The sequence below is a fragment of the Camellia sinensis genome, chromosome 5, assembly GCF_055761805.1.
Source record: "Camellia sinensis isolate YWXY chromosome 5, ASM5576180v1, whole genome shotgun sequence".
In the NCBI taxonomy this organism is placed as follows: Eukaryota; Viridiplantae; Streptophyta; class Magnoliopsida; order Ericales; family Theaceae; genus Camellia; species Camellia sinensis.
The window spans coordinates 208,094,876-208,166,964 of record NC_138965.1 but is presented as its reverse complement, the minus strand read 5'-3'; the positions used below and the strand labels follow the sequence as shown (position 1 = coordinate 208,166,964).

The 72,089-nt window shown below is 31.6% G+C and overlaps 2 protein-coding genes across 2 annotated transcripts; one reads left to right on the top strand and one right to left on the bottom strand.

Annotated features, from left to right (window-relative positions):
• Window positions 1-22,702: 22,702 nt before the first annotated feature.
• On the top strand, window positions 22,703-27,760 carry LOC114317771 (Putative thiol-disulfide oxidoreductase DCC). The gene is made up of 3 exons (XM_028264533.2): window positions 22,703-23,115; window positions 24,141-24,308; window positions 27,256-27,760. The coding sequence occupies exons 1-3, from the start codon at window positions 22,869-22,871 to the stop codon at window positions 27,465-27,467; spliced, it is 627 nt and encodes a 208-aa protein (XP_028120334.2). The 5' UTR covers window positions 22,703-22,868; the 3' UTR covers window positions 27,468-27,760.
• An 8,845-nt stretch (window positions 27,761-36,605) lies between these two features.
• On the bottom strand, window positions 36,606-38,703 carry LOC114317770 (UDP-glycosyltransferase 74B1). Its single transcript, XM_028264531.2, has 2 exons — window positions 37,912-38,703; window positions 36,606-37,533 (listed from the first exon to the last, which is right to left on the bottom strand). The coding sequence occupies exons 1-2, from the start codon at window positions 38,551-38,553 to the stop codon at window positions 36,760-36,762; spliced, it is 1,416 nt and encodes a 471-aa protein (XP_028120332.2). The 5' UTR covers window positions 38,554-38,703; the 3' UTR covers window positions 36,606-36,759.
• Window positions 38,704-72,089: the final 33,386 nt, after the last annotated feature.

Sequence of the window (72,089 nt, the reverse complement as noted above, 5' to 3'; positions counted from 1 at the left end):
GAAGTTTTGCAGGGACACGAAAAACTGGGAGTGTGCAATCTCCGCTCGAGGGCAAGAAGACCCGCTCGAGTGGACCTCCAAAAAACTAGGCAACAAAGAATTGAAACCAAAGCCTAACCAACCTGTAACAACTCTGCCCAACACATCCTAAAACTCAATCAAGTGGAATTAAAGGATGACAACAAGGTATACCACCACCAACATTACGGAACCGAGTCCGAAATACAACAGAATAGTAAAGGGACAACACGGGTGTAATGCATACACGACAATTCAACACAACCATGTCATCCTCCACCGATGACCAAGGACAAAACCTCTAGATGCATGTATTCAATACATCTATTAAAAGACTCAACTATCGTGAGATCTTAAACCCAACAACAACGCTAGTATGATAAGTAAAGGTAAAACCTCAAATGTGTGTATTCAATACTCAAGATACAATATTTCAATTCCCAAATTCATTTTCCATTTTCAAAATCGACTTGTTCCACCACTTATTCCAAAAACACTTTTCCCATTTCACAGAACCAATATCATTCCTCTAATTTCACAAAATCAATTTCATTCTTTAATAAATTTCCAAATCAATTACGCAAATTAATTCATAACAGTAAATTAGGGCTTTTCTCCCTCTTTCTCAATATTGACCAAAAAGGTTCAAATACCAACAACAAACAACAATAACCTCATTTGAGACTCAAAATACATATGTACTGGTCCAAAGTATAAAACCCCTCTTTTTATTTATCAAATCAAATATAAATTAGGGTTTTTTCTTCTTTCAACAATGATATACTAATTTACACCCCAAATAGTCCAAACCACAATCAATGATAACAAACCCATTTTCAAACAACCAACCCTAGGTTCACCCTCATGATTTTCAAACAAACCCAACATGGGTATGATTTTCATGCAATACAAAACTACCACATATCTATCTATAGAAGAAGCATTGTAAAAGAACAAAGAAATCCCTACCTCAAATTCGGAGCTCAAATGGAGAAGATGAAGAATTTCGAGATGCTCCAAATCCTAAGATTTCCGGATCAAAATGTAGCCCACAACGAGATCAACACTTTTTACAAAGGCCCAAGGATAGAGGATCACTCCTACTAGATCAAACCCTAGAGAGAAGTAGGAATTTTAGAGTGAGGTGCTCTCCAATGGAGGTTTTGAAAAAGTAGGAGAGAGAAAGGAAATCAAAAAGTGATCCAAAATGTCACTTTTCGGATTGAAATAAGAGTCGCCCCACTCGAGCGTGGAACTCTCCGCTCAAGTGTCAGACACAGACTCATGCTCGAGCGTCAAAAGTGCCGCTCGAACGCCGGATGCACTCTTCCAGAAGTTTTGCAGACCAGGGTCCCCGCTCGAGCGTCAGACTCCCCGCTCGAGCGGAGGAACAAAAATGAAAGGTCCCGCTCGAGCGTACGACGACCTGCAGAGACAAAATACTGGGAGATGAATATTCAAGCTCGAGCGTCGAAACGCCTGCTCGAGCGGAAAAGCAACAACAAAGGGTCCGCTAGAGCATCAAAATCCCCGCTCGAGCATAAAGGCCAAAATCTGGGCATCAACTTTTGATTTCTAACACAACCAACCTGTTTCAAGCCTGCCCAACACAACCCAAGACTCAAATACAAAGAGTAACGGATGGAAATGAAAATAAGACAACAACATAACCACGGAACCAAGTCCGGAATGCAATAATCAAAGAAAAGGAAAACCGGGATCGCTATAATGTCTCCAAGATATAACTAAGCTAACCTTTGTTTATCAAAAGATAGATATGATAAAAAAATATTTCCATGTACATAAGAAAATAACCTTAAAAGACATAAGAATTGACTTTCCAAGATTGTTTCATTTTTGTGAGAAAAAACAAAAAAGAAGCGGAAAAGATAAAAAATAAATTGGTTTACTTAATTTTTTTTTTTTCTTCCATAACCTCAAATTTTTTTTTTTTTTTTTGCTTCCTCAATTTAAGAAAAGTTATGATACACTGCTTTAGGCACTGAAACCATATAAATCCCCAAACATATCTTATGTTTAGCATAGGAAAACGTCTTAACTATGAACAACAATAAATAAAGCCAATCCCAAAAGATGTGTTATATTTACCATAAGTCTTAATGGCACTTCCAAACACAATCAGACTCAAATCAAAATTGGGTGAATTCTTGTAACGAAGCTAATTAATTCTAGAACTTGAGATCCAACTGATGCTATCTAAGACCTGGAACACATCTTATAGAAAAGGTAAGAATTGGAACACATCCAAGACATGAAACAAACAATAGAAACCAATACAGTGTATACAAACCAAACTATTTTTTAAAAAAAATTAAAAAATGTAGTGATATTGTACGACTTCCTGAGCTGATAAATTAAATAAAATAAAAGATTCTCTTGGTTTATTACCAAATAGGATAAAATGTTTTCCAAATCCTTAGAAACACAAACACAAACACATATGGAGGCCATTATTGGCCAAAAACAACCATTTATTGGCCAAAAACTGTCCGATTTATTGATTAATCCCCAAAAACTGTTTGACACAAAATTTTGGATTTATTAAAGCTTGAACAGTATATAATACCACAAATTCAAACCAAAGTATGAATTTAAGAAATCAAACAGTACGATACCACAGTATGAATTTAAAAATTAACTCATGAATTCTATAAGGGCCTTTTCGTTGAAATAGAAAAATACGAAATGTGGTTTAGATTTCCATACTTGCCACATCTGTGAAATTAATTTAACTCCTAATAAAATTAATAAAATTCAAACTAATAATAGATTAATTTAACTCCTAATAAATTAATTTTACAAACTAATAAAATTCAAATGTTATCAAATGTTACAAACTAATAAATTCGAATGTTATCAAAATGCTATACAAACTAATAAACATGCGTTTTATGCAATAAATAAAACTCAAACTAAGGCCTTGTTTGATTAACAGGTTAATAAAATAGTACCACTAATACTACTAATCAAACATGCCCTAAGTATCATTCAAGGAGAAAAGAACAACAAAAAAAAAAAAACAAAGATTAATTTAACTCTTATCTATATTGGTTAAATTTGAAACATTATATAAAAAGTCAAAAACTAATACAAAAAATAAACTCATTCAACACAAAAAACATGCCCTAAGAGGCGGAGGAAGGTATGTTTATTTTCTTCTTCCAATTTTTCATTTTTCTTATTAAAAAAAAAAAGCCCTATGTTTGGTTGCCTAGAAAGCAGAAACCCACTTCAGTTTGTTAATTAATTGGCACAGGTTTTGTTAGACTTGGCTTTCTTAGACATGGTTCTCAATATATATATATATATATACATACTGGAATCATACATAAATAGGGGGTTTGGGGTTTGGAATCATATAGATAGATATATATATATAGATATATACAAATCATATATAAAAATAAAAATAAAAAATTAATTTACCTTGTTTCGATATGAAAGGTCTTAAGAAAGTCCACAGTGCTTCAGACTCAATGCTTCAAACCTGTTGTCAATATTATTGAAACAAAAGATTATTGAAGATTATTAAAGATATCCAAAAATTAAAGATATCCAATTCATTAATATTTTGAAAGATTATTAAAACAAAAGATATCCAAAGATAGAAATATAAAAATCAAAGTCCAGGTTTCCATTTTCCCAATTGTTAGCTACTAATTAATGCTTGGTTGGTTGTGTATGAATGACATTTAATAAATCGTAGAGGTTATTTGCAAATCAAATTTGAATGTTATCAAAATGCTATACAAACTAATAAACGGGTAGTACCTTTGATTAACAGGTTAATAAAATAGTACCACTATTACTACTAATCAAACATGCCCTAAGTGTCATTCAAGGAGAAAGAAAAAAGAAAAAAAAAAGATTAATTTAACTCCTATCTATTTTGGTTAAATTTGTTTGCAAATAGGAAAATTAGCTAAAAAGCCAAAAACTAACACATAAAATCAACCCATTCTCTCTATTTAAAAAGCCACAAAAAATAAAATTAATAAAAGAAACAATATCACATACATTCATACATAAAATACAATTATAGACTTGTATCCAAAGACAAAAATATAAATACTATAGAAAAATCAAAACTCAGTTTTCCATTTTCCCCATTATTTGTAAATCAAATTCAAATGTTATCAAAATCTATATAACAATGACACTTTTTACCAAAAAATGTAATATATCTTGTATATAAGAATAGCAGTATCACATTCTCTCTTCTTCTTTTTTCATCTTGTCGCACTCAAGTGCCTCTTCAACTCACAGAAAATCATGCAGTGGAATGGAATACATCTATTGATCCTCCATAGTCATTTTATTTTGAGATATTTAGACAGCAAATATTTCAAGATTTTGTTTCATAAAGTCAAAAAGCCAACAAATAATTTCATAAAAATAGTACCACTTTGATTAACAGGTTAATAAAATAGTATCATTAGTACTATTAATCAGACATGCCCTAAGTGTCCTTGAAGGAGAAAAGGGGAAAAAAAATTAATTTAACACCTAATAAAATTAATAAAATTCAAACTCCTAATAGATTAATTTTACAAACTAATAAAATTCAAATGTTATCAAAATGCTATACAAACTAATAAATTCGAATGTTATCAAAATGCTATACAAACTAATAAACATGTGTTTTATGCAATAAATAAAACTCAAACTAAGGCCTTGTTTGATTAACAGGTTAATAAAATAGTACCACTAATACTACTAATCAAACATGCCCTAAGTGCAAGGAGAAAAGGAAAAAAAAAAAAGAATAATTTAACTCCTATCTATATTAGTTAAATTTGAAACATTAGATAAAAAGTCAAAACTAATACAAAAAATAAACACATTCAACACAAAAAACATGCCCTAAGAGGCAGAAGAAGGTATGTTTATTTTCTTCTTCCAATTTTTCATTTTAAAAAAAAAAAAAAAAAAAAAAAAAAAAAAAAAAACCAAAACGCCCTTTTGTTTGGTTGCCTAGAAAGCAGAAACCCACTTCAGTTTGTTAATTAATTGGGACAGGTTTTGTTAGACATGGCTTTCTTAGACATGCCTTCTCAATATATAGATATATACATACTGGAATCATACATAAATAGGGGGTTTGGGGTTTGGAATCATATATATACAGGGGGTTTGGAGTTTGGAATCATATATATAGATATATATACATATTGGAATCATATGTATAGATATATATACATCCATAATCATATATAAAAATAAAAATAAAAGATTAATTTAACTCCTATTTATATTGGTTAAATTCTAAACATTAGCTAAAAAGTCAAAAATTAATACAAAAAATCAACCAATTCTTTTCTCAACCCACAAAAAATGTATGTTTCTTTTCTTCTTCCAATTTCCATTTTTTTTTTTTTAAAAAAAAAAAAAACACCCTCTATTTCGTTGTGTAAAATTAGAATTCTTTACTCAGAAAGACCCACTTCAGTCTTCGTTCCATAGAAAATCTTTTTATAAATCAAAAGCTTTTCAAAACCATAGAAAATCAAAACCCATTTCCCATTAAAGAATCAAACCTATTTCATAAATCGAAACCATGTGAGAAATCAAACATTTCAAATTGATTTTATAAATGCAGAACTCAATGCATATAAATATCAGATTGGGATCAAACATATTAGATTGGGATCAAAATGCATATAAATAAAGCAAAACTCAATGGATACAAATGAAAGCACAATCAAAGTAAAGCAGAAATCACAGTACACAGCAAAGGTCCAATAATTCAAATCTTAGTGCCAAAAGGTCCAGTTGGATAATTCATCTCCAGAACATTCCTTCCCTAAATGAAAGAATTGGATTAAATTCAGATTCAATTCTCTCTCAAACTATCAAATGTATATGGTATTACACATACGTATCAGACACATGAATTGAACTGAATAAACAATAGGATACCTCGAGTTCGGCCTCAAGTTCTTCACGCTCATGACCTGTAGCAATTGGCATAACATCTGCAACTCTCTTCTTCCCCTTTAGAATTATATCTGCCATCCATCAACAACTAAATGATATTTCGAATCCTTACTCTTCTTTTTTCATCAAATTCAATTGAAATCTTGGTTAAAAACTTAATTTGATAGGAGTACTCCAATCCTTACTATTTTTCTCTATTTTTTTCAACAAATCTTTTTGAAAAATTCCAAACTTATCCTAAAATCAGCTTTAACCATTTTTAATAAAAGAAAACCATCTTCAATTGTTACTCTTTTACAAATTAAAACTATCTTAAAACCCATTTCAAAACCATCTTCAAAACCCATTTCAAAACCATCTTCAAAACCCATTTTAGATCGAGTAACCATAATCGTATCTATATATAAAAGAGTTGATTCAATATTTGGGATATCTGCATTCTCAATATTTGCATTGTCCCTAATCATATATAACCAAATGTCATGTGGACTTGCAGTTCAATTTTCAAGTTTTTGGCCCAAAAACATGAAATTGATACACTAATATGGAACCAATTAAGGCCATAAATAAGTTGCCCACAGCAGAAGTTATTAAATGGAGAGACTTGCAACTTATTATGATTATACCACATGTAAACAGATACATATAATTGTTTTACATATTTGATAATATATTCCGAATTGTATTAAAACTTCATAAAATGGATGCTTAAATGTCACACCCTTAAAATAAACTCGAAATATCATACATTCACGATAAAGAAAAGAGATTTCATATTACAATCATCAGAGTATTCTTAAAAAAGGTATTACATGTTGACAACAAAAGTAAATGCCCTATAGGCTTACAACTTTCTAAGTCAACACTTGGTTACAAAAAGGGAAATACTAACTCTACACAAAATAAGCCCTTAGCTTGATATATATGTAATACAACAAAAACAACAAAAAGAGTCTAACAGCCTCAAGCCTCTCAAGCTACGTCCTTAGAGGTGGCATAACACCTGTACCTAAAAATGATGTCCCGTATAGGGTAAGCCAACGCCCAGTAGAGATATGTTAAACATAATATGAGCAAAAACTAAAACATTGGCATTTGATAAATGTTTAACCCACATAAATCAATTCATAATCCATTTTAATTACATGACAAATATGTCCATGTTTCATTCCATTTTCCATTACTTAACCAGTTCTCAATTTATGAATAAGGCTCAGAACCTGGCCAATAATTTAATGAGACTATAACTCATATCAACAATACTTCCATACTTCACAATAGATACACATGTTTGCCGTATCAATAACACATAAAGCACTTCCATACTTCACAATAGATACACATGTTCATTGTATCAATACTTTAATAGATACACATATTTGTTGTATCAATGGAGTCCATCCCCTATCTCCTCCCAAATAATATCCAGTTTAGGAGTTCATCCCCTATCTCCTCCTAAACCGTGGAGTACATCCCCTATCTCCTCCCATACAACACAATGTATATAAGCACAAATCATATACATAATCAATCAATACATAAATTTGATATATTTTTCCAACCGTCATATTCAATGACATATTCAATTGATTAGTTTTAATTCGCCTAATCATCATGCATTGTCTACAACAATCAAGACTATCCTCCACCGATAGCCCAAAGCAATTTATTTCTAAACAGATAATAAATACATCAACAGATAATTTGACAATAATTTCATAAGCGAGCGATTAATAAATCCAACTCCACCATTCCCTCTTATAATGAGCCAATTTCATTATTTTCAACTCAAGTCCCTATTTCCATAACAACCCAAATTAATTATATAATTAATTCATACAACAATTTAGGGCTTTCTCCCCCTTTTCTCTACAATGACCCAAAGGTCCCATATATCATCAATTCCATCATTTTAAGACCCAAGATACACATTTATGAGTCAAAATAACCAAACCCCTCTTTATTAATTTTGAAACCCTAGCACCCAAAATTACCCAACTTCAACATTACATCAAAATGACCAACAGTTTATGTCAAAGACCATAGAAATGAGTAGTTATCCCTACCTCAAATTCGGAGCTCAAATGAGAAGATGAAGAAATTTGAAAGTGCTCCAAACCCCAATATTTTCGGATCAAAATGTAGCTTTCAACAAGCTCCACACTTTTTACAAAGGGACAAGGGTAAAAGATCACTTAAACTAGATCAAACCCTAGAGAGAAGTTGAAATTTTCGAGTGAGGTGCTCTCCAATGGAGGTTTTGAAAAGTAAAAGAGAGAAAGAAAGTGTGAAAAGTGATTTAAAATCACCCAGCTGTCATCTGATATACAACTAGTCCGCTCGAGCGGAGAATAGGACGCTCAAGCGTTAAGCACAAAAATAGGACACGCTCGAGCGCAATAATACCTGCTCGAGTGCCAAGACACAACTACAAAACACACCCGCACGAGCGCAAAGGGAAACCCGCTCAAGCGTAGATTACCCTCTTCCAGCATTTTTACAGACATTGAACACCCGCTCGAGCGCAAAAAGGTCCGCTCGAGCGCGACCCGCTCCAGTGTAAGGAAATCCGCTCGAGCGTGAAAAACACATCTGCAGTACTTTTGCAGACGAACAAACTACTGAAGGTATGTAAACTCTGCTCAAGCGCAAGAAGAGCCGCTCGAGCGGTTCACCAAAAATCTGGGCAACAAGAGTTGGGACAAAAGCTCAACCAACCTGTTCGAAACACGCCCAAAACAATTCTAAACTCAATTACAAAGAGTTAAAGGACGGAAATGAAATATAGACAACAACTACTATCAACGGAACCGAGTCCAGAATACAATAAACATGAGAGGGAAAACCGGGATCGCTATATTAAATCTGTTCATTAACATGCTCAGATTTAGTGCGCATTCATACATATTTATCAAAAGAAACACCACAAAAAAAAATGTCAATTCTGTTTATTACTATCAACATACCGATGGCTCCTACATTATTGTTAGGAATCAAACATATCGATGGCTTAAGCTTTCTTAAATTTTATTGAACTAAAAGCGGTTTAAATGGAACTACAAACTAATAACCTATCAATCATTTTCCATGAATAAAATATCTCATTCAACGAATTAATAAAAAATCACATAGATATGCAGACACCAAACTAATAACCTACCAATCATTTTCCGCCACCAAATTTTACTAAAATTAAACAATTTATCAAAATGAATTGTGTTTCCAACGGAAACTACCAATAAAACACATCAATCACTTAGGGCTTGTTTGGTTTGTTTTTCAAAAAAAATTTGGGAAAAATTCTCTACAAACAAATTTTCAAGAGTAATCAAACCAAACAAATTTTTCCAACAAAAACCTCGAAATTTTGTTTGGTTACCTAATCATTCTCTCTCTCTCTCATACACATCAAATCAATCACTTTTTTTAAAACTCTCCCCCCAAAACAATTTTCCAAAACCATTTCTGAAAAAAGGCAAACCAAACAAGTTTTCGTACTTTTTATCTCAAAAACTACCCTACAAACACAAACCAAACACACCCTTAGTACTTTGCTTCCAAGAATCTATTTATTGAAATTAGCATATAACAAAAGATTTGCACATCTACACAGTTTTAAAATAATAATTTGACTCCAAACATTAAATAAAAATAATGAATCAGTCTAATATGAGGACATTTTCAGATATTGGTAACACAATCTAACTCCAAACAACATGAAAAGAAAATATTAATGAATCTTACCATTTTTCTTACAAATTAATAAATCCTAAAATTTTTAAATATGCCACATTACCCCAACCTAGCAAAGGGTGCAAATGAGTAGAAATATATGTAGTAGTAAAGTCAACCAATATATACTTCTACACATAAAGTGGACAAATACATAGAAAAGCAAACAAAAAATATATATAGAGACAATGTTTAAGTAAGAACACAAATCAAATTCTTACCACAATGTTTCGATATGAAAGGTCTTAAGGAAGTCCACAATGCTTCAGACACAATGTTTCAATCACAAACTGTAAACATCAATAAAGCAATTAAATTGGACAACCTGTTGTCAATATTATTGAGTAACAAACCTGCTGGAATTAAAGATTATTGAAACAAAAGATATTCACAAATTAGATTAAAGATTATTGAAACTGTAACGCCCTCAAAATAATAACATTAAACCCAACAAATAAGACATGCATTGATATTCAAAAGTTCCACATTCTTTCATTTATCAGAGTTTCATTACAAAAAGTATTACATGTTAACAACAAAAGCGAATGCCCTACAGGCTTACAGCTTTCCAAGTTAACACTTGGTTACAACAAAAGAGTACTAACTCATACACATTAAGCCCTTGGCTTGTATTTACATGTAATACATCAAAAAGTAAAACGACAACATTATGTCCGCCTCTAGCCTCCCAAGCTATGTCCTTGGAGGTGGCATGCTTCCTGCACCTGAAAATGATATTCCCATATAGGGTGAGCCACAGCCCAGTAGAAATACACTAAACCAACCATGAACAATGACTAAAATATTAGCAATTGATAGATGGCCAACACTGATACAATCACATAAATCACATATTTATGTCATACGACTTATAAGTCCAAGTTTCCTTTCATTTTCCCTTTTTCAACGAATAGGCATATAAGCACTAACCACATTCTCAACAGATATGTATAACAACAATATCCACATTCTCAGATAAGCAAATAAGCTATATCCACATTCTACAACAGATATGTATAACCACAATATCCACAGATAAGCATATGAGCTATATCCACACATCACAAAGATAAGCATATAAGCTCTATCTTCACTTCTAGACAAGCATATGAGCTGTATCTACGGAGTTCATCCCCTATCTTCTCCCAACACTATCCGGTTTAGAGGTACATCCCCTATCTTCCCCTAAACCGCGGAGTACATCCCCCATCTCCTCCTCTACACATAACGTATACAAACACAATGGTTCTATATACAATCACCCAATACATACAGTTAATGTATTCTATCAACCGTCAAGTTCCATGACACATTCCATTGATTAGTTTCCGTTTGCCTAATCATCATGCATTGTCTACAACAATCACGACTATCCTCCACCGATAGCCCAAAGCAGTTATTTCTAAACAGAAAATAAATGCACAATGGATATTCAATCAACATTTCATTTCCTCATTCCTCACAATTAATTATCTCAATTAATTAAGCAATGTAATTAGGTCAATTCCCATAATTAACATTTCAACCCTTAGGTCCCATTTTCATCAATGATTCAACATTTATTCCATTTCTCTATGCCAAACATGCATCTAGGTTTATTATGAATAAAACCCCAACTTTTGTAAAATTACACAAAAGCCCCAAACTTTCACAAAATTACCAAACCAACCCCAACATCTCAAAATACCAAAATTTAAAGAAAAAATCCATAGAGAGGAGTAGGATATCCCTACCTCGAAGTTTGAGCCAAAAAGGAGAAGAAGACTCGAAGATCAACGTGCTCCAAATCCAAACTTTTTCAGATTAAAACAAAGCTCTCAACGCCCTCTATCTTTTTAACAAAGGCCCTAAGCTAGATTCACACTCTAGGGAGATCAAATCTTAGAGAGAGTGTAAGTTTAGAGAGAGGGTCTCGGATCTAGGGTTTAAAAGAAAAAGAAGGTGAAAAAGTGATGTTCAAAAACGCTACTGCCCGCTGATATAAAACACGCTTGCTCGAGCGAAGCCTTTGTCGCTCGAGCGACCAGACACAGAAAACTCTCGCTCGAGCCAAGAAGTCCTCGCTCGAGCCAAAAACTCAAAAGTGCACTCGAGCGAAAGAATGCTCGCTCGAGCCAACAACTCAAACCCTCAGGTCTGCAACCTGAAGCACGCTCGAGCGACAGACCTCTCGCTCGAGCGAAGAACAAACCAGACCGCTCGAGCTAAGAAAATCTCACTCGAGTCAAGAAATGCAACTCTCAGGTCCAGAACCAGGTGCAAGCGCTCGCTCGAGCGAAGCTACTCTGGCTCGACCCACCAGACACGAACTCAACTCTCGCTCGAGCGACCAACTCCTCGCTCGAGCGAAGGTCCAAAAATCTGGGCAGCAACACTAGGCTCCCAAACACAACCAACCTGAAACAAACCTGCCCAACACATCCTATAACTCAATAAGAAGTAAAAAAGGATGTAAAAACAAGATAATAAACAACTACCAATATCCACGGACACATGTCCGGATCACTGTACAACAAGGGTAAACCCGGGATCGCTATAGAAACAAAAGATGCTGAAATAGGTGAGGTTTAAACAGAGAGCGAGAGAGAAGTTATAGCGATCCCAGTATTCCCTGTTGTTGTTTAACTGTAATCCGGACTCGGTTCCGTAGATTCGTTGTTGTCTTATTCTCATTTCTATCCCTTACTCTTTGTTTTAGAGTTTTGGGTTGTGTTGGGCAAGTTGGGAATTAGTTGGTTGTGTTTTAAAGCTTTGAAATTTTTGCCCAGGTTTTGGTCTCTCCGCTCGAGCGGCGGTTTGACGCTCGAGCGGGCTTTTGTTACTGTCTTTCTGCTCGAGCGGCAGTTTGAACGCTCGAGCGTGAATTTCCTTCTCTCAGCATTTTGGTCGTCTGCAGAAAATTCTGGGAGAGTGCATCCGATGCTCGAGCGGAAATTTGGACGCTCGAGCGTGAACCTGTGTCTGACGCTCGAGCGGAGTGTTGTACGCTCGAGCGGACCTGTTATTATATCAGTCCGTGAAATCACTTTTTGATCACTTTTTGATTTCCTTTCTCTCTCTTATTTTTTTCAAAACTTCCATTGGAGGGCACCTCACTCTAAAACCTAACTTCTCTCTTAGGATTGATCTAGCTAGAGTGCTTTCCTCACCTTGGGCCTTTGTAAGAAGTGTGTTGATCGTCGAGGGCTTCGTTATGATCCAAGAAATTTGGGATTTGGAGCACTTTGATTTCGGGTCGTCTTCTCTATTTGAGTTCTCCATTTGAGGTAGGGATTCTCCTTGTTTCTCTTCAATACTTCGTCTATAGATAGACATGTGGCAATTTTGTATTGCATAAAAAATCATATCCATGTTGGATTTGTTTGAAATCATGGGAAGGAACCTAGGGTTGGGTATTTGAAAATGGTTATGTTATCATTGAGAGTTGTTTTTGGGCTATTTGGAGTGTTAATTAGCATGTGGTTATTGAAAGGAGAGGAAACCCTAATTTCTTTTATTTGATTTAATAAATTAATTGAGGGGTTTTGATCTTTGGGGCAAATACTTAGGTATTTTGAGTCTTAATTGTGGTTATTGTTGTTTGTTGATGTAAATTGGGCCTTTTTGGTCAATATTGAGAAAGAGGAAGGAAAAACCCTAACTTATTGTTTATGACTTAATTTGCATAATTAGTTCGAAATGGCTTTGAAAAGAATGTAGTGAATTTAAATGAGTTATGGCTTTTGTCCATGGGAATGATTTTGTGAAAACAAAGGAAGTGGAATTCATTTTGTGAAATGGGAAAAGTGTTTTGAAATACGTATGAAAATTGGATTATTGTTTCATGAGTGTTGGACACACACATGTGTGGAATTGTATCTTGAACTACCCTGTTAATGTTGTTGTCGGGTTTGTGGTCTCATAGTAATTGAGTCTTTAATAGGTGTACTAAATATTTGCATCTAGAGGTTTTATCCTTGGTCATCGGTGGAGGATGACGTGGTTGTGTTGAATTGCTGTGTATGTAATACACCATTGTTGATTGAACATTATATGTAATGAAATGCTGAATTACATTATATTTGTATACTGGTTTGGGAGAAGAGAGGGGTTGTACTCCAGTGTGTGTGAGAAGATAGGGGATGGACTCCACACACTTATGTGTTCTGCGCTTATAATCAGAGGTATCATACCCTTCCAGCTAGCGCCTGGAGAACTGACGCGCTGATACTCTAAGGTACCATACCCTTCCAGCTAGCGCCTGGTAAACTGGTAGATTGTGGTGAGAAGTGTATCTTTGGCTTACTACGTATATAGCTAGTAGTGCAATGTTGTTTTGTTATTGTTTCAGTGTATCTGGAAACATTGTGGATTGTATTTGTTACAGTGTTGGAGGGACGAGTTGACTCATTGATTGATTTTATGTATGTAGTTGAGTTGTTATTTTTTTTATAGAGGTGTGCATGGATGATTACGATATAATTGGAATTGCATTGAAATGCCAAACATGTTTTGAAAAGGCACATCTGTTGTATGTGTGGCAAATGGAAGAGTAATGGGCTTAGTGAATCTATGTTTCTAAGTAATTGTTAATGTTATAAAAGATTGGGAACGGGGGTTAATGAAAGGAAAAAGGGAGGATAAATCGCTTATAGCGGTGAATTAAATGATTGTTTTCAAGAAAAGTTCGTATATATATTTATATATATATTTTGTATAAACTGTCACATTATTATTCTAGTATGAGAATGGGTGTTCATGATCATAGCTATCTGTAATGTTGTTATTGTTGAGGATCATGTTGAGATCCCTACTGGACTATATGTTCATCCCACGTTGTTGAATTTTTTTCAGGTGTTTAGCAGGGTGTGCTACAAGATTTGGATCTTCTTATTTGTTGGCCACAGGGCCTTAGTTATGTTGGCGGAATGCCATTGTTGTAAAGGGTTACACCCTTCTTCTTGTACTTTTAATGATGTAAGCCCAAGGGCAATTTATTAAGTTAGTTCATGTAATGTTTACTTTGTATACGAATGAGAGTATCGTTAATCATTTCTACGGATTGAATGTATGAGTTTATTTCCGCATGTTATCTCTGAAATTGGATTAAGTTAAAGAATTTGGTAATGACTCCGAGTAATAAAAAGTGGGGCGTGACAGAAGTGGCATTACCTTGATGGTGGTCCGTTGAAGAGAGAGAGAGAGAAACGGGAAGAGATGATGCTGTAGAGCCACTGAAATGGATTTCAAATGGAATGAGCTTGCAACTTTGAACAATATAGTTTCGTTATTAAATTGAATTGTAAACTGAATCAAATGTCTTGTCAAAGCTATCTGCTAAAATCATCACCATCGAAAATGATATAGACAAATGTCCCTTCAAAATTAAAAAATGGAGCTTTAAATAATCAAACTCCTCCAAAAATACTAATAAGATGTGGGAATTTCACAAAAGAAATCAAAACTCAACATTTGAAACCAAAACTCCACTGCCATAACCACAATGTTGAAATAAGAGCTTCAAACACGTCATGATCAATTCAAGAAAGGCAACACCCAACTCACAACAAAAATAAATAAAAGGATATGTTTCTAAGGTTTGAAAAAGGTATTTTAGGAGAACAAATAAATAGAGAAAAAGGTATTTTAGGAGAAAAAAAAAACTATGTGATCATCGAATACCCACTTCACTAAATGATGCTGACACATGCATTCTATTTAAATACCCACTACTCTAACATCCACCAAAACCACTCACAGTAAAGCTACTGAGACTTCCACAATACACTTTGGACAAAAAAGATAAAGAAAACCAATAAAAGAATGCGAAACTTATGGAAAAAAGTGACCAAACTTATGGAAGAAAGTGACCCGACTTATGGAAGAAAGTGACCTGATGGTTGAAGCAAACCATAAAAAATAAAAATAAAAAGCTCTAGCAGTACTATTTTTTATCAGGAGCTACATTATTGGCCACTACTCCAAAGTTCCTTCCACTTCCAATTTTTCCACTACATACCAGTCCTATTTTGCTTCATTGCTCATATTCTCTTTTATGCAAATGGAAAGGGAAATTTTTTTAAATAAAAAATCAAGTGGCTAAAATAAAAATGAAATGAAGATAAAAATACAATAGTGAACATATAAAACATGAGAGCAAAATAAGATCAAAAGGAAAAATAAACATGAGAGCAAAACAAGATCAAAATAAAGAAAACATTTACTATATGAGCAATGAATAATTTTTCATGAGATGCAAAGCAAGTTCACCTTGATTTATCGATAACTTGATTACCAACAAAAATAGAAAAGAAACAAAAGAAATATTAAACTTACATTCAGAACTATAAGTTTAATGTTGAATGCCCTGTCAAAAGACTCTGTTTTCCAAGCTGAAAACTTACTATATCACAAATAATTTTTAAGAGTTAATTAAAATAAACGTTGAAAAATTCTTTGATACACATGGTGTTTATGATAAACTTGGTTATTAGACTTTTTGTAGTGTTTATGGTTATAACCCATGGTGGTTTTGGTTATGAAATTTTGTGATGTTTAATTATAAATTTAAGTGGCCTTAGGTATGAGGATTTATGATATTTTTTTAAGATTATGAACTACTATGATTAAAACTTTGGATGCATATCGTTAAAAAGCTTTTGAGGTGTATATAAATTTAATATGACTTATTGGGTCATTCTATCAAACATTTGCAATACATGACTTGTTGGGTCATTCTATCAAACGCGTGTAATGATCATAATTGATTTGAGTCCAGAAAACTCACACCAAAAAAAAAAAAAAAAAACAAAACAAAAAAACATGATTGGTTTATTTCCTGAACACATGTTCAGGAAATGGGTTCTAGTTGTGTACTTATACAAAGAAAACTTATTGGGGCATTCTATAAGATGAAAAAGATGAACAAAAAATAAGATGAAAAAAAAAATGACAACAAATTAAGGGTTTAAAAACTGTCTAACCCAGAACAGAAATTAAAAAAAAAAAAAAAAAAAAGAATGGAAAAATAGGCAACCCAAAACAAATCTTCCCTACCACAACAAAAAACTGTATAGATTAATCCCCAAAAAACTGTCTAGATTAATCCCCAAAAATGTCCGATTTATTGATCATTCTATCAAACACATGTGTAATAATCATAATTGATTTGAGTCCAGTAAACTCACACCAAAAAATAAAATAAAAAAACAAAAAAAAAACATGATTGGTTTATTTCCTGAACTTGTGTTTAGGAAATGGGTTCTAGTTGTGTGCCTATATAAAGAAAACTTATTGGGTTATTCTATCAAACACTTGCAATACATGACTTATCGGGTCATTCTATAAGATGAAAAAGATGAACAAAAAATAAGGTGAAAAAAAAAATATGACAACAAATTATGGGTTTAAAAACTGTCTAACCCAAAACAGAAATAAAAAAAAAAAAAAAAAAACAGAGCTGTCTAGATTAATATAGTAAAATAGAAATTTAAAAAAAAAATGGCAAAATAGGCAACCCAAAACAAACCTTCCCAACCATAATTCTAGTGATTTGTGGCATTTAGTTATAAGATTTTGTGATAATCAAATTTATGATAACTTGGTTATTAGACTTTTTGTAGTGTTTATGGTTATAACCCATGATGGTTTTGGTTATGAAATTTTGTGATGTTTAATTATAAATTCAAGTGGCCTTAGTTATCAAGCTTTTGGGGTGTTAAAACTTTGGATGCATATGTTAAATTTTGTGATGTCAAATTTATTAAAACTTTGGATGCATATGTTAAAAAGCTTTTGGGGTGTATATAAATTTAATATGACTTATTGGGTCATTCTATCAAACACGTGTAATGATCGTAATTGATTCGAGCCCCAGCAAACTCACACAAAAGAATAAAAAAACAAAACAAAAAAACATGATTCGTTTATTTTCTGAACACGTGTTCAGAAAATGGGTTCTAGTTGCGTGCCTATATAAAGAAAACTTATTGAGTCATTCTATCAAACACTTGCAATACATGACTTATTGGGTCATTTTATAAGATGAAAAAGATGAACAAAAAATAAGATGAACAAATTAAGGGTTTAAAAACTGTCTAACCTTGAACAGAAATAATAATAAAAAAAACAAAGCAAGCCTTCCCTACCAAAACAAAAAATTGTCTAGATTAACCCCAAAAAACTGTCCGATTTTAATACAAAAAACTGTCTAGATTAATCCTCAAAAATGTCCGATTTGTTGATTAATATGAGAGAAAACAACTAAGAAAATCAATAAATTTATAAATGATTAAACAACAAATAAAATTCTTTACCTCTGTGGATTTGGAGGAGGGTTCACAAATTTGACTCTGGTTTTTGGATGATTGAGAGAAATTCTTTACCTCTGTGCCAGAGCCAGGCTAGTTGTAGAGCTCGGATTCAGCCACCGGCGAAGTTAAAGAATTTTGGAGCGGTTCAGAGGGATTGAGATGGGTTTGTTGTGGCGGTTCAAAGGGATGGAGGAAGAGAGAAGATGAAAAGAGAGATATAGAGAGAGAGAGAGAGAGAGAGAGAGAGATTCTGAGCGTGTGTGTTCAAAATTTGAAAGAGGAGTGTGTTCAAAATTTGAAAGAGGAGTGTCAGAGAGAGAGGGGATCTGTATTGACAAAGAGGATCTGTATTGTGTGTGTTCAAAATTAGACGTTGTAAGCCATTGGATTGAATTCAATCTAATGGTCCATGTATTGACAAAGGGACAAAAGTCCTATCAGGAGTAAAAATCTGAGCTTCCATGTTATATAGATATATAAAAGAAAGTATAATTTCATATATGGAATTACTATAAAATTAAACGATAAATGCATAATATATAATTGGTATTGGACATAGAATAATACACGGGAAAATAAGGAGAGAGAAAAAAAAAGAAGGTAATTTAGCATTAAAAAAATCTTAATATCCTTGAAAGAATTAAGAAGAGAAACGTAAAATAGAAAACGCAAAATTGGTATTAAGTTTGTGAATGATCTCAATTACTATGAAAAATATATAGAAAATATATATATATATATATATATTTGTCAAATAGAGTCCATATATGTCTACATGCTGATGTGTCTTTCTTAAAAAAAAATTAAAAAATTATTATATTGTGCCACCTAAATATAGAAAAACATACTACTTTTAATATAATATATATATATATAGATATATAGATATATGATGAGACAAAAAAATATATATTTAAGAATGATTTTTTTAATTTTTTACGATAAAGGTATGAAAAATAAGAAGAATGAGAATGACTACTCGCCTACTTTGTATGATTTTTTAATTATTTTAATAAAAGGTAAATTACACTAACATTTTTTTATATTTTTATTTAATATAGATCTTTTTTTATGTTAAAAAGTTACACTTATTCCCCTGTCAAATTGAAATGACAAATCCACTCCTTAACCTTTATACATATAAAAATAATAAAATAATTCTGATATTTTATTTATGTCATTTTAAGAGAAATAATAATCATTTTCTTTGGTTTAACTCACACAAAAAATATTTTTTTTATTTTTTATATTTTTTATTTTTATTGATTTTTTAAAAATATTTAAAGTAATTTTTTTATTTTTTAGATATATCTAATCTAGATATATTTATTCAAGAAGTATAATATTTTGTGATTTTTTTAATTCAAAAAATACAAAAAAAAATCAGTAATACTGTAAAAAATGTGAATAACGGTATTTGGTAATATTGTAATAAATGTGGATGAATAGACAAGAAATAAAAATGATGGTGGAAATAAAAATGAAAAATGATATTCATATATAAAAATTTATACAAAAGATATCATAAAAATATTGTGATAGTGATGTTGTAAATATAAATCATGTTTATGAGTGTTTTGTTTTAAAGTGAAAGATCACATGAAGTTATATTATTATATTTAAAAATTTTATACAAAATTTGTGTTTCTATATTATCACTCAATAAAAATATGTTTAGATAAAAAATTAAAGAATGTAGTCATGATAATAAAAAGAAGAAAAAATAAGAAAAGGAAAAAATAGTTATTTAGAAAATTTTAAAATATGACATCAATAATGTAGGAGTAATTTGTAATGAGATTACAAATTTTAAAAAGAAAATGCAATATTTTAAATATAAAAAAAAAATCTATACTAATAGAAATTTCAGAAATTGTCAGTATAATTTATCTTTTAATAAATAATTTTAAAATAATAATCAGTGTGATTGGTTTGAGTTTTCTAGATTAAGTTTTTTAAAAATTAAATTTTTTGGTTTTCATATTTTTTTGTTTTTAGTGAATATTTTTTAAATTTTAAACATTTTTTTATTTTTTTAGATGCACCTTAGTTAGAGGTATCTAAAAAGTAAAAAATTTATAAAAAAATATTTTAAAAAATTAATAAATACATAGAAATACAAAAAATATATTGAATTCTTGTATTTTTTTTGTATTCTTGGTATTTAGTGAATTTTTAAAAGATTTTTTTATAATTTTTTATTTTTTAGGTGTATTTATGTTAGATGTGTTTAAAAAATAAAAAAATTACTTAAAATATTAAAAAAATTTAATAAAAATAAAAAAATATAAAAAATAAAAAAATAAAATTTTCTGAAATGTTTGAAAAACTGGTAACCAAGCCTGGATTGCCAAAATGGACATTAGTTTACTGGCAACGCCTCAAAAATTCTAGAAGTTACGTGATCATTTGGACTTTTGAACACCAAATAATTTCTAAAGTGCTTGGTGTCTTTTCCGTGCTGACATTAGACAGTCCCGTCTGATCGGGTTTCTGCCACGGTATTGCATTTGTATTTAATAATGAAACATGTTGTATCTTATTTTTTAAGTTTATTTTGGAAAATTTGTTAAAAAATTTTTTTAAAATATAAAAAAAAATAAAAAGATGATATAACTCAAAATAAATTAAAAATTAAAAATTAAAATGTAACTTTTAATCCTCTATCCAAAAGAAGCCTTAATTCATAGCTCTTAAGTTATTTAAAAAGTTTCTTAATTCATATAACAATCTCATTTGATGAAATTTAAGACTAAAATTTTATTTGTCTTGATTTAATTTTGTATTTTAAAATTTGATTTTAAATGGGATACAACATGTTTCAAAAAAATTGAAATCTAAGCCTTAATTCATAGTTTTATTGTTTCTAGTATCTCTCCCTCTAGTTTCAAATACTAAAAAATTTAATTAAAATATATATAATAAAAAGTAACGAATGTTTTTGAAAAAAAAAAATTTACTATGAATTTTTTAGAGTGTTTTACTTGCTTTCATTTTCTCAACATAGAGCATCTCCAACTCAACACTCTTAATTAGAGGATGAAAATACTTTTTTTATTCAAAAAGTGAATATAGAGTATTTCACTATTCACTCAAACTCCAACCATAAATCATCATTTTCTTCTCTAAAGATTTCTCTCGAAAATATTTTCATCAAAAAGATATGATTTCACCTCATTAACAAATATTTAATTTTGAAATTTTTGTAAAATATATTTAATATCATACTCATTTTAAAGGTATGATTTCACCATTTTTAATGATGTCAATTTTACAAAAATTAAATTTACATATTAAAAATTATTTGAAATATAATAAAAAATATAGAATGAATAGTATTTTAGTGGAGATACTCTATTTTTCATCCTCCCTCCAAATATAAAAGATCAATCCATACTCCTTCCAAATAGAGATGTATTTAGAGAATGAATTGGAAAAGTAAATCCTTCAAATATGAAGTTATAGAGGATGGATTTAGAAGGATATCGGGACGCTGCTGTGTAGCCCGCGCAGCAGCGTCTGCTGTGCGGCAATTTGAGGCCATTTCGGGGCCCATTTTGATAATTCGAATCGTTCACATTTTAGAATATATTAAGTAGAACATTCCTGCAAAAAATCAAGTTAATCGAATATCGTTTATACATTCATCCACTCACATTTGTATTTACAAAAATAAATACAAATGTATTTTAGCTTGATTAAAATGAATACAAATGTGAGTGGATGAATAAATAAACGATATCTGATTAACTTGATTTTTTGTAAGTATGTTCTACTTGATGTATTTTAAAATATGAATGGTTCAAATTATTAAAATGAACCCCGAAATAAGCCCAAATCACCGCACAGCAGACGTTGCTACGCAAGCTGCACAGCAACGTCCTCACTTCCGATTTAGAATTGGTCAAGTAAACTTGTAGTTTAGGGTGTAATGAAAGGAAGAATATTTAAGTTGATGGAATAGTAGTGATTTTTCTCTTATCTGATACTATTCACTTGGCTTGTTTTCACTTTTCAAAAAATACTTTTTAGAAAATTTTACTTTCTTATTTTTCGTATTTTTTTATTTTTACTGAATTTTTTTAATATTTTAAGCAATTTTTTTATTTTTTAGACACACCTAACATAAATACACCTAAAAAGTAAAAAAATTGTAAAAAAAAACTTTTAAAAATTCACTAAATACCAAAAATATAAAAAAAAAATACAAGAATTCAGTACATTTTTTTGTATTTTTATGTATTTAATAATTTTTTAAAATATTTTTTCATAATTTTTTTACTTTTTAGATACATCTAAGTAAGGTGCATCTAAAAAAGTAAAAAAAATGTTTAAAATTTAAAAAATATTCACTAAAAACAAAAAAACAAGAAAACCAAAAAAATTAATTTTTAAAAAATTTAATCCAGAAAACTCAAACCAAACACACTGATTAAACTCCTATAAACCCATCATAAAATTGAACGATTTAAATTATTAAGCCTAGATTTGACATCTTTTAAAAAAGTCAAAAAATTAAAAAGTCACTATCTTATTTAAATCACATCATTTACGTCACCTCTCTACCACATTATTTCAAATCCAATCCATATTTTATAAAAAGTCAAAAAATACACTTATTTACAATATCTCAAATAACTCCGAAATTAAAAATTAACTAGACCCTCCAATTAAAATATTAGAATGAAAACAGTTGAAACCCTGCTTATAATCTAACTTTGCTAGTAACATTTCTGAAAAAAAAATAAAAATTACTACTTGCTTTGATTTCCTCTCTGTGAAAACGAAACCGACTTGGAGGCCAAGCAACGAATTAAAACCAAAAATAGTTAGTGCAAGAAACCAGAAGCAGAGAGAGAGAGAGAGAGTATGGTGATGTCAATGAGAGGTGCCGTTCTGCTGCGAACATTGACAAGCGGCACAATACGAACCTCATCGCCATCAATTTCTTCCTGGTTTTCATCAACATCCTCATCGTCGCCGTCCGACCTGGTTTTTGTACCATCTGGTTCCGCCGCCGATCTCCTGCCTGTCTCCGCCAAGGTCTCCACCGTGCCCTCTCTCCTTCAACCTCGCGTCGTCGTTTACGATGGTGTCTGTCATCTCTGCCACAAAGGTACTTTGATTTCATTCCAAATTTCCTATCAAAACATCCACATTGTTCTCTATCTGCACATATATGTATGAATTTTGTGAATGTTATACCCGAGTCGCTGATATTTTCTCAATTTGTTTCACTGGTAATGTTCCTTTTTTTTGCTCAAGCTAGGGTTAGGGTTTCATGCTATGGAAATGGAGGGAGGTTTGTGTGAGCTTGCAAATTGTTTATATGTTTAATCCAGTTGCTCTGTTTGGTTGAGTTTTGAGAACCTTGTTTTTTGAAAAATTACAAAACTAGTTTGATAAAAAATAATAAATACCCAAAAATGATATTTTGGAATTTTAAAAAATTGAAATTTCTGTCACAATAATGAGTGTTTTATGCTTTTTCAATTTTTTAGTTTTTAAAAAACTTTCAGAAAATGAATTCTGAAAACTCAACCAAACGGAGAGATTTAAGTAACTTCTTTGTTTGAAAAACTAATGTGGAAATGGGGAAAGAGAGCTATTTTCTCTTGTTGTGGAGTGTGAGATCCATCAATACTAGTTATTTTGGTTACCTATGAAAATAAAAGGGGGCAATTGAACCCTTTCGAAGGCTATCACAATTTTTAGGATATTCCTTTCTCAAACATCAAACAGAGCCTACAGCTCAGTTGTCTTGGAGGGAAAACAAAATTAGTTAAATTTAATGTGTTCATATTGTTTGATGGGATTGCAAAGACTGCTAAGATATATTATTTAGGAAGTTGCGTATGATCGTGTTAAAAAAGCTTGTGATGCATTATATAACTCTAGAACTGTTGTTTGGATTGCAATTCTGTTCTGCTTAACTGCAAAAGCAAAAGTTATCGGGTTCAATATTACAAGGATCTACCTTTCTGAAATACTAACCATAGCCTCATTGTTTTAACATATACCCAGTTCCTTATACTTGTTTTCTCTTGCAATTTTTGCAATTTCCTGTAGTTATTATATGCATCTATGCAATGCATTGTCAACATAAAATATGCTCCGTTTCCTACTAATATACTTTTGCAGGAGTGAAGTGGGTGATTCAAGCAGACAAAGATAGGAAGATCAAGTTCTGTTGTCTTCAATCTAATGCTGCTGAACCTTACATGAGACTTTGTGGCGTTGACCGAGAGGATGTTCTTCGTCGATTCTTGTTCATTGAAGGCCCCGGTTTATATCACCAAGGGTCCACTGGTTAGAAGCCCCTCTCTCTCTCTCTATATATATATTTATATATTGTGTGTGTGTTTTACTGAGCGCAAAGACATAATTATATACTCTTATATATGTATAGATTTTTTTTACCATGTACATCCTCTCTTGTTATATTAACAAAGAAGAAATAAATGAAGAAATAAGAATTGAAAAGGGATCTGCTGTCCTGAGTGTTTTGGGGTGTAGAGGGTGGGATGGGATTAGGATGGAGGTGGGGTCCATTTAGTATTGTGTTTGTTTGTAGAGTTGGGAAAGGGATTAGGATGGAGGAGGGGATTAAGATGGAGGTTGGAAGGGGGATTAGGATGGAGGAGGTAGGGATGGTATTAAAAAAATAGTGAGGGGACTAGAATTTTTTTTATTTTTTACATGTTGGGCATTTTTTTTTAACATTAATGTTTAATTTTTTGTATTTGTTTTATTATTTTATATAAAAATAATTTAACAATTCCTACACTAATAACTATCATGAAAACAAACACATTTACTTTTAATCCTCTCACTATCAATCCCCTCACTAACAACCCCCACACTATAAATCCCCTTCATTCTACCTCTGAAAACAAACGGGGCCAATGGGACAACATATTGCCCTTTTGGTTATGACCTTCAGTAATGTTGATGGTTTTGCTCTTGCTGTATTCAACTACAACTAGAGTGAGTGATTTGATATTGTAACCCATTAATTGGCAACACTGGTGTCTCATGAAATCAGAACAGTTGAAATTTGGATCTGGATTTGCTTGGTTCCCATTTTTTAAAAACAGTTTTCAAAAAATTCTACACTCTTATTTTCCGTATTTTTTTGTTTTTACTGAATTTTTTAAATATTTTATGCAAATTTTTTACTTTTTAGACACACCTAACATAAACACACCTAAAAAGTAAAAAAATTGTAAAAAAAATCTTTTAAAAATTCACTAAATACCAAAAATACAAAAAAAAAATACAAGAATTTAGTACATTTTTTGTATTTTTATGTATTTCTTAATTTTTTAAAATATTTTTTCACAATTTTTTTACTTTTTAGACACATCTAAGTAAGGTGCATCTAAAAAAGTAAAAAAAATGTTTAAAATTTTAAAAATATTCACTAAAAACAAAAAAATACGAAAATCAAAAAACTTAGTTTTCAAAAAACTTAATCCAGAAAACTCAAACCAAACACAGTGACTAGTTTTTTAATGTAGGGTTCGTTTGGAAAGTGGATTGACTTTTTGATTATTTTAGCCTGGGGCTAAAAAGCCTCGTTTGGAAAGGACTTTTTGGGTTTTTTGACTTTTTGTAAGAGAAAGAATGTAATGATTATAGGTTTGATGTGATGTTTTGTCTTATGAGGCTAAAAAGTCTATTTTGTGTTTTTGTGACTATTGTAGCCAAAAAAATCCCAAACCCCAACTTCCCAAACGAGCTCATAGGCATCTTTCCAGGAAGTTGAAGCTATTTGTCATGTTCAAATATTCCACTAGAAGAAGAAGAAGAAGAAGTTCAGAGAAATTATCTTTATGCGATTGGTGCCTCGGTCAATTCTCATTAGGAACCATGTTAATTATTGAAAGCATCTGGGGTGGTCATTCGGAAAATTGTCCCATGCTCAGTAAAATTGATTACACCATATCACAGAGGTGATACAGTTATGTTAGATTATTTTCCTGCAATGCATCTAATATTGGAATTCAGTGAGCCAACAAAGCCCTTATTCTACTAATGAACCAAAATTGTGATCAATGGCATTTCATGAATAAGATGGACCATCTTGACTATAGTTGAATTTCTTGGAACATGATGAACAAATCACTTAACAAACCGACTTTGTTTGATGAATGGACTACCTTATCCAACATCTCATGGAGCAAAGCTGTTGGTGTTCACTAGCATGATTTTTGATTGTCTAGCTGGTTGATGTTGCATAGTGCAAATAATTATTAAGCCAGAGATTTAGATGGGACAATTTTGAAGATGCTTTTTTGGATTCTTATTGGAAAGAAGTGATCTAGTTTTCAGTTATGCTATTGAAGGAAGTTTATTTTATGGACACTTTTATTGTAAATTTATTTGACTTTAATAGGGCCATTAAACTGTTGTGATGTATTTGAACTCACTATGATCCTTCAAATATGAATCACTAATGAGTGATTGTTACAGAGATTTCCTTTCAGAGTAAATAACTCAGATTTGTTGAGGGAGAGAAAGGGGCATCACTTGGAAGTTGGAGTCAATTAGATTGAACTCTGCAAAAAAAATTAAATTACATCGACTTCTATATAAAATTTGGCCCTTTATAGGCTATGGTTTTCATTCTCAAGTTTTTTTTTTTTTTTTGGGGTTCTAAAGGCAATGGATTATCTGCATTAAAATCAGAAAGGCTTGTTCGATCATTTTTTGAACTAATTGAGGGATTCATATATGATAATTTTCTAGGGATACTCATTGTACTATGTTTAGTGTTAATTTTGTTATTCTCTTGATATGGTTTTGTAGAAACTTGATCAACAAAGCTTGATTCAACTATTTGGGGAGCTAGGTCTCCGCCTGTGTCCTAATTTTTTAAAAAATGTTGTGTTGGCCTGGCTGTGAAATGTTGTATTCCTATGCCGTGAGGTGTCTACTAATTAACAGGACAAGTGGGAATGTTGGGACCACATGCCATGAACATTTGAAATGAATGTCTTTTTGCATCATATGGAAGACTTGGCAGTGTGGTGATCTAATCCTTTGTAGGCTGTTATTGTGGTGATCTAATCCTTTCTTATGCCTAAACATTCATAAGATGATTTTTGAGTTTCTGATAGAATTTTCTTCTTAATGATGATGTACAAATGTCTAGCTTTATTTTCCATGTAAGCACACAGTTTCTTTTATTTTTTCTGCTCTTTTGTTTTTAGGTGTAAATTTCGAGTCTCATCTGAGTTATTTAATTTTGCAGCTGCACTGAGGGTATTATCTTACTTGCCCTTACCTTACTCTGCATTAAGCACTCTACTCATACTCCCGATGCCCTTAAGGGATGCTGTCTATGATTATGTGGCCAAGCGGCGGTATGACTGGTTTGGAAAGGAAGATGATTGTTTGGTTCTGCAAGAGAAAGAGTTGCTTGAGCGATTTATAGATAGGGAGGAAATGCTGGATCATAGCTGACCAGATCTGTGATTGCCACTTGATATTCAATCAAGCGACATTTTGGGTGAGTTTTCACTACAAATATCTTGGTTTATGTGTCTCATATAGAGATCAAAATGTAAAAAGTTGTAAATGCACATTATTCTCGAGGAGAATGAATTGGTTTTAGCGAGGGAAAAGATGTTCTGCACACGGTTGAGCAGGAAACAAAAAAAAAATTAGATATTAGCCAGGAAAATACATCAGTGTGTTGGTGCCTCTTGTAGTGATTGAATTGTGTTGAGAAATTTATGGATTTCCATTCGAACTCATAACGTATTTTCATGTGCATTGATGAAAATATTGGTTGTGATGCAGTGGAGACATTTTTGAGTTCTGCCATTGCAGCTGTGTATTTTCTTAGGCTTCAAGAGATTGATGACTACAGGATGCTTAGAGGGTAACATAGTTGAGAGACACCACAAAAAAAAAAAAGGATTTGAAATTCAAACATGTTTCTAAGCAGTTCCTTTCCACCAAAAATTCTTGAAAGTAGAATTAGATAATGGAGATGCTAGTGAATGTCTATTATCATGTTTAATTGATTCACTAATAAAGTTATAAACAAAAAAAAAAAAGGCATTAAATAGAATTATTGTTCGCTATTGTATGATAATGGTCATTCTATCAAAAGACTTAAGCCTTGTTTGGTTTAATTCTCAAAACATTATTTTTGAAAAAAAATTTCAAAATTTTGTTTGGTTGGAAATTTTTTGAAAAAAATTTCAAAATCAATTTCTCTCTCCTACACATCAATCAATTACTTTTTCTCTCTCTTTTTTTTTTCTCAGTCACTTTTCTTTCACACATATCTATTCAGCTATAACAAAATATCTAATCATCCCAAACTTTCAAATGCTAAAACTATTTTCAAAATATACAACTAAACAAATCAAAAAAAAATTTAGGTTGCGTTTGGTAGAGTTTTGTAAATGTGATTTGAGAATTGAGTTGTATTTTGAGTTTGTGAGTTTTAGAATTGTGATTTGAGTGTAGAAAATTTGTTTGATTATAGTTTTTGAATAGAGTGTTGAAATGAGATTTGAATTGAAGTTGGAATTAAGATTTGAAAGTTTGATGTGACACGTAAAAGAAGAAAATGTGTTTGGCTATGAATTTTGAAAATAATTTTCAAACTGTAATTCAAATTGTTATAACCCATAATCAAACACATAATTCGTAACTGTATTGAGCTTATTAGTCAACATTCATGACCAAATTCTTTTTTCAATACAAATCAATAAATTAATTAATAATTTTGCTCCCAATTCTTAATTGATTTTAATAAAAAAAATTTGAAGGAAAATTTTGTTCGTATAATTTGGCTCCACATAAATTTTTGATTCAAATAATTATGACCCAATTCTTTTTTTCTTGTTAATTTTTTTTCATTTCAATTTATGTTTTAAATTAATTTATTTTCCAATTACACTTCGTCCTCCTCTATATACACTTCGTCCTTCTCTACCAAGGCAGCACCAAATACACTTCCTGCTCCTGAACCAAGGCACCAGCCAACATACAAGATCAACTTAATTGATGTTCCTCTCCCAACACAGTCTCTATCCACTAAACATTCAAACTTCTGCCTTCAAAACACTTATATCAACTGGACGTCTGACTGAGCAAGGTAACAACACAACCAGCAAGGCGGCGACAGAGGGTAGCAGCCGAATACAGCAGCAGGGGGGCCGACCAGTGAGTTGGCCGATGGGTTGACTGGTTGGTCAACCGGTTTCTGTATTTTTTTTTTTTTCCTTCCTCGCAGTGTTCATATCTCACTTCATACCAGTTTAGCTCATCACATTGCATTTATTAGCCTTAGTTAGTGACTTTATATTCAAAGTTCAGAGAATACTTTTTAGAATTGTGTGCTGCAGAGAAACGGGGGGAAATCGTTGCCAAACAATAAACAAAGTTGTATTTTGATGTGCTAGAATTATGATTTGAGTTCTGTATCCAAACGTGAAGTGCAAAACGTGGTCTAGAAATATAATTCTAGAACACTTCCAAAAAGAGCCCTAAATTTTCTTCTTAAATTTTTTTTAAAAAATTTATCTCAAAACACAAACCAAACAAAAAAGTAGTTTATTGACTTAAGATAAGCTAATCAATACTAAAATGTAGTTGAGCGTGTTTGGTTTAGTTTTAGAATTATAATTTGGGTGTGGAATTGTAATTTAAATGTGGAGTTGTGAGTTGAGATTTGATTTAGTTAAGAGTTTTGAGAAGAGTTTTGAATTGTATTTTGAGTTTTGAGTTTTTGAATTTTGAGTTGTATTTAGAAATTTTTTAGATTTATTTTTTTAATATTTAAAATGTTTAAGAAAATTTTATATTTTTTATTTTAAATATATAATTGTTATTTAAATATTTTATTTATTTTGTAAATAATTTAATTTTTTTAATATTTTAAATTCAAAACACAACTCCACACTCAAATCGTACCCAAACACATAACCTAAAACTCAATTCAAAAACTATTTTTAAAACTCATAACCAAACACACAATTCAAAACTCATAATCAAACTCTTTTCAAAACTATATTAAAAAAACAATTCAAAAAAAAAAATTTTAATTTTGTCCTTTAAAATTATTTTTTATTTTATGTTTTTTGAAAAAAAAATTCAAAAAAAAAATTGCTTATTTTTTTTGAAGAAATTTTTCTTTTTGTTTTATTTTTTCAAAAAATAAATTTTGTTATTTTTTTAAGTATTGACCAAATAATTTGTTAGGATTTATATATATATATATAGCGATCCAATTTTTTTAAGGGTTTTTTTTTTTAAGTTCCCTCGTATTAAGATTTTATAGCATAAAAGACATTTAATATTTTCATAATGTCTAAGGTCCCTCAAGTTGATTCAGAGAAAATTGGTCAAGAGAAAATTAATCCAGAGAAAATTGATTCAGAGAAAATTAGTTCAGAGAAAATTCACGTCACAGAGAAAATTGGTCCAGAGAAATTCTGGGAAGAATTTCTCTGGACTTCAAGCTCTTGCACAAAAAGTTCATGACATGTGTTGTCGCTTGTCAGTGAACTAGTCTAGATGCACCACCGTTATCAGGACATGGAAAAGAACAAAAAACTTTGCTTCAATGATTTTGTGCCATTGGTTCAATCCAGGAAATGATTTTCTCTAATCAAATGCATAGAGATCATCTGCATATGGATTCAGAATTTCTCTGGACCATCAGAATTTCTCATCTTCGTTGATGTAATAGAATAATTCTTTTTTTAATCTACTTCTTGGTCCTCTTGTGGTTTGTCACCCATTACTTTCCACTGCAATTGCAGTAGCGCCCTTTGCCTGTCTTCTTTGGATTTCTGGACATCCAACTCCTCTTTTAGTTTCTTGCACTCATCTTCATGTTGATCCTTCAAGGCCTTTAACTGAACTTCGTGTTCATTCCTGATTACCAAAAAAAAAAACAATAACGTCAATGGGATTTATACAAATTAAGCATTCCAAGATCTAGCTCGAAAACCAAAGAATTTCTCTGGACCAACCTAGAGAAAATTCAGTTCAAAAACTAGAGAATTTCTCTGGTTTCTACCCAGAGAAAATTCAGTTCAAATAAAAAAAAAAATCAGTTCACTAGTCCAAACACACACCATATATATACCACACCTACACACACAAATTCATTGAATCTGGAACTTGATCGTAGAAGTACTCTTGTAGACCAACAAGTGTAAACCCATCTCCAATCTGAAGAATGATGAACTGAGGAATTGGAATTTCTCTGCAAGCTTTCAGGATTATTTGGCAATGGAACTGAATTTTCTCTGGGTTGAGAATTTTCTCTGGGTTAAGAATTTCTCTGGTAATTTAGCTCACAGAACGTCTATTTCGATTATTTTTTTTTCATTTGAACTGAATTTTCTCTGGGTTGAGAATTTCTCTGGAGAAAATGCAGTTCAAATTCAGGCACAAATTCAGCTCCATAGCACAACATCCCATCCAATCACTCTTACTTCCCAAATCAAAGTACAACCTGCAAATCCAAGAAACAAATTACAATTGCAATTACAAAACATATTTATATATTTTCTAACGATACCTAGAAAAATTAAAGCTCATTTGCACTGATATTGATTGAAATCGAAGAATGGTACGAAGACGATGGTGGTGCGGTGGATGTGAGAGCGGTGGGGGTGTAGAGGCGGAACCAGAGATTGAGAGAAGAGTCGATTGTGGTGTCGCAGGTGGTGACACCGTGGATGGGTTTGGTGGCGGAGAGAAGAGATTTAAGGTCGAGGAATGTGGTGAGGTGGCGGTTGACGGTGCCGTTGGGATGGCGAGAGTTGTTGACGGCGAAGGTGTAAGTGGATTCTCTTGTGTCTATCATCAATCAAGCATATATATATGTATGTATGTATGTATGTATGTATGTATGTTACATTTATCCTTGATTCTGCAAAATTTAGGGTTCAAAAGTCTTCAAATTTGAGTTCTAAATCTATACTTTATCACTTGCAGGCAAGGTTTTGTAAGAGATTGATTGAGAATGGCAACTGAACCCAAGGCAGAAACTGAAGAGTCAAAAATCGACCTATTCGAAGACAAATTTCTCTGATATATGTTTAGGAACCTTAGACATCAAAAAATAATGTTGTGGATCTCTTCCATTACGAAAAGTGAGAGAGGGACCTAGACTAATTTTTCCTTTTTTTAATTTTAAAAAATAAAATATTCAAAAAAAAGTGAAAAAAATTAAAATATTAAAAAATAAAATATTTAGAAATATTTTTATCAAATAAAATAAAGTATTTAAAATAAAAATTACATATTTAAAATTAAAAAAATAAATTTTTATAAATTTTAAAAATATTTACAACATTTTTTTTATACAAATGTATGAAATACAATACACATTAAAATAAATAAATATTTAAAATATAAATTATTTATCCTAAAAAAATGAAATAAATAAAATTTTTAAATATTTTTAAAAAATAAATCCAAAAAAATTCAAAATATAATTCAAAACTCTTTTCAAAACTTATAACTAAATAAATTTTCTCTTTTCAAAACTCAACTCTAAACTCATAACTCAAAATACGACTCCATATTCAAATCATGATTCTAAAAATAATTATAAAAAATAATAATTTTTTGAATTTTTATTTTTTAAATAGAGTTTTGAAAACAGTTTGGTTTTGAGTTTTGAGAAGAGTTTTGAATTGAGTTTTGAGTTGTGTGTTGGGTTATGAATTTTGAAAATAATTTTTAAATTAAGTTTTGAGTAGTTTTGAGTTGTGTGTTTAATTATGAATTTTAAAAATAATTTTGAAATTTTTTTGTTTAGAATCATAATTCTAAAATTAAACCAAATGTAGATGTTAAGGTTTTTTTTACACTTCTAATGACTTTATAGAATGGCTAAAATTAGCTTTTTGGTAGAAAATGAATATGTTCAAATGACCTAAAGTTTTTTTTTTTAAGCAAAATAATTTTTTTTAGGGGATAAACTGAATTTTAAAAGGTTGTAAAAAAAATTTAAATAGCAACCATTCTATTTCATTATAAGGAAAGATTATGGTATACACCACTTAAAGGGTGTGTACTATATGTACATTATAACTACAAAAAAAATGTCATAACTTCATTTTTTTTGAATCATAACTAAAAATAAATAAAACAAAGTCATAATTAAACACAAAAAAATCATAATCAAAATCTCAAAATAATATTACAATTAAAAAAAATAAATTAGTCATAACTAAAAAAAATTACGCAACTAAAAGTACATATAGTATAAAATGTGAATAAAGCATTATCTAATGAGATTGAACCCTTACAACTCTTTTTTTTTTTTTTTTTTTTTAATCATGAAACCATGTTGTGATGCTTGCCATTGTGGAAAAGTGGTCAAAATAGAAAGATGTAGAAGAAGAAAAGAGAAGTAGAACCTTAAAATTTGTGGCTAGAAAGTTTAATAATGCTAGTGAGTGAAAAAGGCATATATACTCATCAATTGCACTTTCACATCACTCATGAGCCACCACTAACCAATACTCATCAAATGTGTGAAAGCTAAACTGGGAATCTAACATTTGTGGGCACTATAAATTTCTTTCTTTTTTTTGGGTAAATACTGACTTCTTTCTCATTTTGGAGAAAAAATATGTTTGGCTCTCTTGATTTGGCATACCAATTCAACATGTTCTTGTAATGTCCATCCAATGTATTCATATTAATATGGCTTATTTAAATGTCCAATCCGAGTATAATATTGTTCCCACCATGTTAGATTCGCTCTCCAACCAAAATTATGATAGATTGAATACCAAAAGAAAATGAAGCACTTGTCAAATCATAAGATAAATGTGCGCATTTTAACTTTATTATTATTAAAAGTTATACATTTTGATATGAATATGAAATAAGAAGTTATTACATACAATTACTTTAAAATATTTTGAGATAGTCAAAATTAATGGCGGAGTCTACACTCAAAATTTTATATAATATATAGTATAGATTATTATTTTATTTAGAAAAAATTACTTCTTGGTATAATGTTGAAAAAATATCCAATACCAACTAAAAATATCCTACTTTAGTAAATATCAGGTAAATATATAATAATTGGGTGGACAATATCCAGTACAAATTAACATCTACTCCCAATAATGGTCCTGTTTGGTAAAGCTGTGGGAAAGTACTTATAGCTTATGCCTTAACAGCCTATAACTTATAACTATGAACATAAGCTGATTTCTGACTTATAAATTAAGCTTCTCCTACCCCACTCAAAGAATAAGCTAATTTCTGACTTACAAAAAGCTATAAGCTGCATTGTTAAGCTAAACCAAACACATCAAAATAGCTTAAATTAAGCTGGAAGCTGAAATAATCTGAAAAAAAACTGTACCAAACAGGGCCAATACCCAAGTTGTTCCATGACATCTCAATGATATAATTACTATATTATTTATTATTTTAAGTTTACTTATCAATGAGTGAATGATATTGTGGTTGTGATTTTTACGCTTCTTCTTCTTCATCTCATTTTAAAACAAATAAACTAATCAAAATAAACCAATGAGACCCTTAAAAAATCGTTTTTATAATTGGAAAAATTAGACTCTAGATAAAATTGAATGTAGAATTTTATTTACTCCTAATGATATTTAAAACGGAAATGAGCCGTAGCTCGAATTGGTTGGCTCGAATTGGCTCGAAAGAGGGAGAGAAGAGAGGAAGAAGAGAGGAGAAAGAGACAGAGGAGAAAGAGGGAGAGAAGAGAGGAAGAAGAGAGGAGAAGAGAAAGAGGAGAAGAGCCAGCACCACCGTCACCACCGAGGATCGTCGCTGCTCGTCGCCTCGTCGCCCGCCGTCGCTGCTTGTCGCCTCTGCCCCGCCTCCGCCCCCCGCCCCCCGCCCCCCGCCTCCAGCCCCATTTGTTGGGCCCCCTCCAGTCCCTCATCCTCCTCCTCCCTCCTTCCTCCTCTTCTCCTTCTCTGCTTCTGATTCGAGCCAATTTCGAGCTCCACCTTTCGAGCTACGTAGCACTACCGTATTTAAAAAAGGATTTACTGTCAAATAATAGACAATAAAAAGGATTCACTGGACATTTTGGTTAGTCCTAGACACATGTGACTTGTGATTGGTCTAGAGGTACAATACAATTCTATTCCTGGTACGGATTATGTTTGGTGGAAGGGAAAATCACGGGAAAATTTGAATTGGAGTGGAAAGCCATGCCCGCTAGCTTAAAGTTCACTTCCAACCAAACTGGAATCATTTTTATTTTTGAATGTCAAGCAAGCAATGATACATTCGGTGGAAGATGAGAATTAGGATCCTCTTGAGGCTCTCTACGGGGCAACCGGGATTGGGCCACGTCAAGAGTGATGAGCGGCAAATCTCATCTCTCCTAATTCGAAGATGAAGTATGAATCAGAGTGTCAGCTCCTTTTCAGGATCAGAGTTGTACACTATTATTCTTTATTGAAAAAAAAAAGATATGTGCACCGAAAGTTTCGATCATTGATGATTGATTCTTTATAGAAAAAGAAATGTATTTCGATCACTTATTATTGATTCCTCAAAAACAGATAAACGTGAGACATGAATAATTTTAGTGATTGTAACAGTGTTGTTCTAAGTTGGGCATCAGTGGTGCGGGGAGTTTGGGATCACTCTTTGTGCATAAAATTAAAATTGTTTTCGTTTTTAGAATTAATTTTTTTTAAAAAAAAATTTGAATTAGAATTACACTATCATACCATATCAAATATAATTATATTGTTTAAAAATTTTGAATTAAAAATCAAATCATATGATTACGAATAAATGACACATCAATACAAAATATCAACACCATAGAACTTACTCTACCCAACATCTAAAAAAAAATAAAAGAAATAAAATTATTAGGAGGTCTAATGAGCTCTAATGGGAGTGGATCCCATTGTGATGTGATATTTTGATTTTGATTTTATTTATTTTTATTCTCTACCATATCATTAGAGTTTAATTAAAGCTCCAAAATTAGAAGGTTGTATGTTTGCTCTAAAAGAAATTATGTTTCACTGTCCCGCCTAGATTTTGAACCTACGACTCACTGAACTAGTAAGCTTGAACTTAATAATGACCATTTCCATTGGTCAAATATTTTACCAGTCCTTTTGCATAACCACACTTCAATTGCTCCATAAATTCATAAATGGACTTGTCTGAACTTCCGGCTATGGCCGAGAGTGTTTTGTCTTGCAGATGACGATCACGTGATGGCGTTGATCATCTTCTTTGTTGAATTTATTTATCATCAAATACGATACTTTTTATGTCTGTACAATTACGATATCATATTATATCAAATATAATTATATTATTTAAAAATTTTGAATAAAAAATCAAATCGGATGTTTACGAATATATGACACATCAGTACAAAATACCAACACCATAGGAGTTACTCTACCCAACATCTAAAGAAAAAAGAAAAAGAAATTATGTTTGTCCCAAATAGATTTTGAACCTACGACTCACTCAACTAGTAAGCTTGAACTTAGGAGGTATTTGGCAAAGTTTTTTTTTAATTTTTTGGGTTAAAATTTACAAAATGATAAAATAAATTAAAATAGTCAATCAGATAAAATATCACATCAAATTCATAATCATTTTTTTTTTCTCATAAACATCACATCCAATTACAAAAATATCTAACTATTTTCTTAAACATAAAAATTTTAACCCACTAAAATAACTAAAAATTAAAATAACCTACTAAAATAACAACTTTCCAAACACTCACTCAATAATGACCATTTCCATTGGTCAAATATTTTACCACTCCTTTTTCATTACCAGACTTCAATTGCTCCACAAATTCATCAATGGACTTGTCTGAACTTCCTCCTTCACTAATTGCCTCTTTTGCCAACTCCTTCCACTTGCAACAGTTTTTTCTAATCTCAACACTCCTCTCTCCTTCCATTACTTCCTTCAAACAACCCATGAGCTCTTCTCTCCTAACAACCCCTTTCTCATCCTCCTTAGCCCTAACCCCAACACCCCAAATCTCCTCAATAAACTTAGCATCAGTCAATTGGTCAGTCCACTTTGGCACCCCAACCATTGGCACACCAAGGCTTAGCCCTTCAAGTGTTGAGTTCCAACCACAATGCGTGACAAAGCACCCAATGGCTTGGTGAGCCAACATTTCTAACTGGTTGCACCAAGTTACTATAAGACCTTTCTCTTGCGCTGTTGAGTTTGTGAACTCGGAGGGTAGTTTAGTAATTTCAGACTCTCTCACCACCCAAATGAAGTCCAAATTGCTTCCCTTCAATCCCCACGCCATTTCTTCCATTTGTTCCTCTGTTAATGAGACCATGCTTCCAAAGGACACATAGACGACGGATTGGCTTGGCTTTGCTTCTAGCCATTTGGCGCAATCGGAGCTAAGTGGCTTCCATAGACTGGCTCCGTACCCTTTGTCCTCCTCAATTCGGCCGTCCAAGTATGCTGATGGGACCATTGGACCGATCATTTTTCCTGGCCAGAGCTCCAACACATTTTTCACAGCCTTCAAATAAGCACAAAACATGTAAATTAAATTAACATCAAAAAATGGGGTGCCATTTTAATATTCAAAAAGATACAAATTGACACAAGAGACATATGATATGGACACAAGTATAACGTATCCTTTATTGCTTTATACAGTTTTTTTTATTATTATTATATTAGTCCATATAAGCTTATATAGTCTGGTTCGAACCAATTTCAGAAAGTAAACCGGTTTCAAAGTGTGTTTAACCAAGTTCAAAAAATAATAATAAATGAGTTTCAAAATGTATTTATATTTGATATTGGAATCAACAAGCCAAACATTAATCAAAATAAGAGTTTACATATAGCCAATGATGATATGCTGATATATATACTAGTAATATGTACATACCTCTCCTTCCAATTCTTCAAAGGTGTTCCCAAAAACCCAATCAGCCTTATCCAAATTAGAGTACTGACTCAATTTCATAGCCAAGTAAGCAGGGTAACTCTCAGGTGCCTGAACAAAGCTAGGCAAGTCCACCAAGTTCAGTGGCGGTATCCCCGGCAACACCAACGGCAATTCCTCCACCTTCACCGGCAACTTAACCAAGCCATGGTGTACGTGACAAAATATCGCGCACACCGTGGCCGAGTTAGTGAAAAATGGTGCACCATAGATGCCATGGGTCTTAGCCACGTCAAGAGCCCAAGGAAAAAACGAGTCATAGACAACACAATTGATTGGGAAGTTAGTATTCTTGTGCTTTTCAATGAGTTGTGAGAGAGTTCTTGAGCCATTTTCTCTCAAGGACTTGAGGTAGACATCTTCGGCACGGGCTTGGGTAAAACCACCGTTGTCGAACCCATCAGAGATGGGCTCGACGGCGATGTTTGGGACACAGATGGATTTGACTGTGTAATGGGTTGTGGCTAATGTGGCCTTTACACCTTTGGAGGCTAGGCGTTTGGCAAATTGGAGAAGAGGGTTTATGTGGCCTTGGCTTGGATAAGGAAGGACTACAACATGGCCTCCATGGTTTCTTTGCTCCATTTTTTTATTTTTTCTTTGGTTGGTTTGTTGTTGTTGTTGTTTGGATCTATGAGGATCCTCTTATTTATAGGGTGAATGAAGTAAGAGAAAATGAAACATGAAAGAGGAAGTAGTGGTACTCAATTTTGATTCCAACATATTAAAATAATAATGCTTAAGATCATTAATTAATATTATCATTAATGATGTGATAGTGTATCTTATTTACTGTCACAGTATGTTTTTTTTTTTTTTTTTCATTTTTCACATCACTAGTGATGAATTTAAAACTCATTATTTAGAATTCTAAGTAATTACTGTAGATTTAAAACGCCTTTGTTTTTGACTCAGCTAACTTTCGCACATGAGGGATTTCTGATTTTATGATTAAAAACTTGGTCAATTTGTTTTGAGGTTGTGAATTTGAACAGTACACATATCGGGGGTTTTAAATTTTTATGTCAAAATTTTCATTATTTTTGTCTGTTTCTAATGTGATGATTACAACTTACATAGTAACCAAATATAATATAAAAATGAAATTCTAATTACCCAATTAGTAGATGGGATGTAAACTGCTGAAACAAAACAAATTCAAGGAATTAAAATAGGTAAAGGAAAACATTTTTAAAGACATGGGGCTCTTTTTGGGAAAGGCTGAAAACGCTAGGTTGGTGTTTTGGAGCAAAACGCACGGTTGCGTTTTTTGGCTCATTTGGCAAGTAGAAAAAGTAGGTTAGGAAATTACATAATTACCCTCAATATTAACATCTTATGGATTTGGGTCAAATGTAATTTTTTTAAGTTTGGTGAGGTTATTTTAGTCATTTTGGTGTGATGTGATACCATAAATAAATATTAATTCAAAAAAAAGTAACTTTTTATCAACTTTCCAAATCACTCCCAAAAAGCTTGGTTAAAAGCAAAAAAGTCACTTTTTACTATCTTCCCAAAACAACCCATAATAAGACCAATTTTGAAAATTCACCTTTTTAGTTAAAAAATATATATTTTTAAAAAAATTCAAATCAATTCTTTTTTATTTTTTGAAAAAGTTCAAAAAATTAATTAAAAATTCAATTTCCAAAACAATCTGAAAAAACATCTCAATCAACGAGTCAATTCTTTGATTATGTGAGAATGGTGATGTTTGGAAACTTGGGTTTGGGATTTTTTTTTTAATTTTTTTTACTAAAAGATAAATTTGTTGTAAAATTTAAAAAAGCACATTTAAATAAAATATTATATCCAATTTCATAATTATTTTACTTTTTCTCTCACAAATATCACATTCAATCACAAAAAAATTTAACTATCTTTTCAAACATTAAAAAAAAATTATCCAATAATATCCTACAACTAAAAAAATCTACATAAAAATTTGGGCAAATTACATATACACCCCTCGAGGTTTAGCTAAATTACAGATACCCCCCTGAGGTTTCGGAAATTACATCCCACCCCCTAAGGTTTGTATTTTCATAACAATTTGCCCCCTGAGGTTTATATTTCATAACAAATTACCCCCTAATTTCTTATGCAAATATAGCATTCAGGGGGGAATTCGTAATTTCTCAAACCTCAGGGGGCATCTGTAATTTAGCCAAACCTCGAGGGGTGTATATGTAATTTGCCCTAAAAATTTACTTCCCAAACACCCACTATAAAAAGTTTTGTGTCTAAAACGGTGCCATCTGTCATTATTGTCACTAATAAAGTATTTATTCAGCTATGGGAAGATATTTTAATTTTTAAGTTAGCTTGTGTCCTTTTGGGTCACTTATTAGAGCAACAACACACACGATTTGTAGGGTGAAATTTTAAGTTTAGACGAATGGTATTCAACGTTAGAAATGTGGATTCAAATCACTATTTATATATGAGTTCATGACTTATTGTTTTATAGTTGAGTGGCCTGCCGCTATGTAGCACCATCTAAGGGTAATTATTAAAGTCTCGACACTATAGGATCTAACTCCAGAAATCATCCTTCTGTGATTAAGCCCTTTTTAAGTTAGCTTGTGGTCTTAGTTTAAGAAATTTAAAATTTTGAATTCAAAGTTATCCCAACGGGTTATTGAAGGCTTTTTTTAGTTGTTAATTTCATAATTTTGAAATGAGTAATGTTATATAAATATAATTTGCATACATGAAATGATGTGTCTCATTTATAGTCATTCATCAATAGTTAAAATATCTATCACTTTGGTTCATAATTACAAAAATATCATTACTACATTATTCTTGTCTTAAATTTTGTATGAAAATTATATATGTATATTATTTTTCTTTTGAAATTAATCAAGGTATGTATAGCCTTCGTTTTGTATATGAGATTTTGGACTTTTTAGTTAAAATAGTCACACAAAAAAATAAAATATTATGTACTTTTTAGTCTAATAAAATAAAATATTACATCTAAATCATAATTATTTTATTTTTTCTCTTACAAAAGTCAAAAAAATCAAAAAGTCTATCTCAAACGATGATCTAAATAAGTGTAATTTTAAATTTTTTACTAAAAGATGTACAAAAAAATAAAGAGGTGATGTGACCAAAAAAAATAAAATGATAAAAAAAATATATTTATATAATTTATCTCAAATCAAGTTTAAAAAGTCACAAAATCACCCCACATCTTAAACAAAGCTATGATTTGGTCCAGACACACTATTATAAATAAAACAAAATAAAAAAATAAAAAAACGAAATAGTGCTAGTACAAATAATTGAAGTTTACACTTTTTCAAATATATATATATATATATATATATCTGAGATCACACAATTTGATGAATAAATTGACATAAGGGACAACCACGTGTAATACAGCCGGACAACAAAACTGGCTTAAGCTTGACATTTTTTTATTTCTTTTCTCTTATTTGCTATACGGACTTGCTTGTAACAATATTGGCAACAACCTCAACAAATTTTTAGCTAAATTATAATTTAAAATTTATTTTTTTGTTTTAGCCAGTCTCTTTTTATGTATACATTCTATCAAACTTTTTATTCTAAAATTCTATTTCATTAAAATTTTATTTTTTATTTTTTGGAGTACGAAATGATATTAAAACAGGTATAAAATAAGGTCCAAGACAACAACAGATCAACACCAAAGTACCAGTAGAGCAGCAGCAACACAGGAGGATCGAACCCACTGAGGGGCGGTCGACCAATCAGGCGAAATTTGAACATTTTTCTTCTTTGGTTACAGGACACTCACTGGACATCCGGAAGGACATCTGGGTGGACAACCGGCAATTGCTTTTTAGCCCAACTTTACTCTAGAAAATATAATAAAAAATAGATCAACCTATGAACAATGTCTCGCTCAATCAGGTAAGACACTGTAGCAAAGTCAAAATAAATAGTTACTGTAGAGAGTCTGATTGAGCACGTATTTACAGCTTTTACTCTCTACAATAACTTGAAAACCATTATAAAGAGCCTGGTATGAATGGTCTAATAAATTTATTAATAATGGTTTAAAATATATATATATATATATAATATATTCCATTCACATAATTTAGGGTGGTTTGAAATGTTCTTGTGTAGGTGATTTTCTGACCACACTGCCCGCTTAGTAACCAGCTGGAGAGCACCGGCAGAATAGATGGCACCTGCCTGACCTGCATCAAAAAGAGAAGATTTCGGCGGTGGTTCATCCACCCGGGGGGCACTCCGACGATCAAGTCAGTACATCTCTCAAAGATAAATCAAGTGCTAAACTCATAAGCTTGAGTATCAAAAGCATACCTTAGACCCATGGGGGTGCCTTTCTTTTATAGCCAACATAAACCTAGTCCCAATAGAAGCCTAACTTCTATGGACTTAGGATTACTGCTAATCTTGGACTCCTAGCAAGATTAGGATAAACTCTCTAAGAGTCTCATCTTTACCCAAACTGAAGTCTCCTCCCATTCTAGGACTCTTGCCCCTCATCCGCTTATCTCGGATTCTGATATCTTCGGAGGTAACCTCGGCCTATCCGAGATGACCTCGGCATAACAACCAGGATACGTGGCACCTCGGCTGACACGTCGGCGTCACCTTGGTCACGTGTTGGTACTCAAAAAATATATCCCCATAACTGCCCCTAGGTTCTATTACCTCGGCATTCTGAGGTGATGGAACCTACACTGTTCGTTCATCTGTGCCCCTCTGTCTAAGATCAAACTCGTCGGCCTCAAATTTCCCTGGACTTTACTGTCCACTTCTGTCAAGTATCAAGCTTCAGGCTTTCCAAGTTGCTCGAGATCACACCTCCTAGCCGAGGTTCTTGTTCCATTAATTCGTAAACTCCAAGAGCTTTGCAACTGCTCCACTCACATTCTTTAGTGGGTACCCGACTTCTAGTCATCTATTTGACTCCGGCGATCTTTATATCGGCATTCATTTCTCTTGGTAGGTTTATAAACTCTTTTATTAAGCTCAATCTTTCGTAACTCTTCTGAATCCGTTTACTTGCCCTCTGTGTTCTTCTATTTTCGTCTGTTTTCAAGTTTTGAATTGTTTGAATGCCTGACACTGTTCTTGTCATATCCGCTTTCTGTTGCTAGTATCGTGTCTGGGTCATTACTTTCTTGTTCTTCACATACTTACTTAGTGCCTGGGCACGTGGCTTTATTCTTGAACTTTGTCGCCTTCTTGACTCTGATTTTCTCTTTTTTCATTCAATCCTCTGGTTTTTTCTCTTTCTAGCTCTTTTGCTTAAATCTGTCATTGTTCCAAGCTTTCAAGCTCTGCAACTGTTTTCGTTCCTCTCCTCCGGTGAAGCTTACGTCATTCTGTCATTTTCGCATCCGTTGTCAGACTTCGACAATTTCTCATTCCGGCTTCCCTCTTTCTGGTAAGCCACTATTCCTCCTGGTTTTATTTCTTGTTGTTTTCCAAGAAGCCCTGCTTCATTGTTAATCACCATTGCTGTTTTACCCGTTGTTTCCAAATCATCTTCTTGAATACACACTGTTCACACATCTGTTGATTTCTGTCACTGTTCTTGGCTTGACACACCTGTGCAATCTTTTTGTCTTGATTTCCTGACAGCTTCATCACCATTCTTGATTACGAATTACATTCTTGTTTCTGTTTTCTGTATCTTTTTCCAGATTCTTGCTTTCAATCCTTGCCTTAAAACTCCGATGTGCCAATCGCCGAAAAGAGCTTTGATCAAACTCTTCGGGAGATCGATGCTGAGCTCGAGGCCGAGAAGGCTGCTGAGAAGTCTTCCCAACTATCTTCTATATCTTGCCATTTGATGCCGAGTAGTTTTGTTTCCTTCTTTTACTCCTTGTACCTTGTACTTTGTCCTTCTTTGTATGCTTTTAATCCGGCCGACGTGCCATTTTTGTAGTCTGAATAATTTATTTTTCAATATTCATGCCAAAGTGCCTTCTTTCTTCTCTAAATGCATTTCTCTAATTTCTTCTTTGAATGAATGTCTTCTTTTTTCTGCTCTTGTATGATTCTACACTTAGAATAATTTGCATGTCTTCAAAGTACACCTTGACTGTGTAATCTCTTCGGGTAAAATACCTCTGTCACAACTTCTAATCTTGCTCATCTCGGCCTTGTCCTAACACTTGAAAATATTGTAACAAATATTTTCACAAGTGTTTCTTAGGACTTGTCACTTTCTCAATGTCTTCTATCAAGACTTCAGTTTTCCATATTTCAAGTTTTGACAACCTGGTAATCTCGGCAAGTACGCAGATATTGCTTGAGCTTGACTTTAACTTGTAAATTTTTTTCAAAAATTCCAACAAGTGTTTTAACCATCATCCTTTATCATAACCTCGGCTTAACTTCAGTTTGTAAATTTTTCTCAAAATTTTAACAAATGTTAAACCATCTTCCTTTCGATACGACCTCGGTTTAACTATAACTTGTAAATTCACACAGAATTTCAACAAGTGTTAAATATCACATCGGTTTAACTTCAACTTGTAAATTCACACAGAATTTTAACAAGTGTTAAATATGACCTCAATTTAACTTCAACTTGTAAATTCACACAGAATTTCAACAAGTGTTAAATATCATCTCGGTTTAACTTCAACTTGTAAATTCACACAGAATTTCAACAAATGTTAAATATCACATCGATTTAACTTCAACTTGTAAATTCACACAGAATTTCAACAAGTGTTAAAATATCATCTCGGTTTAACTTCAATTTGTAAATTTACACAGAATTTCAACAAGTGTTAAAACATCATCTCGGTTTAACTTCAACTTGTAAATTCACACAGAATTTCAACAAGTGCTAAATATCATCTCGGCTTAACTTCAACTTGTAAATTCACACAGAATTTCAACAAGTGTTAAATATTATCTCAGCTTACCTTCAACTTGTAAATTCACACAGAATTTCAATAAGTGTTAAATATCACATCGGTTTAACTTCAACTTATAAATTCACACAGAATTTCAACAAGTGTTAAATATCACATCGGTTTAACTTCAACTTATAAATTCACACAGAATTTCAACAAGTGTTAAAACATCATCTTGGTTTAACTTCAACTTGTAAATTCACACAGAATTTCAACAAGTGTTAAATATCATCTCGGCTTAACTTCAACTTGTAAATTCACACAGAATTTCAACAAGTGTTAAACATCACATCGGTTTAACTTCAACTTGTAAATTCACACAGAATTTCAACAAGCATTAAACAATGATCTCGGTTTGACTTCAACTTGTAAATTGTTCACAAATTTCAACAAGTGTTAAACAATGATTTCGGTTTAACTTCAACTTGTAAATTATCCACAAATTTCAACAAGTGTTAAACATCATATCGGTTTAACCAACTTGTAAATTGCTACAAATTTCAACAAGTGGTAAACATCATATCGGTTTAACCAACTTGAAATTTGCTAGAAATTTCAACAAGTGGTAAACATCATATCGGTTTAACCAACTTGTAATTTGTTAGAAATTTCAACAAGTGGTAAACATCATATCGGTTTAATCAACTTGTAAATTGCTACAAATTTCAACAAGTGATAAACATCATATCGATTTAACCAACTTGTAAATTGCTACAAATTTCAACAAGTGGTAAACATCATATCGGTTTAACTAACTTGTAAATTGCTGCAAATTTCAACAAGTGGTAAACATATTCTTCTTCTCTCTGCCCCCTGCATGGCTTTCACATACTCCTTTGCGAACCTTATAAAAGGTCTTTAACCTTGCTAACTGCAGCCCAACCTTGTGTGTTTTCTTTTTTTATCTTCTGGGATCTGAGATCTGCTCACTGAGCTCTTCTCTTCTCAGACTTAAGTGCCGAAATCTTGTCTGCTAGAATCTTGGATCTGCTCACTCAGGTTAAGCTCTTTTCTTCTTGGACCTACTCATCTAGGCCGAGATCATGTCTTCTAGGATCCGTGATCTAGGATCTGGAATCCAGGATCTGCTCACTTAGGATGAGTTATTCTATACTTGAATGTTATCTCATTGGGAGCGCTCATGACCCCTATCTTTGCATCCCTTCTGGAAGGGTTTTCGTTCCTCCGTAGGTATCTATCCTTCCATACCTGGAGGTCATCTTCGTTGTAGTATCCGCTTCGATCTGTTGTCTTTGGTGCATCACCTTTCTGGCCGACGTCTTTCACTCTGTGACTCTGGTCACGAGTTTCTGTGTTGCGGTCGTCCCCTTCAACGTCGAGGTTGATAGGTCTCCTACTCCCAGTAGGAGCGTTGTCTCCAATCTGATTCTTCTGTCCGTCATTGGCCATCTATTCTTCTTTCTTTCATTGGTCATCTATTCTTCTTTCTTTCCTACAGACGGCGCCAAATTGTGTAGGTGATTTTCTGACCACACTGCCCGCTTAGTAACCAGCTGGAGAGCACCGGCAGAATAGATGGCACCTGGCTGACCTGCAACAGAAAGAGAAGATTCTGGCGGTGGTTCGTCCACCCGGGGGCACTCCGACGATCAAGTCAGTATATCTCTCAAAGATAAATCAAGTGCTAAACTCATAAGCTTGAGTATCAAAAACATACCTTAGACCCATGGGGGTGCCTTTCTTTTATAGCCAACATAAATCTAGTCCCAATAGAAGCCTAACTTCTATGGACTTAAGATTACTGTTAATCTTAGACTCCCAGTAAGATTAGGATAAACTCTCTAAGAGTCTCATCTTTACCCAAACTGAAGTCTCCTCCCATTCTAGGACTCTTGCCCCTTATCCGCTTATCTCGGATTCCGATATCTTCGGAGGTAACCTCGGCCTATCCAAGATGACCTCGGCATAACAATCAGGATACGTGGCACCTCGGCTGACTCGTCGGTGTCACCTTGGCCACGTATTGGTACTCAAAAAATATATCCCCACAGTTCTAAATAAGTGCACTTTTTGACTTTTTATGAAATATGGGTTGAGTTGGGATTGAAGTGATGTGGTAGAGAGGTGATATGACTTAAATAAGATGATGTGACTTAAATAAGATAGAAATTTTTTAACTTTTTTAATACATGACAAACAAGGCCTTATTCATCACAAATCTTTTTAAAAATATGCTAAGAAAAGGATAAATTAATAATCTATGCTTTTACACTTCTCTTTTCTTTCAAAACTTTCAAGTCAATATTATCACATCAGTTTGATAGGATGAGCCTAGGTTGAATAGGCAGTAATAGTTGGTGGCCTGAAAATACATGGCTCGAAACATCTAAAACGACGTCGTTTTAGGTGCAAAACGGCATCGTTTTGGCATTTTTGGACCATTTGAGCCACAGAATTTGTAGCCACTAAACATTTTTTATTGAATAGGTTAGGTGATGAAATTGACCATTGATTGATTTAGAGTTTAAAATTCATTAATTTGTTTATTAAAAAAAAGTATCAATCAATAAAAAGTTTAATTATAAAATATAATAAATATTTATATCATTAAATAGATTACTAATTTTTAATAATTAAAAAGTCAACAAAATTTAACCTGGCAACAAATCAAGTCCACCCCAACAACAGCCTTCGTAATGGAGAGAAATAGAGCCCAACAACCGTTATAATATGAGAGAAATAAAAATACTATAAAAGGTATCAAATTTTTCAAAAGATTAACAGAAATGATACATCTTTCTAATTAAGAGGTCTAAAAAATACCAATGATGTAGAAAAAAAAAATTAAGGCCAAAACATCACATCATATAGGACCCACACACTAATTAGAGCCATTAGAATTTTTCCAAATCACAAACCCACACAGACGCGTGTTCTTTGTTCGAATTTTTTAAATTGATTTTATTTTTTTAAATCTAAAATAATGTTTAATAAATAATAATTAAAAAAAGCTCAGCAATTTTATATAAATTTCTATTTTTTGAGAAAAAAATATTTTGAAAATATTATTTTAGTGTTTATTTTTACCTCTATTTAAAAAAATCTAAATATTCAAGAAAAAAAAAACTTTATAAATGGTAAGAAAATATTTTAAACCCCTAATTTTAGATCCCCAAATCAACCTCAGGTGATGTGTTATAAATGCATCACTTGATAATCTCATTAAAATATAAAAACTATCTAATAAATATTGTCATTTTTAATTTTGAGATTTCAAAATTGAGAAGCCTAGTATTACTAATAAGGGTTGTTTTAGGAATTTAATTAAAATTTAATTTTTTTTTGACTGTTTTTAAAAAATGTATAAAAAATAATATAATTAAAAAAAAAACGTTTAATCAACTTTTCAAAATAAATATAAATGATGAGAGTTACACTTGTCCTAACGAGGGAACAATTATCATTCAACATTACCAACCAAAGTGACTTGGTCATGTCACAATTCCACCTAAACCCTTCACAATTCCACCTAAACCCTTGCTCTCCGTGATGTCACATCAATTTTTCACGGATGCATGATTGAAATGAGGTAAGAACATTACAGTCCATGATATGAAAATTTCGGCTAATAAAGTATAAAGGCTCTTGGGCAACCAATTTGCCGACTCTTTGTCGGCCTACTTTTTGTCGACCAACCTTTGTCAGTGCAACCCTTTTACGTTTTTTAGGATTGGTTTGGAAAGTGAGTTAATTTTTTGGTTTTTTAATTTTTTTAGTTATTTTAGTTTGGGTTAAAAAATTTAGTTTGGGAATGACTTTTTCTTTTTTTAACTTTTTTGAATTTTTTTATGAGAGAAAAGTGTAATAATTATAGGTTAGATGTGATGTTTTGTTTTTTGTGACTAAAATAGCTTATTTTGTCTTTTGTGATTAAAATAGTCAAAAAAGTCCCATATTCTTCTTCCCAAACGGTGCCTAGCCATTTAAATGGTCCAACATGTGTAGTGGTTTTAATTCAAATTGCATCATTTCCTCCGCTTTTTCCGTTCTAAAATAATGGTCCCTTTCAAAAAATTTAAATTTTTTGATAATATTATTATTGTACTTTAAAGAAAAGTTAATTTTTCAAAATTATCCTTGGATAGTATATTTTTTTGAGAAATATCAATATCATAATTGTACTTTTTATATTATTTATGAATTTAAAAAAAGGACAAAATAAAAAATTTATATTATTTTTGTACTTGATTTTTGAAGAGAGACTAATATTTTGAGACAGATAGAATATCATATTTCATTCTTAACACATTTGATGTGACATGTTTGCATAACTTAAAAAAAAATGCTTGGGAGCACTAATTAGTGCTCCCACTAATTAGGTGGCAGTGGGTCCCGTCATTAATGATGTGATGTTTTGGTCTTGGAGTTGAATTTTTTTTTTTTTTTTTTTACTTTTTTAATGCATTAGTGCTATTAGTGGTGATGTTTTTAGTGGGATGAATCATTGTTGTAACTTAAATATTAGGGTAAACAAAAATGTTTTAGAGCTCTAATATAAGAGCTCTAATAGCTCTAATGGGAAGGTGGGACCCACCATGATGTGATGTTTGTACCTTGTTTTGTTTTTTTTTTTTTTTTTTTTTTGCTTTGACACATCACTAGAGCTCAAATTAGAGCTCTAGATTTAGAGCTCTCTAGCATTTCCCTTAGGGTAAATTTCACTTTACTTTCTATAGTTTTGGCCATTTGCAGATTACTTTATGACGTTTGAATATTACTACATAATTTTCCACTGGTTGATCGATTAAAACGCACACTAACTTCTGTTAACAGAAATTATAAATTGACAATTATACCTTCATTCATTTTCTTCTCTCTCTCCCCATTTCGTCTTCATCATCTCAAATATAGTTCACCCAGCTGACATACACTTCACTTCATCATCTTTCACACAATTAACAGAAGTTGTACATACACTTCATCATCTTTCATCTTCACAAACTATTGAAATTTATTGAAACAGAATGACACACACACACACACACACACACACACACATATATATATATGGGTAAAATTCAAAATATATATGTATACATACAACAAATGCAAAATATATGTGGATAAAATTCAATATATATATATACATATAGTAGATGCAAAAACAAAATGAATATTTTTTTTTAAACATAACACAGATATATATATATATATATATATATGGATAAAATTCAAAATCGTGTTATTGAAAATGTTTGATAAATTGAAATTAGCTATTATATAATCTGTATACACATATATACATATTATATATATAGCTACATAATTTTCTCTCCCAAAGTCTCAGGCACCAGCATTTATTAACTTTTGTTAAATATAATCTGTAATTTGGACGATGGCAGCAAATATTCCGCCTATCATCCAACGAACTTAACCAATTGTTGTCCATGAACCCATATAATTTGAAATTGAAAACTTTTGAGTACCAAATCCCATAATCCATAGTTTCAATGATGTAACGCAAGACCCGCTTTGCTGCTACAACATGAAAGTGTTAGGCTTTTATTCTTGGCAATCTCGTTTGACAAAACTCCTTTTCAGTTGTACTTGTTTTCGTACTTTTATTTCAGTGAGGCTATGAGGTTTTAGATGTAAATCCAACCTGAATTGTGCCTTGCAGAGAAATTTGTGGTGCTAATTTTTTCATGATTGTCACTTCGCTGACTATGACGGGGATCAAACTACTCGGTCAGCTTGCGGGGGTCCAGAGGGCAACGCCCCTTGGTGGGTTCGGGGCAGCGCTACGGTAGGGTTGAAGGGCAGTGCCCACGAAGCAAATGCAAAAATGCATTCAAAGTTACTTGTCCGCTCGAGCGAAGAATGTTGGGTTCCAGCAATTTGACTTGTCTGCAAATATACTGTCAAGCGTGTTTTTACATTCAAGCATCTATTTCTCCGCTCGAGTGTACATCCTGGTTTGGAACACGCGATGTAGAGTTTCCGCTCAAGCGTCCATTCTCACGCTCGAGTAGACCTCGCAATCTCAGCTTCTATAAAACCTCAAGTTGTTCCAAATCAAGGGTTATGTTTTTCAGATCTTTTTTGAGAGTTTTAGGGTTTTCTTTTGACGCTATTTTGCTAGTTTTCTTTGATGTTTGATTGAGTATTCAACTCATGGTTTAAGAAGTATACATCAAATGATTGTTTGTTTATTCAATACAAAAGAGAGTATTGTTCTTTGGTGGATTCCGGAGAATTTGAGCCTGAAACTTTGGTGGATTCTGGAGTAGCTCATCATTGTTGATTCGACATCGACGTTGTGGATTCAACGTTAGCCAATACAATTTCGAGGTGAAGACGGGGCAGGAAGAGGCACATAGAGATTGGTTCAATTCAGGCGTGGATTCGCTAGGTAATTGAGAGTACACTTATGTAATTCCTTTATATCTTCTTAGTGGATTGTTTTGTGGCTCTTGCCCATGTTTGTTTTATCACAAATCGTTGTGTCGATTTGTCTTGATTGTTTGATTGGGATTGTTATTTACTGTTTAAAATTGATACATAATCACAAATTAACATCAAGGGGATTTCTAGATTTTTCAAAAAGTTTAAAGGATATTGCATAAATCTGGAAATCATACCAACAGAAAAATGCAATATTGGGTCAAGTGTGGGTTAGATAAATTAAACCACCAACAAAGCTTCTGAATCTGTTAGCATCAGCCATTTCTACTCCATCTTCACACTGCAATTTTTCATTGATATTCATGGGTGTAGTTGCTGGTTTACAATTAAGCATGCCAAATTTATTAAAAAGATCATTGGCATATTTTCTTTGGGAAATAAAAATCCCATCTTCTACTTGTTGAGTGGCGTTGAAATGGGATTGACCAGAGTTGGGTAGTAAGAAGCTCAAAAAATTTTGATGATAAGAAGATCAAACCATATTCAATAAGATCAAACCATCTTTCATCTTCTTTTTTTTTTTTTTCTTTTTCTTTTTTTCTTGGGAAGAAGTTTATAGATTTGATGGCATTGTTTACAAATTTGAAGATGCGCCAGGGGCATTTTCGTCTTAAAAATAGCGTTACTCTCCTTACAAGAGCGTGACTCTCATAGTGTGTTATTTTTAACGGAAAAGCTAACTGTGCATTTTAGTCTACAAACCACATGGAAGTTATGTGGTGATTTCCGAATGTCAGAGGGTAATCCGCACTTGGCTCAAACTACATGGGGTAAAGTGAAATTTGCCCTAAATATTAAAACATTTATATAAACGGTGGTACAAGATACACTAATTAATGTACTAATTAGTGTACTAACACTAATTACGATATTATTATTGACCCTACACATTATACAAATTACAAATATTTTTTTTTTAAAATTATGACATATTATCAATTGATACACTAATTAATACATATAACATTATTCTTATATAACATAGTAGATTGTTGTGATTAATGTTCAATTATGTTAGCATTTAGCATTGGTGCTATTTGGAAACCAAAAGAAAAAAAGTTGTGTTTTGCATCTTGGGCCAAAAAAAGTCAAAATAGCTATTTTGCCATCAAATCAAACCATTTAGGTGGTGTTTGGTTATCATTTTGGGCTAAATAATCACAAAAAGATTTTTTTTTTAAAAAAAAAGTCAAAAAATTACAAAAAGTCAAAAATCACAAAAAGACATAAAAAAAATCCACTATTCCAAAGCTGAAAAGCCAAAAAAGTCAATCAAGAATACCAAACGAACAAAAAAGTCTCAGGCTAAAAAAGTCAAAAAAATTAAAAAGTCAACTAAAAAATTTATTGCCAAATGAAGGCTTAGGAAGGTAGCTAAAAGCTACCTGTAAAATTACAGTTATACCATTTATATTGTTTAAATGAGCCACATAGGTAAAAGTAGTTATTTTCTAAAATTGATGGGGTTATTTTGGTCATTTGATTATGATGTGACGCATAGCATTGTTTGGCAAGTTGGTTTGTGGCTAAAATTGCCACAAAAGATAAAATAGATTATTTTTAGCCACAACATACAAAACATCACATCCAACCCATAATCATTACACTTTTCTCTCACAAAAAAAGTAAAAAAGTCCTTCCCAAATCAAGTTTTTTAGCCTTGGCTAAAATATTCAAAAAAGCTAAAAAGCCAACTCACTTCTCAAACGGAGGCATAAACAAATATTAAGTAAAAAAGTCAAAAAATAACTTTTTACCAACTTCTCAAATAACTTTGTGGGTGTTTGGGAAGTGAATTTTTTTTGTAGGTTTTTTTAGTTGTAGGATATTATTAGAGTATTTTTTTTTTTATGTTTGAGAAAATAGTTGAGTTTTTTATTGGTTAGATGTGATATTTGTAAGAGAAAAAGTGAAATGATTATGGAGTTTGATATGCCATTTTGTTTGGATTTGTTTTTCCTGGTTTCATAACCAATTTATTTTTTAGTGAAAAAAAAACAAAAAAACAATGTTCCCAAACAGCGCCTTTCTAAAAATGTCTAAAAACTTAATTAAAAATTAAAAGTCAAAAATCAACTTTTAATTACCTTCTCAAAATATTATATTAAAAAAGTCATTTTTTATTTTTTAAAAAGTCTAAAAGTCATTATTCACAGTAAGGAAGTCAATCCCAAATTGTGACAAAATAAAATGGTTATCCTCACATTACTCTTTCAAATTATGTGCACACCCTCCTAACCTTCTCCACAAATTTTTAGATTAACGTAGGGATAATAATTCACCTCGCCGCCATTGTGTCTCTTGCCTCACGTTACACAACTTTTTTCTATCCTAAAAAAATAGAGTATACGATATTTATTTTGTCCGCCCCACGTATAAAATTTAATTTTTAAAGTATAATTATTAAAATATTATAATGGTATGGTTTTTACGTAATTATTCAAGAATTGATTTTTGAGGTCAAGTCGTAAAAAAAAATTCAAAAATTTTCTAATCTCAGCATTGATAATCTATCTTTGATCGGATCAAGAAAGAAATTAATTAAGGTGTATACAAATTGACTCAAACGTCTCTCTAATTACTTAATTTAAAATAATAATAATAATAATAAAACAAAAATGATATAAAAATTTATTTTTTAGACCAAATTTTTAAACTCAAGGATTGTTTGGAGTGTTTTAAATAAATATATTTTTTGTCTTTTTGGACTAAAAAGTTGAGAAAAAAAAGATGGATGTTTGGATTAATTTTTTGACTTTTTACGAAAAAATGTGTATTAAAATATTATATAAATAAGTGTGCAAGAGAAGTTAGTGGAGTAGGTGTACAGGTTGGTCATGGTAGTGGGTTGGTTAGGAGATGGAAAATGATTGTCTCTTTTTCGGGCTTGAATTGGACAGTGTTGTTCAGTTCGTGGGGGCTCACAACAGGTCCCGTTTTGATAATCAAAACCGTTCAATGTGTAGAATTTGTCAAGCACTATATGTTTGTAAAAAATCACGTTGATTGGATATCGATAGCTATCTGATTGCAATATTTTTTTTTGTCAACTGTTAACTATAACACCATCCATTTTTTATACAAAACTAATTTGATCATATAGTTAGTGATATTCGATCAACGTAATTTTTATATAAACATGTAGTTCTTGACGAGTTCTACACATTGAACGGTTTAGATTATCAAAACGGGACCTGTGGTGGACCTCCACAGGCCCAACATATACGTCCAACTTAGTGATTTTATATATGTAATTTTTTTTCCCCTGTCACGGTACTAAAGGGGTCAATTCAGTCCCGAAAGCTGTGTAAAGTTGGTTTGATTAAAATATTATATATTAAATTTTTTTATATTTTTAATTTGTAAATAGTGATAATTTTTTTTATAATTTTTTTAACTTTTTGAATTTTTTGAAACACCCCAAACCATGCCTAGTAACAACTAATCACCTTTTTAACGTATTATTAAATTTAACAAAAAAACTAATTTTAAATTTAAATAGTAATACTCATAAAAAAATCATGCCGACAGCATCTTGCTTTTGCTTCGGCCTGACCACGCTCAATTAGAAAATGAGGAGAGGACGGTATATCACAACGCAAACTCAGCTCATATGTCATTTCAATGATGTCATGTTTTGTTCGATACGCTTATGTCACCATATCATTGTAGGTGATGTATGCAAATTTTTATAAAGGTACTTTAAATACTGATAAATATAAAAAAAGCATAGGTTATATTTTCAAATGCACGAGTCGAGTCGGCAATGATCAAATATCCGTGTACGGTAACATTTTTGGCTTATTTTAGTTTTAGATTAAAAATTAATTTTTTAATTTTTTAAAAAAAATATGTAAAAAAATAAAAATATAATATCATTTAAAAAGTTAAAAAAATCAATAAATTGACTTTCAACCAAACTTAGGCTAAGTTTGGCATTTTCAAAAAAAATCAAAAAATTAAAAAGTTACTATCCTATTTAAGTCACATCATTTCTCTATCACATCACTTCAAACCCAACTTATATTTCATAAAAAGTCAAAAAGTGCACTTATTTAGAACATCCCAAACAACTCCTTAATTATCAAAAGAGGCTAAGAAAATTGTAAATCAATACATAGTTTTTTAAATAATTTTATATTAATAATAAATGTTATTAATTTTAATAATTATAATTATAATTTTTTTTTATAAATTTATAAATATTTTGTAATGTTATCATTGATTTGTAATTTTTCTCATTTTATTAACATCATTTTCATCATCTCATCAAAGAGCTAGTTTGATAACTTGATTATTTTAGTTATTTTTTTGAATTTTTAATTATTTTAACTTGATTATTTAGGAAGTTAGTTGGCTTTTTTGCAATTGATTTTATGGTTGTAAAAGAAAAGAAAAAATAATTATGATTTAAATGTGACATTTTATCTTATTAACTATTTTACCTTATTTTATTTTTATTGACTATTTTAATTATATATATATATATAAAAAAAAAGTCTAACCCAACTTGCCAAACTCCCCAAAATCAAAGAGTTTGAAATAATTAAGCACAACCCTAATATTTGCAATTACGTGGACAATATAATTATCACTTACGTATGAAAAATGATATAGTAGTTTCGGGTATTATATCTTAGGTGGTGTTTGGCAAGTGGGTTGGGGCTAAAATAGCCACAAAAGACAAAACAGGCTATTTTAGCCACAGCAAACAAAACATCACATCTAACCCATAATCATTACACTCTTCTCTCACAAAAAAAAGCCAAAAAGTCAAAAAGCCAAAAAGCCCTTCCCAAACCAAGCTTTTTAGCCCAGGCTAAAATAGCCAAAAAAACCAAAAAGCCAAAAAGCCAACCCACTTCCCAAACGGAGGCTTAATTTGATATTCAATAGTTCCACTCTTTCAGGCAAACTTAGGAATTGTCTAAAATCTATAATCAATGACCAAGATTATTTCATAGTATGAGCACCCAATAACAAGATCACTAGTGATACAAAAATCAAGGTAAATTTTTTATTTTTTATTTGGATATCCAAACTTTCTCTTCGATATTTATTGATTGAATTTATTAGATTCATTATTTTTTATTAAGATTTTAGACAACAGCTTAACAAGTATAGAGTGACAAGTGATATGGAGCAATATTATAAGAGTATCAAATAATCACTCCATACTTTGTTGTCATAATCATCTATCTCAAAAGTGACTAAAAATTATCAACAAAACTACGGATAATCAACCACAAAATTAATTATATAAAATAATTTTAATTATTCATATGGGATGATAGAATTTATCATAAAAGATACAATTTTATTTAGATTGTTTTATTATTTATATGATTGATTCAATGAGAATGTATTTTTAGGGTCGTGCCACGTGGCCGAGATGTGGCCGATGTGCCACGTGCACAAACCATGATGCCGAAATTGTTGCGGTATTGCAAAGATCTAGTGCGATAATATTGGAATTCGAGATAATTGGATAGAGGATAAGAGTCTTAGATAAGTGATGTGCTAAGTTTGGATAAGAATGAGGTTGTTGAGTAGTTTATTCCTATCTAACTAAGAGTCTGAGATAAGCATTATGCTTGAGTCTTATGAAGTGAGACTTCTGAAGGATGAGGGAACTGTTGGCTACAAAAATAAGGCACCCCGTGGGTCTAAGGCATGCTTTTTGATTGTGAATTATGTACTTGTGTTGATATTTTTGAAAGATAAGTTGAGTGATTTGATTCTCCAAGTGCCCTCGGATGGATGAGCCACCGCGGTAACTTAGTAAGAATAGATGGCCAACATCTGGCAAAGAAGACGAGAAGGATCATCTTGATTCTTGATTCTTGGTTCATGATTTTTGACGAGTGGACATTAGAGATATTGTTTCATGAAACCGACGAGTCATCATCTCGATCGGAGGAGTATCTCTAGTATGTTGTTTAGCCGACATGTTGAAAGATCACACGATATAAGTTCCATCACCTCAAGTTGTCGATCTAATAGAACCTAGGGGCAACTGTGGAGACATAATTTTGAGTTGTCCACGTGACCTTGGTGGTTAGCCGAAGTGCAATGTGGGTGATTTTGATTGGCTGATGTGTGGTGAAATCACATCTGAATTTGAGATGTTCGAATGAAGGACTAGAGTCCTAAATGATGACAGACTCTCTATTTGGGTAAGGTTGGACTATTGAAAGGGTTGATCATAATCCAAATAGGAGGAGTCTTGAATAATTGATATCTTTCTAAAGGATAGAATCCAATGAAGTAAAACTTGTAAGGGACGACGGCACCGCTGACTATAAAAGTAAAGCACTCGTAGGTCTAAGGTATGCTTTTACTTGTGCACTGTTATTTGAGCCGATATCTTGTGAGATAAGCGACTCACTCAAACATTGGAGTGCTGTATTATTCTCATCTTCTTGTATGTAGTTGCTTGGTTTAATCTATTCTACTGCGTGCTCTCCAGCTAAGTTCTCTATTTAGTTGTAAGGTTAGAAATCAACACTCATAATTTGACAACGTCTGTAGAAAACTCTTAATATCACATATTGTCGTCATAACATATTATTGAATAATAAATAATGCTACATTGACAATCTGTTTATGCAATTTTATCTTATCATATGATGTATTTAGGTTTAACTGCCAATATTGCATTATTTACACTGATATTATATATACAAGTAAAAATAATAAAACATAATATGAAATAAAAAATAGTAAGGTTAGCATTGTAGATGAATAATTTAAAATGAAATTGGGTGAAAATTACTTGATCGATGAATTAGATGGTAAAATTGACGCATCTCACTTATTCAATTAAAGTCACGCAAGAATTTTGTAATAAAATTCCTTTTCTCTCAAAATAGGTCAAGTTATGACTCAAAATTTTTTAGAACTATTCTCACATAATTCAATAACTTTGAAATTGTATTTGAATATTCAATTTTAATAAGAATTTGTGTAGGGTAAATAAATGAGGGAAATGTGAATAAAATTAAGATATTTCTTTTTATATTTTTCTCTATTTTTTAAATAAATTTTTACGTAAATCTATGATTCAATTATAACATGAGCATTCTAGAATGAAAGAGATAAGAATTTGAAAACAGAAATTCTAATCAGGATGCCGGGCTATATCAATCTCATGGAACAATTTAATTAGGCAGAAATGTTTGACATTTAGGCTAATATAGAAACCAAGGTCTCAAAAGCTACTTGAAAAAATTGGAATACCACGAAATTGAAAGTGCCCCTTCATTACAAAATATATATATATATATATATATATGGAACAAGATAGCCATGATAATGAGTTGAATTGATGCTCTATGGTGTGTTTGGGTAAGTAACGCAATATTAGTTATACCAATCACCATCTACTTCTTGGATTAAGGGTGGCTATTGTATGGGATGCATAATAGTTATTGTTGTGCAGTTAAATAGACTCATTTTAGAATTTATTTTGATAATTCGAACCGTTCATATTTTAAAATACGTTAGTAGAACATATTTAGTTAATCCCATATCGTTTATTCATTTATCTACTTACTTTTTTATCTATAAAAATAAATAACAATTGTGATTTAAAGTATTAAAATAAATACAAATGTGAGTAGATGAAAAGATAAAGGATATCCGATTAACTTTATTTTTTACAAGTATGTTCTACTTGATATATTCTAAAATATGAACGATTTAAAATTATTGAAATAGACTCTAAAATAAATTAATTTGACTGCACAACAATAATACTATACACCCCGCACAATAACCACCCAAAATCCCTACTCTTTCTTAGCTTCAACATTGATGTCTTCATCATTCTTTATTCTTCATTATTTATTATTATTATTATTTTCTTTTCTCAATCCGTATTCACGATTTAAAATAACTTCTTGAATTAATGAATCACGTGTTCTCTAGAAAGGCAACTTAGATAGTCCACTATTTATAGCTACATCTTTTGACTTTATTTATTTGTTTAGTTAATTATGGGCATTTTTTAAAACAAAATCAACTTCGGTAAAAAAAGGAAAAGAATAATCTTGAATGAATTAGTCTAAGTTTTTATATGACTATCCTAACTAAAGTTCCTCGAATATCCACTGACAATTTAGATAGATTTTTTTTTTTTTAGGGTCCTTGATATTAAGACTTTATAGTATGAAGGACATCTAATATTTTTATAATGTCTAAGGTCTCTCAATTTGATCCAGAGAAATTCTGGTCCAGAGAAATTTCAACCCCGAGAAATATCCATCTAGAGAAATTTCAAACCAGAAAAATTTTAAATTTCTCTGGTTTGTTCAATTTTTTTGATTTTCTATGTTTTGAAATTTCTTAAGGGTTGAATTTTCTCTAATTTTCTCACAAATAATTCTGTGATTTGCTGCTTTGCTTGCTTTCACTCTTGGTGCCATGCAAATTATGAGAATTTCTCTGGCATTTTCCTGAGAAATTCTCTCCAGAGAAATTTCCGAATTTCTCTAGATGAGAATTTCTCTGTAGAGAATGAGAGATGAAATCGAACAACATCAATATTTCTCTCATTCTCAACAAGAGGGTTTTAAAATTTGATTTCACAAACATTAGGTTTTATACAAATTAAGCATTCCAGGTTCCAGCTAGAAACCAAAGAATTTCTTTGGACCAACCCAGAGAAAATTCAGTTAAAAAATCAGAGAATTTCTCTGGTTTCAACCCAGAGAAAATTCAGTTCAAATGAAAAAAAAATTCAGTTCACTAGTCCCAACACACACCATATATATACCACACGTGCACACACAAATTCATTGAATCTAGAACTTGATCATAGAAGTACACTTGTAGGCCAACAAGTGTAAACCCATCTCCAATCCCAAGAATAATGAACTGAGGAGCTAACCAGAACACGCTCATAAACAGATAACCAGAGAAATTCCCCAACCCAGAGAAATTCCCAGACAAACCTTTCTACAGAAATTCTCTTAACCCAGAGAAATTGAATTTCTCTAGACTCCACAACCCAGAGAAATTCCCAAACAAACCTTTCCAGATTGCCAGCACTTGCATTTGAACCCATAGTTGGACGACCCTGTGGAAAAAGATCAATAGGATTTACATTGCGTCCATTGAAAGGCACTTCTGGCTGTGGAGACTAGGAAAGCAAAACCCACACATGATGCAGCTCATTCAAGAGCATCAGGTAGACTGGCCTGTAAAAATTCCTAAAAGTAAAACATATTGCAGCTCAGTGAGTTTTTTAAAAAATCTTACTACAATTTTAAAAAGTTGAAAACGCTAAAATGTTTTTTTAACTTTTTCTCATACTCATAATATCCTCCACTTATAATTACAATCTGCAATCACGTTGCTTTAGAAAATCGCAACAATTGTTATATGCAAAAGTCACCATTGATATGAAGCACTGCTTAGCTTTGCTTTGCCAATTGAAAACTAGCAAACTTAACACTAAGGGCATGTGTTGATTGGGTGGATCAGAGCATGGGATTGAGATTATTAATCCGTGGGCCCAATTATCCTATGGTTTGTTTTAACATTTTGGTATAGGATTATTAATCCAATGGATAATTAATCCAACAAATTTGTAGGATTATTAATAATGGGGTAGGGGTGAGATTATTAATCCAATGGATATTAATCCAATTGGATAGTGAATACCACACTAATTTAATAGGATTATTAATACTTCACTATTAATTTTGTGAATCAAACATGACCTAAAAGTCATAACAAATACAAAGAGTAGCTTGCCATTCTTTTCCCAATTAAAAAAACAAGAAACTCAACACCAATGAATAACAAATATTTGATTACAGTAGCCCAAAAAAGAACAAAAGCAATTGATTTTATAGAAAAATTGATAAAAACAATACATTTTGTTCTGAAATCAAAACAAACACAAACAACTCAGTGATTAGTCATTGAAAAATGATCCACTCTATTCTGAAATCCCAAAAAAAGCATGGATCTCGTTTCGAGAAATTGAAGTCTCCTACTGACTGTTTGTTTCCCACGAAAAATTTGCCTCTTTGATGGAGTTTACGGAATCTTTTAAGTAGACTGGTCCTTGTTGTTTCTCGCCCAATTCTTGGTTTCTTGCCGTCGCCGTCGATTATCGCCTCGTCATCCGGGATGTTCTGTCGCTCAAGGTAATCGACATCTTTTAATTCTTCAACTGCTTAGGCACAATTTGAATGTTATTTGTTGATATCCACTTGATATAGAGGAAGAGAGTTCAGACAGAGAGAGAGAGAATGAGGGTTGATTTGAGAAATTTCTCTGTAATATATGAGTGTGGGGGTTAAGGGGCCTTAGACATCATAAAATAATATTGTAGATCTCTTCCATTACTAAATATAGGAAAGGGACCTTAGACTAATTTTTCCATTTAGATATTCCTTCTGTCTCAAAATAATAATTTTCTTTGAGAAATTTAACTTTTTTTTGATGGTATAATATTATTTTTAAAAATATTAATTTTTTAAAATTATCCTTTGATAGTGCATTATTTTTAAAGCATATCAATTGTCATAATTGTACTCTTTGTATTATTAATGAATTTAAAAGAAGGACAAAATAATTATTTTATTTTACTTTATTAGTTGATTTTTGAAAATGGATTAATATTTTGGAGAAATAAAAAATGGAATAGGGACTAATATTTTGAGATGAATGGAGTAATTTATTCCAGAAACTATAAGTTATTCCTTTCCAATATTATAAAGTCTTCGGGTCTTCAGGTCCATTTGGTTTAGTTTTAAAATTATGACTTGAGTGTGAAATTGTGAGCTGTGAGTTGAGTTTTGAAAAAAGAAAATTTGTTTGGTTATGAGTATTGAAAAGAGTATTTGAATTTTGAATTTTGAAAAGAGTTTTGAGTTTTGAAAAGTGTTTTGAAATTTTTTGGATTTATTTTTTTTCAATATATAAAAATGTTTAAGAAAATTTTATTTTTTTATTTCTAATGTATAATTGTTATTTAAATATTTTTTTATTTTCTATTTTAAATATTTTATTTTATTTTGTAAATATTTTAATTTTTTTAATATTTTAAACTCAAAACACAACCCCACACTCAAATGGTAATAAAACACATAACTAAAAACTTAATTCAAAAATTATTCTTAAAACTCATAACCGAACACATAACTCAACTTATAATCAAACTCATTTCAAAATTCTATGAAAAAAAAACTCAATCAATCAATTTTTTTTTTTAATTTTGTCCAAATAATATTTTGTTTATTTTTATTTTTGTAGAAAATATATTTTTATTATTTCAAAAAATAAATTTTGTTATTTTTTTATTATTGAACAAATAATTTGTTTTGATTTAGATATATAAGGCGATTCATTTTTTTGTTATGAGTATTGAAAATAATTTTTTAATTTTGAAAAAAGTTTCGAGTTTTGAAATTTATTGGATTTAATTTTTTTTCAATATATAAAATGTTTAAGAAAATTTTATTTTTTATTTTAAATGTATAATTGCTTTTTAAATATTTTTTTATTTTATATTTTATTTTATTTTGTAAATATTTTAATTTTTTTAATATTTTAAACTCAAAACACAATTCTGCACTCAAATCGTAACAAAACACATAACTAAAGGTTTAATTCAAAAACTATTTTTAAAACTCATAACCGAACACATAACTCAAAACTCATAATCAAACTCATTTCAAAATTCTATAATAAAAAAAAATCAATTTTTTTTTAATTTTGTCCAAAAAATATTTTGTTTATTTTTCTTTTTGTAGAAAATATTTTTTTATTATTTCAAAAAATAATTTTTGCTATTTTTTATTATTGACCAAATAATTTGTTATAATTTAGACATATATGGCGATCCATTTTTGTTTTAAAATTTTAAAGAATGAAATATTTTTTAAAAAGTAAAAAATTATTTGAATATTAAAATATTTAAAAATATATTTATAAAATAAATAAAGTATTTAAAATAAAAATTATATATTTAAAATAAAAAATTATTTTTTTATTTTTTTAAATATTTACAAAATATTTTTTAAAAAAAATACAACACATAAATGTAAAGCACAATGCACATCTTCCTCCAACTCAAGGCTTTCCACTGCCAGAGTTCATCCAGAAAACCGCTACACCCAATCCGAAAAATCACTGTTTCAGCCGCAGTTCATCAATATTCCCCAAATGCAAACAAAATTTACAAACCCAATTCAAACTTTCACTGAAAGAAGGGGGGGAGCGTGAAAATGGGTTGACACAGTGAATCAATGAGGGAATCAAGTGTAATTCATCAATATTCCCCAAATGCAAACAAAATTTACAAACCCAATTCAAACTTTCACTGAGGGGGGGGGGGGGGGGTGAGCTTGAAAATGGGTTGACACAGTGAATCAATGAGGGAATCAAGTGTAAAAGTTAACAGAAATAAATGAAAACGGTTGGAGGATTAATATTAGGATACGGTTAAAAATTTAGAATTTAAATTGTTAAAATTAAATTATTAGGGTTTAATGTGAAAAACACACCAAATCCTGGGTTTTTTTTGTGATTTCCCCAAAAAAAAATTAATTTTTTTTTTAAAAAATAGAGTGTTAAAAAAAGTTTAGTTTTGAGTTTTGAAAAGAATTTTAAATTGAATTTTGAGTTGCGAGTTTAATTAAGAGTTTTAAACATAATTTTTAAATTGAATTATGAGTAATTTGAGTTGTGTGTTTGATTATAAATTTTAAAAATAATTTTGAAAATTTTTAATTGAAATTATGATTTTAAAAAAAACCAAACATGGGCTTCCTTTGCCCATCTTATTATTAGCTGATTTATTTTCATTTTCTTTAATTTTGAGTCAAAGCACTTTTACTCTTTGTTCAACGATCTTAATATATATAATAATCAAAAGAAATCAAGTTTTATTAACAAAAAAAACCAAAGTCTAAAAAAACTGCCTTGTCAAACCAGCTCAACTTGCCGGGAGAGGTTTATCAGTCAAGTCACCAACTGGTTGGATTTTATTTATTTATTTATTTATTTTTTGACAATATTTACCTACTCAGAAAATTTACTCAACAAAATACACTCCCAATTATTTTGGAACTTGTCAAAAAGCCTTTGATTAGGCTTGCCTAAATAGTTAGAACTTTGTAACTTTTATACAAAAAGTCTTGCAAAGTTAGATATGGAGTTCGATATGTTTGATATGTATTAAGTTAAGTTTTTGTTTGTATTCACCACTTTGTATCTATATATTGGCCTTGATGCCAACATAATGAAATATGTAAATTTCCTTCAACTTCTCTCTATCTTCTTGCTTTGTTCTTTGTCTCTAAAGTTCTCTATCATAATTCCATAACTCCACCATAATTCCATAAGTAAAAAAAGCTCCTTTCCTTTTTAGTTTTGTAATTGGTATCAGAGCTTGGTGAAGAGCTTTTGAAAGCAAGATCAAGCTGTGTAAGTATTTCTATCTACGTATAAATTTTTGATATATATATATAAGTTTGTATGGTGTCATAAAAATAAAAAAAAATTGTATTAAAAAATTCCGTCTAAGTTTTTTGTGCATCCTTTATATTTTATATCTTCATAATTATTTGTTTCATTTTTAGTTGTTGTAAAATCTATATGCTTAGTGTATGTCAAAGCCCATATACTCATTAAGATTTTTTGACTATTGGCCATAATTAAGTCTTTAAGATCATAAAAGAGAGGTTTTAGGCACCAGATAATACACTAGGAGGGTCTTAGGTACCAACAATAATCTAAAATGGCAATTAATTCTGATGATATAATATGCTTTGGAAATACAAAAAATAATGTTAATAATAAATATAATCATAGTTTGCATATTACTAAAGAATCTGCAAATATAAATAGTGTGTGTTCTAGTTTAAATAATATTACTGACGTTATGTGTTCTTGGTTTTCTAAATTAGATAAAAATCAAAAAATAAATCAAAATTATCTAGAGACTAAAGTTGAGTCTATAAAATCTAAAATAGACAATTTGGGTTCTATAATAAATATTGATTTAAATAAAGAAGCAGAAAACCAAATAAATAATTTGGTGACAAAATTAGAAACTATATCCTTCATAAACAATGATGGAATGAATAGTCCAGGAGATAGTGACATCCCTAGGCTATTTTATGGTACAGAAGATATTATGGTACTTCAAGCCAATACCTATAATAAAACTGAATATGAAAATATTGTTGAAATATTAGATTATTGGAGAAAATTATATAAAGACCCAGACTTAGGTATTGATGAAAGAAATAGGCTACTGGATCAGATAAGAGAAACTTATCTAGAAAATGAAGCCCTTTTACAACACTTTAATTATGATATTAATATGTCAACTAATTATGATGATAGCCAATCATCCTCATCTGAAGAATCAATAGATCAAGATATTTCATCAGAAATAAATAAAGGGAAAAGAAAGGCAGACGAGCCAATTGATCCCGAATTATTTGGCACATGGGGAGATGGAGAAAATTTTGACTTTATTCAAACAAATGAAGTTAAAAATGATATTAACATTGGAAGTACCTCCAATCCTACACCTGAGCCAGTAATATCTAGAAAAGATAATAATCATAAGTATCCAATAGCTCAAAATGGTACTTGAGAGGGTGATTTATGATCTGGAGTTGGGCCGAGGTAGCGACCGAGCAGGTTGAGAGCCCAGCAGTGCATTGGGCCGAGATGATCGACTGTTCGCCCAGAGAAGGGCTGCCAGAACTTGGGCCGAGTGCGTCCTGCCCCAGACCGTAAAGTAGCAGCTCGGTAAGGGAGTGCTCGGTCGGACCAGGATGCTCGGTCCGAGGTTAGCCGACGCCAGACAAGCCGAGTGACCGGCGCCCGGAAAGGCGCGGTCGGCCGAGGTTACCGTTTGACCGGCATGAAAGCTGGCCACGGGGTGCTTCGGGCTAGGCTTTGCCGAGATGCCGCCTAGCCCGGTCCCCCCTTGGACTTTGCCAGGGAAATGCTTGGGTATGAGGCATGGCATGGCCGTGGTAGAGCAGCTCGGCTTCCGAGCTCCAGCTGTGAAGTCAGGCAGTTGAGATTAGGTGATGTTCAGCAAGATCTATGCTGACGGATGGGATAGCAGAGCCACGTGTCAGGAGATGACTGGGAGTAGATATGGGGCTCAGAAGGTATATAAGCATGTCTGCGCCCTCCATACGCGACACACGAACATCTCTGTAAGGAATTCTTACACTAAAACACTCTCTCCCTTCTCTCTATCCATCCTAAGGTGTGTGCTAACTTGACCGTCGGAGGGTTTTTCCGGCCACACACCGCCGGGTAGCTCACCGTTACTTGCTCGCAGGTGATCGGACATCGACGGAGCTCGGAAGAAAGGAGTACGGGCTTGCCGGAATATTTGCTCCTCGTACAGTACTTATTTAGACTTGTCTCATGTTCCTTTTAAGGATCAACCACAAGCAATAGATGATTGGGCACAATCCTTGTCCATCATAATTACCAATTATAAAAATAGTTGGTCAAAGGAAAAATTCCTTGATTATATTGCAGCAACTCTCCAGGGAGATGTGTTGCAGTGGTTAAGACAGTGGGAAAAATCTGAAATTGGAAAAAGTCAAAAAACGGCTTTGTTAACAAATTTTCTCACACTTGACACAATTTTAGCTGAGTTTGCAAAAATCATAAAAGAAAATTTATGTGGTTTTGCAGGAGATACTAATTTGCAAGCAGATACAAATTATATTTTGACTAAATTAGAATTATGTAAATTCCCTTCAACTTCTCTCTATCTTCTTGCTTTCTTCTTTGTCTCTAAAGTTCTCTATCATAATTCCATAACTCCACCATAATTCCATAAGTAAAAAAAGCTCATTTCCTTTTTAGTTTTGTAATTCAAAGTGGTGAATACAAACAAAAACTTAACTTAATGCATATCTAACATATCTAACTCCATATCTAACTTTGCAAGACTTTTCGTATAAAAGTTGCAAAGTTCTAACTCTTTAGGCAAGCCTAGTCATAGGCTTTTTGACAAGTTTTCCTAAAAATAAATACAAAGAGACAAAAATAAATATAAAAGGACTACAATTATTTGCTCTTTACTACAGTTTTTTCAATTATATACACTGATAGTACTGTCTACCCTCCCCGGTTTTCAAAGAGATAGACTGTTTTAGATAAGCTTTGACTAAGGTGATTTGTCGTGTAGCGTCGGCTGAAAAGATGAGGCTGATCACTTTCCGCCAAAAAATGCAGCTTGCTCTACGTGTCCTGGATAAGGTTGGAGTCGATCAGGATACAACTGCATTTGATAGTGGGGTCCACTATGCTTCCATCCTGTTGATGAGATTTTGATATTCTTCATCAGTCTCTGATGGAGGGGAATCCGGATCTTGGCTGTATTGCTCATTCCGAAAATGTTCTACATCATCCACGGTCATGGCTAATTCCAACGGAAGATCCAAATTATTTCTCTTTTTGAGATTTATTAACATGTCAAGAGCCTCATTAATTTGCGTTGGAGACCTTTGATATGTTATAGGAAAATGGGTTACAAATAATATTCTTCCATCTGTAACCATGAATGGCAATTTTGCTGAGCCATGGATGTTGGACGCTACTTGTGAAACAGATATTAGACTGTCTATCCAATATTATGTTAAAGAAAGTTTTTGGATATTTTCCAATCGCTCTCTCTTGTGGTCTTCATCTAAATAATCATCTTCAAATTCAAAATCTTCAGTTTCTTTAAGATACCAAATCTGGTATGGTTGGAAAAAATGTTCTCGTTCTTGCCAACCAACAGTGCTGGAAATCTAGAAAGTAAAATATTTGCTCCATCGAAAGCCTTTTACTATCCATGAGAGCATTGTTTTGATGATCATTGGATAATCTATCCATTGAATTGGATCTAAAATTTGGAAAATAACTTGATTAGTTATTCCCCAATCTATATCCTCAAAAAACCACATGTCATGGTTTGCCATGATGGTTATTTTGGGAATTCCATCTTTCAAATTTAATTTATCATAAGATCGTTCTAAGATTTGTCTAATCTTATCATGATGATCTTCAACCCGATTTTTTATTAACATAAAAATTTCTTTTGGATGCAAAGTTCTTGCTTTTTCAAAAAGACAAATTCTTTTTATTTGTTCAAAAACTGGATCAGAAAACTCATATGATATGAGATCTGATAGTTGAAGAAAATTGTTTATTTTTTCAAAATTAAAATCTTCATTCCAATTCATTTGTTTAAGAATATTAAAACAAAGATTTTGCAAATCTTTTAATTTAGCTGTTTGCTCAGCTAATTTGTTGGCCAAAACTCCCATGTGTTTTCGAAATTTCACTTTGTTGTCTACAATGTGAGTTTTCCAAACTCCATTAAGTTCTGTATAAATTTCTCTGGATATACCAGGATTGAAAAAATCTTTTATTTCAGATTCATCTGGTCTAGATGTCTGAATATTAGTTGGAACTGGGTTAGTTCTCATTTGACAAAAATTCTTTTGATAAACAGGCATAGCTGGTGCACTGTAAAAAGTTTTTTTAGCTTTGGTCATGCTATCATATGCTTTATAGCTTGCTCCGGAATATCCACAAACTTGTGTTTTGCAATCATTCCATTATGTGTAAATTCCAGGTTGTTTTCCTGCAAACACAACATAAACTTTTTCTTCTTTGGGGTTTGCTTTTCTAGCAATTGTCACCCAATCTCCTTGAGCGGGTTGTTTACCCTTATCCATTGTTTCCTCTTGGTCTAGAGGTCTTCTGCAAAAATTAAATTTACTTGTTTAGCAATTTAATTCTCTAAAACAATTTCTGCTAAGAAAATCTGCAAGAAAATTGTTAGTACCTTTAAGATGTTCTACTTCAAAAGTATATTCAGAAATTTTATTATACCAGGCTAATCTTCTTCCTTGTTCAATAGGTTTTTTATTGATCAATAAATCTCTTACTGCCTTATTATCAGTGCGTACAATAAAATTTTCTGGGGCTAAATAAATATGAAAACTCTTTATTGCCAATTTTATTGCAAGTAATTCTTTTTCGAAAATAATATATTTCTGTTCATTTAGTTTAAATATTCCAGAATTATATCCACAAATTAACTCTTCTTTTTGTAATTTTATGAGTATTGAAATTTTTTCTTGGTCTAACCCCATTTTCTGATAAAGGTATCTCTTTATCGTACCATAAATTACTTGGTATTGCTTTAAGAACACATCCCCAGCATGCTTCTGAGGCATCTGTTTCTAAAATTAATTTATCACCTGTTTTAGGAAGATAAACATCTGGTAAAGTTTTAACATATTCTTTAATTTGTTTAATTAAAACAACATCTTCTGCTGTCCATTCAAAAATAACATTTTTCCTTAATTTGGTTAACCAAGGAATTTCTATTTTTGAAAGATTTTTAATAAAATCTCGTCCATAATTTAAAATGCCTAATAGACTCTGTAATTGTGTTATATTTTCAAGAGTATTAGAAAAATCTCGTACTTAAGACAAAATATGTTCTTGTAATTTTAAACTTTTTTGATCTAAAATTATTCCCAAAAATTCAATTGATTCTTTTTCTAATTCAATCTTTTTTGGAGACAAAATAATTCCATGTTTTTGGAATCTTTCACAAAGTAATTTTAAATGTTTCTTATGCTCCTCCTTGGTTTTAGAGAAGATAAGTATATCATCAATATAAACTACACAACAGTCTTTAAGATCCTTAAAAATTGTATCCATCCACCGCTGAAATACCTGTGGTGCAATATTTAACCCAAAGGGCATAACATTCTAGTGGTAATGTCCTCTAGGTGTATTGAAAGCTGTCAAGTTTTTTGACTCTTCAGTCAATTGAATTTGCCAAAATCCACTTTTACAATCAAATTTGCTAAAGATTTTTGATCCTTTTGTTAAGTTAATCAAAACATCTTTTCGTGGAATAAAATATCCATCAAATTCTAAATTTTCATTTAGCCGTTTATAGTTGACTACCATTCGGGCTTTTCCTTTTTTAATTTCAGAATGGTTTCTTACCATAAAAGCTGGACTAGAGTGAGGACTTTTAGTTTCTTCAATTAACTTTTTGTCTAAAAGTTCCTGGAGTTGAATATCAAATTCATCTATATCTTGTCCAGTATAGATCATCGGTCTTACTCTAATGATAACATTAGGGTCTTTCAATTTTAAACTACAATAACGTGGACTACGTTGCCATAGTTTTAATGGATGTTCACTAAATTTTTTTTCTAAAATTTTATAAATCCAATGTGATTCATCAATAGTTTTGATGATGGGAGTTAAATCACCACGCGGCACGGGCGCAAACTCTTTATCACAAATGTATTTATGTTGTTCTAACAAGGGAATATAAATTAAGACATTGTTTATGCTTAATGAAATAGCCTTTTCCTGTATTTGCATTGGAATGTATTTATATATAAAATTATTGCCAAGAAGGAAATCACCACGCATATACGGAAAACATAAAATTTTTGGTATAATGAATTTGCTATCATTTAACCAAATAGCTATATTTTTAGCCTTGAATTGTATGGAAGTATGGTTGCCATCTATTCCGGTAACTAAAATTGGATGTTTCATTAATGTCCATTTTTCTTTTGGTATGGCATTCCATTTACATGAGCTGACTGTAGCTCCTGTATCTATGAGAACACTGAGGCTATAGGGTTTATAACCTGCAAAATTAAATGTTCCCAATACATATGTATATCTTCTTTTTCCTTGGCTAGGAGAAAAAATAATATCATCATTTTTTGTTTGAAAATGATACATATATGCGGACTTAATATGTTCAAGTTTTCTTGTTCCTGGAAAAATAGGAATCTGAACATTGTTTGAAGTAATAGATTCTTGATTAGAATTATTACTTGATTCTCCAATGCTTAACTTTGAAAATGATTTGTTAGAAAAATCTTTTTCAAATACAGAAGTTGATCTTTTAATTTTTGGAACTGTATTTTCAATATATAAATTTTTTCCTGATGCCTGCATTTATAATTGTGCAGGTTTTTTTATTTTAGAAAATTCTCCTTGTCCCACTAGGTCTTGGATTAACCATTGTCGAGGGACTTCTAAATCGTTCCAATTCATTAGAGGAGGTTGTATTACCGTGTCAAATGGTCTTGGTTCAAAGATCTCAACGATTTTATTATCGTTTGATCTTGTTTTTGTTTCAGGAAATTTGGTTAATTCGCGAATTGTTTTCCAACGAATAGCCAAATCATGAGAATTTGATTTCATTCCTAATTTTTTAATTCTTATTATGATTGTATCTTCAAGATTAGGATCATTTATGGAAATAAAAAAATTTGGTCTAACATTAAACCAAACTACTCCATTAGCCAAATTAGATTGAATTCCTCCAATGATTGCTTTCATTGGGTCGGAAAATCTTTTGTCAAAAATTACTGTCAAAATAGGAGTATCTATCCCTTGGCGAAATAAGGCTGTTATGGTTACTTGAATTAATCCAATATGAATATATTGAATTTCAGGATATTTCTTTTTCCATCTTGCAACCTTTTTCTTATCAAAAAAAAGAAGATCAATATTTCCTTCTTCTGACCATTTTGCTTGAGTGTTACCACTGTATTGTTCAAACACTCTTGTTGAAAAGAAGTTAAATTTTGAAAGTTTATAAATTTCTGGAACAGCAACTTCTTGCATTTTTTCAAATTTTGCTAATTTTTCGTCGGTAAAAGTTTCTCCGATTACATCTCCAAGTCGAATTGCCTGCAATTCTTGTTGAGATATATTATCTGCTTCTTGAGATATTGC

Bases quoted from the DNA above. Each gene is read 5' to 3' on its own strand.
- LOC114317771 (XM_028264533.2), top strand. From the start codon at position 22,869: ATGGTGATGTCAATGAGAGGTGCCGTTCTGCTGCGAACATTGACAAGC. The intron at 23,116-24,140 runs GTACTTTGATTT...ATACTTTTGCAG, and splicing joins CTGTCATCTCTGCCACAAAG to GAGTGAAGTGGGTGATTCAA. The intron at 24,309-27,255 runs GTTAGAAGCCCC...TTAATTTTGCAG, and splicing joins ATATCACCAAGGGTCCACTG to CTGCACTGAGGGTATTATCT.
- LOC114317770 (XM_028264531.2), bottom strand. From the start codon at position 38,553: ATGGAGCAAAGAAACCATGGAGGCCATGTTGTAGTCCTTCCTTATCCA. The intron at 37,534-37,911 runs GTATGTACATAT...GCTTATTTGAAG, and splicing joins TTGAAGAATTGGAAGGAGAG to GCTGTGAAAAATGTGTTGGA.